The sequence below is a fragment of the Choloepus didactylus genome (genome assembly GCF_015220235.1).
Source record: "Choloepus didactylus isolate mChoDid1 chromosome Y unlocalized genomic scaffold, mChoDid1.pri SUPER_Y_unloc1, whole genome shotgun sequence".
Classification (NCBI taxonomy): Eukaryota; Metazoa; Chordata; class Mammalia; order Pilosa; family Megalonychidae; genus Choloepus; species Choloepus didactylus.
Genome location: NW_023637624.1, coordinates 6,372,845 through 6,444,267, shown reverse-complemented (window position 1 = coordinate 6,444,267; position 71,423 = coordinate 6,372,845). Strand labels below are relative to the sequence as shown.

The following is a 71,423-nucleotide window of genomic DNA, read 5'->3' as shown; positions in this document are numbered from 1 at the left end:
TATTTATTCAGGGATTTCACACATAGATGGCAGATGTATGGTTTCTACCCAGTGTGAGTTCTCATATGTTGTATGAAGTTAGAATTATTAGGGAAGTCTTTCCCACATAGATGGCATACATATTTTTTCTCTCCAGTGTGAGTTCTCTCATGTTGCCTAAGTTTACAACTTTGACGGAAGGATTTCCCACACAAATGGCAGACATATGGTTTCTCCCCAGTGTGAGTTCTCTCATGTCCCCTCAGGCTACTGGATTGACTGAAGGATTTCCCACATAGATGACAGACATATGGTTTCTCCCCAGTGTGAGTTCTCTCGTGTTGCCTAAGTTTAGAACTTACACAGAAGGCTTTCCCACACAAATGGCAGACCTATGGTTTCTCCCCAGTGTGAGTTCTCTCATGTATCCTAAGGCTACCACACTGACTGAAGGATTTCCCACACAGATGGCAGACATAAGGTTTGTCCCCATTGTGAGTTCTCTCATGTTGCCTAAACTTTGCACTTAGACTGAAGGATTTTCCACATAGATGACAGATGTATGGTTTCTCCCCAGTGTGAGTTCTCTCATGTTGCCTAAGGTTACCACTTTGATTGAAGGATTTCCCACATAGATGGCAGATGTATGGTTTCTCCCCAGTGTGAGTTCTCCCATGTTGTCTAAGGTTACCACTTTGACTGAAAGATTTCCCACATAAATGGCAGACATATGGTTTCTCCCCAGTGTGAGTTCTCTTATGATGCCTAAGGTTACCACTTTGACTGAAAGATTTCCCACATAAATGGCAGACATATGGTGTCTCTGCAGTGTGAGTTCTCACATGTACTCTGAGCTTTGAACTATAAGTGAAGATTTTCCCACATTGATGGCAGATATATGCTTTCTCCCTAGTGTGAGTTCTCTCATGTTCCTTAAGGTTACAACATTGACTGAAGTATTTCCCACATAGATGGCAGACATATTTCTCTCCAGTGCAATTTCTCTCATTCTGTCTAAGGACAGAAATATTTCTCAAGGCTTTTACACACAGATGATAATCATATGAATTATGTCCAGACTTAATTTGCTTATGTCCAGGAAAGAATGACTGATAATTGATAGCTTTTTGAAAATGTTCATTTACATAGGGCTTTGTTTCCATGTCAGTCAATGTGGAGTGGATTATATCTTCTCCCACATGATTACTCTCAAAGGGATCCTCTCCAGTAGTAGAAATCTGCTGCTTTGGCTGGATGGTACATTTCCCCTTATTGCAGATATGTGGCATGGTTATCATTTCTTCTTCTCTGTGGTCTTTTTGTCTGCTTGTACTCTGTCCTTGGAGAAATCCTAATCCTTCTCTCCACAGTTCCTCTCCTTGTTCCAACTGGGAAACCACTTCTGATTTGCAGAGTTGATACCCCACTGACACCAGATGACTAGCATAACATGTCTGGACAGGTTTCTCTGGGTTTTATTCATCAAGGCCCACTCTTCTGCATCAAAGTCTATAGCTATATCATTGAAGGTCACTGATTCCAGTGTTTCCATTGTCAATAGTTCTGCCACCATCTTCCTCTGGTTTCCACTCTCAGACAGTCTGAGCAATAAACATTCAGTGCTTCACAGGAAGATGGCCAGTGGTGTCCAGAAAACCTCTGTTAGCTGGGAAGGCAGGTGGCTGACATCTGCTGCAAGTTCTGGTTAAAAATGGCTTTCTCCTAGGATGCTCCTCTCTGTGCTGCAGCTCCTCTCAGTTGCTCTTGGGGTGTTTGTCCTCTCTTTGCTTCTCTGGAGGATATTTCACAGGTCTTCCTTAGGCAGTTGTGGCTTGCCCAGGTCTTTCAATGCAGTTTGTAGGTGTGCTCCTAGAGGTGGAACTTCAAACCTGTTTTCCGCGGCAGCAGCAGCCCTTGGGGTCCTGGGTGCCGGGGTGGCTAGAAACCCTCTCGTCCAGCTCTCGGAGGTGAGTCTCTCTGTCGGCCACGGAGCTGAGGCTCCCGAATGTCCCACCTCGGGGGTCCAGGAACCCACAGAGCAGAACGTTGTTCAGACCTTGTGTCCCGCGTTCAGCGCCAAGACTGGGGAAGGGGCACTTCCGGGATCCGGGTCATCACTCGGCGCAGCCAAATGACGTCACACCGCACCAGGCCGGGGCCACCAGCGGCGAGCTCGCGGCGCCTCCCACGAAGACAGCAGCGGCGAGGACGACGGGCCCGAGTCCTCGCGGAGCCATGGTCGCGTCCCTTCGTCCTCCTTCCCCCGGGTGGCGGGTCCCGAGCTCCGGGAGGCAGTCTGGCCATGCACTTTTAATCCATCCCTATGGGTGCAGACCTATCGTGGATGGGACCTTTTGGTTAGGTTATTTCAATTGAGATGTGAACCAGCCATTCAAGGTGGGTCTTAATCCTTTTACTGAAGTCCTTTATGAGAGGATAAAAGATAGAAAAAGCCCAGAGAAAAAATCCCTGGTGGAGCTAAGAGAGGACCCACAGAAGCTCAGAGGGGAAGCAATGAAACCCGGGAGCAAAGACCAGCAGACGCCAGCCACGTGCCTTGCCATGTGACAGAGGTGTCCCAGATGCTGGCAGCCTTTCTTCAGAGTCCAAGTATCATCCTGTTGATGCCTTGAGTTGAACATTTTCACAGCCTAAGAACTGTAAATTGCAAGTTAATAAATTCTCATTGTAAAAGCCAACCCATTTCTGGTATATTATGCCAGCTTTAGCAAATCAAAACCCAAGGTATGACATCTCTGTATTCTTGGTGGGTCTGTATCCCAGGGCATGCAATCTCTGAAATATTTTAGAGGTCTGTGCCTGGTGTTTAAGTTCCATGAATGTTGGGTATCTGTGTTCAGAGCATGAAGTCTGAGTGGCTTTGGATTCTGGGTCTCAGTTTGCAAACTGCCTGAACTTACGTAGGTTCTGAGTTCCAGAATGTGAAGTTTTTGGGTAGTTTGGGTTATGCTTCCAGGTGGGAGGAGGTTTCTGATCTTTTTGGTGGTCTTCGTTCCAGAGAGAGATGTGTCTGATCTCGTAGGCATCTGTTTCCAGGCAGCGAGGTCACTGAACCGTAGCAGCCTTTCTTTTCCAGGGTGAGAGGTACCTCAGTTTTTGAGTGTCTATGTTCTTGAGTGTGAAATCTCATATTTGGGGACTTGTTTTTAGGGTCTGAAGCCTTTGATCTATTTATGGCTCTTTGTGCCAGGTTGTGAGGTCTCTGAAATGTCTGAGGTCTGTGTCCAAGGTATGAGGTCTCTATGCTGCTTGAAACCCTGTGTCCCAGGTTTGGGAGTGTCCAAGATGTTTGGGGGCCTTTGTCACAGGGTGGTAAGTCTCTGAACTATTTTAGGACCTTTATTCCAGGGTGTGAGGTCTCGAGTTTTTGAATGTCTGTTTTTGAAGGTCCATTTCCAGGGTATGAGGTCATTGTACAAAAATAATTCTGTGTTTTGTCACAGGGTATGAGACCCTGCATTGTTTGGAAACTTAGGTGTAGGGTGTCACCTTTCTGCGATGTTTTGGGGTAATTTCCCAGCCACTGGGATCCCTGAAGTGTTTTGTGATTTGTGTCTCAAGGTTTGGGCTCTCTCAGCTGCTTAGGTGTCTGTGCCCCAAGGTGTGAGGTCCCAGAACATTTTCCAGGGCTGGTTCTCACATTATGAGATCTCCAAGCACTTTTTTTTCCCCACTCACCTTTCCTGTATTAATAGCACGTTCTTTAGATAGTCCTTCCAGCTGGTACAGGTTTTTCACCCTTATACTGTTCCACAGTGTCTAGGCCTCTGAATTGTTTTGTGATCTATGTCCAAAGGTGTGAGAACTTGGCTCAAATTTTGGATCTATAGCCCAGGTAGTGAGCTGTTTTGGGGTGTGTGCCCAGGATGTGAAGTATGTGAGCTGTTTGGGGGTTTGTGTCCCAGTACGGAAAGTCCCTGAGGTACTTGGGATTCTGTTCTAGGGAGTAAGATCACTCAGACATTTGCAGGAGTCTGTGACCAGCTGGTGAGATCTCTGAAATAACTGGCATCTATGTCCCATTATGTGAGTTCTCTGAGCTTTTTGCCAGTCTTTGGCCAGAGCATGAGATCTCTAGGCTGTTTTGTGATCTGTTTCTCAGTGTGTGAGGTTATCTGAGCTTTTTGTGTGTCAGTGTCCACAGTGTGAGATCCCTGAACTGTTCTGGACTTTGCATCCCATGGTGTGAGGTCTCTGAGGGCTCTTCTGTTCTGTGTCCAATGCTGTGAAGTCCGAGCCATTCAGGGTATGTTTCCAGTGGTTTTTGCAGCCAGACCATACTCCACGGTATAACATTTATCACCGGTTATTCATTTACCGCCCCCTGTAGGTTGTTTGCGACTCCTTTTGTTCTGCACCAGACCTGCGCACGTGTGTAAATATTTCTTTAGGATACATACTTGGAAACGGAATTGCTGAGCCAAAGGTCATTCACCCAACAACCCTCCTTTTGACCATCTACTGTGTGCAGGGCACAATTTTAAGCCCAGGGGAGACACTTGGTAACTAGAAATCCACATGTTGCTGCCCTGCTGAGAGTCTAGTGGGGAGAAGTGCCAGCTTTTTATTTTTATTTTGATAGATGCTGCCACCTAAATTCACACTTCCATCAGTGGTGTCAGGGGAAATGAACGCCTGTTCATTGCGATCCTCACTACCATTCTTGGGGCTGGGACTCGACTCGGCTGCAGGGGTTTGAACTGCTTGGCCCTTTATCTCCACTGAGCTCATCACGGTCTGGGAGCTGGGACAGTCCAATTGGAGTCATTTGCCGGGGGTGTGTGTGTGACGGATGAAAGGTGGACGAGGAAAGACATAAGTCTACTTAATTGTGTTGGAGAGAACCGAAAACTGAATGATTTGCGAGACACTGAGAGGAAACAGCTCTTTCCAGGTCCTACCCAAAAGGTGAATGTGACCGGGTCGGAATGAACAGTTAAGGACATTGCGCTCAAGACATACACCTGCGCCACGTGGAGATGGAACAGTCTGTTCAGGGAGATACCACAGGGAGGGGTTGCGTGTTTTGGAAGAAACCATTGTGTATGGGGGGGACACGGAAGGGTTCTTCATTTCGCGAGTGGATAGGCTGTAATCCCAGACGGAGGAGAGAATAGTGCTGCCTCAACAGACCCCAGATCCACTTCGCCCTCTCGGCCCCGGGCAGGCCCCTTTCTTGGACAGATGCCTCCCCCTGCCTGGAAGCTGCCATTGTCATCATCCTATACCGCCCCCATCGGTTCTACCCGCCGAATCAACGGAGGGGATGGCTTGGGGGCGGAAGGCCGCGGAGAGGTGATTGGCTCCGGGGTGAGTAGGGCGGGACCAAATGATGTCCTGAGCTCTGACTGGTCACCAAGACATTGCTTACCCAAGCCCTTCCAGGGTACCGAGGGTTCCCGGATTCGTTTATAGGTCATGACCCCACCCTTCCGCGCCGTGCTCTGATTGGCCGCTGGTTTGGAGCAGGCGCCATGGCTCCTAGATTGGCGTTTTGGCTTGCAGAATTAGGGGTTTGGCTACTGGATACCATAGGTTCGAATCCCATCGAGGAATTTCAGCTTTTGCACACCTGTAAAAGGAGTTGGCATTATTGGCTTGTACCCAAAGGTTGGCACAGAGTGTGTCGGGCAGTCTTTTCTATTCTCTTCTATCTATTCGTCCTATTTTTAAAACAATGCTTACTCTGTCCCATTATGTTGATTTCACGACCCCACTCACCATTCACAACAGCATTAAGAAAAACTTCTCCAGGTTCCTAGTATCTGTTTTCCAGACTACCTATAGGTCTGAGTCCTGTAGAGAATGTTGGAGATGACCTCAGTATCCTGTTCTGGGCCAGACTGCCCCCGGGAGAGTGTTCCCTCTGGAGCAGGCCTGAATGGGGCGGGGGGCGGGAGTGGTGTGTTGTAGGGTAAGGGGGAGGGTCGTAAATGACTGAAGACAGATGCATGACTTCATGCTATGGGGTGGTGAGGGGTGTGTGGCAATTTAAAGAATTTTGGAGGGGCGCAGGGCTTAACCCAACGGAGAAAACTTTTTAAGCATCAGGCAGGGGAAATGTTTGGCTGCGGGTAGAGGTTCGTAGGAGAAAGATGGTCCTCAAGTTAGTCAGCTTATCATAAGGCATTTATTACAAGCTGTGTGTGCAATGTGGAAGAGTGACGAGGATGTGGAAGTCTCTGACTTGTGGAATCTCAATTTTAGGATGTGACATCTGTCAACAGAGGATGAAATCTCTCAGCTGTTGGGGGTCTGTGTCACAGAGGTTTAGGTCTTTGAGATATTTGTAGGTCTCTGTCCTAGAGCTTGAAGCCTCTAAACTGTGTGTGGGTCTCTGTCCTCGGATGTGAGATTGTTTTTTGTTTTCTTTTTTCCCTTAAAATTGAATTTCATTTTTGTTGTACTGGCATTTCCTTGACCACTAAAGAGGTATAATGTTTTCTGTGCTTGCTGACTACATGCATTTGTTTTATAAATTCTCCCTCTTATGTTCTTTGAGAATTTCTCCTTTTTAAAAACATCTTTTTATTTTGAAATCATTTTATCCTTACAGAAAAATTGCAAAAACAGTACCGAGTTCCTGTATCCACTTCATCCACCTTCCCCTAATGTTAACAATTTACATAACCATAGTACAGTTTTCAAAACCACAAAATAGATGATACTCATTTTAATTACTGTGTTTCCCTAGTCTCCTCCAGTGGGTGACAGTTCCTCAGTCTTTCCTTATTGACCTTGACATTTTTGAAGAGTATTGGCCAGTTATTTTGTAGAATGCCCCTCAATTTGCCTGATGTTATCTCATAGATTGAGATTATGCATCTTTGCCACGAATACTACCCTTCTCAGTACATCTTAGGAGGAGTAACATGATGTTATGTCTTATTACTGGTGATGTTAACCATGATCACTTGGTGAAGGTGGTGGGTGCCAGGCTTCCTCTATTGTAAAGTTACTATTTTTCCCTTTGTAATTGATAGGTAGATGTGAAATTTCTGAACTTGTTTTGTGGTCTGTATCCCAGGGTATAAGGACTCTCACCTGTTTGGTTTCTGTGCCCAGAGTGTGAAATATCTGAGCTCTTTGGACACAGAGCTGTTTTGGGTTCTGGGTCCCATGACGTGATGTCCCTCAGCGTTTGGTGTATGTTTCTAGATGCTTCTTTTATCTTTTTGGCAAACCTTGCTCCAGTATGATGTCTTTGACCTATTAGGGGTCTTTTAAGAGATTGTCTTCTCTGTGCTGTTTGGGCTTGTGTCCAGGGTGTGTGGTCTCTAAGCACTGTATCCAAAGTTGTGAGTTCTGTCAGCTAGTCTTTATTGGACTCTCCCAGAGATTATGAGGTCAGTAAGTACTCTGGTAAGTGTGTTTAGGGCAGGGTTTCTCAACCTCAGCACTAAGTGGCATTTTGGACCAAAAAATTCTTTGCTTTGGAGGGCTGTTCTGTCTGTGCTTTGTAGAATATTAAGCGTGAGAAAGAAAGGAAAAAGAGGCGCCCCTGACATCCAGAGGCTGGCCTGGCACTCACAGGTGGGCCATGTTTTTCTCCTATTAGACATAAACAATCTCCTGGAATACCAACATCAGACAGAGTTACTCGGAGACCATGACAAGGTGAGACAAAGTTTTTCTACTTTTTAATGTTGTCTAAGCACAGACACAGACAAGGGCACTGTGCCACCCACAAAATATAAAACATCCTCCCCCCTTGGTTAAAATGCATGGCTGTGACTTCTTTACCAATTACAGCTTTATCCCGACTCTAGTCTGCCCTTCCTATAGATAAGATTTATAGAGATACCCCCACCTTTAGACAGCATCCAATCTAGAGTGAGCCCTGCTTCTTTACGCTCTCCCCCAAACCACTCAATCAAAGCCCAAATCCACTAGTAGGTTCTTTCTAACACCCTTTTACTGAGACACCCCACAGTTCCTCTTGAAGTGTGTGCTTCCTCACCACAATGAGTCATAAGCTCAACTTCAACTGCAAGTGTTTTCCTGGTGGCTCTTTGTCTAAATGGCCCTGACAAACAGCATCCCTGGCCTCTGCCCACTAGATGGCAGTGACATCTAGTCACACACACACACACCCCAGGCTGTGACAACCAAGATTGTCTCCAGATATTGCCAGATGTCCCTTGAGAGGCAAAATTACACCCCTCCTTCCCCGTTGAAAGCCACTGGTCTAAGGTGTGAAGTGTCTGAGTAGCTTGGGCTTCTTTGTCCAAGGTTTGTGTTCTCCAAGAGGTTTTGGGGTCTGTGTCTTAGGGTGTGAGGTCTCTGAGCTGTCTCAGGGTCTCTATCCCAGGGTTTGAAAGCTCTGAGTTCTTTGGGACACTGTATCAGGAGTGAGTGACCTCATCACATACCAAAATCCAGACATAAAGTGTTTGTGGCACTCCACTCTCTGACCAGCCAGAAAGGCAGTGAGAAATGGGAATGACATGGCTGTCCGGGAACTCCTCTTCACAGGCTCACAGCAACCCTGGCTTCCTTGTCTAGGTCATGAAGTGTAGGTGACCTGCTTCCTTCAGAACCTTTGTCTTGTTCTGTGTCATGGAGGTCACAGAGTCTCCTTTGACAGCATTTGTGGAGATCATGTTGTATGGAGATATTTATTCAGTGCCTCCTGATACCAGTCACAGAGCAAGGTCCCCTGTCTCTTGGGATAGATGTTGCTCAGTTGTACACTGGAGTCCATCTCTCCTCAGGCCTCCTTCAGACCCACAACATGAGTTTTGCAGCCTGGTAGACCCTATTTCAAAGCCTGGAACCCCCAAGCCCTAGGTGGGTGGTAGGAGAGGGTAGCTTTGGGGATTATCTAAACCTTGAGTTGACCTGCTGAGGTTTTTCCAAGACTGGTCTGAGTCAGAGGGACAACATAAAATCTACACACCTACACTCCCGATTTCAGCTCCTTTCCCCTAATCACATGCCTCTTCTGAAAACAGAATTCAGGGCTGGGGGACGGGAAACAATCCAGGTAAATGCCATTTCTGGCCAGGGGAAACGTGTGGGCCCCAGACTGTCTCCATTGGAAAGCAGGAGTCATGTGCACATTTCATTTAATGTAAATGTGCCTTGGGGTTAAGTAAAAGTAACCCCCCCCTCCACAATTGTGTTTCTATCTTTAGTAAACCCATAATTTTACTTCACCTATTCCTTTGAGAACCTTCATAGAGGCCCTGCACCATGAAGCAAGGATGCAGAGTGAGGGGAAAAAAAACCATGGTTCCTCTTCTGGAAACTGTAAATCTCGTTAGAACAGAGGCAGGTTTGTATATTTATGCAGGAGGCAGGGTATGAGCTCAGGAGAAAGGTTTTGAGGGAGGGTTCAGGGCTGCAGTGAAGGGATGGCGGAGTCTGAGGTCGGGGCCCTTACAGCTTGTGGTGGCCTCTGGGTTCATGGCAATTCTCCTTTGTCTTGAGCAGAGGTCTCTGCAGACAGCCTTCCTCCCTGTGTTCCCTTCCCCTCCTCCCCATCCTCTGCCTCCTCCCCCTCATTCTCCTGCTGCTTCCCCTCCTGCTCTTCTTCCTTCTATTTCTTTCCTTTCTCCCCATCCTCCTCTGCCTTTTCCTCTTCTTCTCTTCCATTCCTAGTTCCCCGTCCCTCCTCGTCTTTCTCCTTCCCTCTCCCCTCACATGGGAGAAGTTCTCTAAGACTTGCCCTTACTCCCCACTTGTCAATAATTACCTTGAATGTGGCCCTGTCTTTAGAATCCTGTCTTCTAGGACCCTGGGATAGAAGTTCAATTCCAAGCTACTTTGATGAGATTCCAAATTATTATTTTTCCTTCTTGTATTCTATGTATTTTTTTTTTATCTCACTAACAGTTGTTTTTCCTGGACCTAAAGAAAACCATGTTATTATAGAAAAATTGAAAAACACAAATAATAAAAGAAAATAAAATCTGAAAATTCCCCCCCAGTAAAGATATGCCCCCACTCCCACCTGTATATCTGAAACAAAATTTACAATTCTTACCATGTTATGTGTTAGTCGCAGTTATATTTTCTATGGTAGTCTGTTTTACTGTTCAAATAATTATTAATCCTTAAACAGTACATTAATAATTGCTGACATGATAATTTTGCAAGTACTTTCATACACTTCTGAGTTAATTTGCTCCTCTCCCAGTAATCCAGTGGGGAGGGATGGGTGGGAGTCACTGTCTTGTTCCAAGTCACCTAGGTGATAGAAGCGGAGCCAGGACTAGGGTCAAGGCCCCTGACAAGGTATCCCAGAGCCCGAGCTGCCCTGGTGCCTAGGCTGATGCTCTGCAGACACCTGGACCTAGACACCTTGGCCACATGGCCACCATCTCTGCTTCTTCTGCCATCATGCGCAGAGTTCATCAGGTCCCAGGATTGCCCAGAGCGGCCTTTACGAATGTTACACCTCTTTTCCCTAAAACTTCAACTAGGAATCCCTCATCCACAGGACATTTCCCTCCTATGTCAATGTGCTATTTTTCTTAGACCTAGCGAGCCCCACCCCAAGAGTGAAAGTCACTTTTGTTTTTACATTTGGAGTTTCTTTGGCCGCACATTCCAAATACAGTTCAGCCAGACTATTAATACCAATTTGACTTAGGACATTTCTGCCAAAATGTTCTCAAGATGAATGAGAAAATATGAAGTTTATGTTTTCTAAAGTATTTCAGCATCTCCCCATAGATATTTCAGATGTGACCACACAGGACAAGTGAATGCAGATCCCTTTCACACAGTTGCATTTACTGCTAGGCTTTTTCCACGGGAGGAAAGAGAAAGAATGGAAGCTGTTCTGGAGGCTCTAATGTTCCCCAGGTGGGTCAGCCTTAGCAATGAGTTGCAGACATGCTCCGCACGCATCAGCAGCCTGTTTGTGTGTGTTTGCATGTCTGTGAGTGGGAGGAGAGAGAGGAAGAGAAAGCTGTCCCATGGGGAACCTGCTCAGGGCCCAGGAAGGGTCCTAACCCAGGCTGACTGTCACAGGCTTGTGCAGCATTTTCAGCAGGTGATGTAGAAATGCTATGTTGGGTCAGGCCAATGTACCTAGAGGAAAAGGCTGCAGAGGAATGTTCCTGATTCAGAAGTTCTCTGTCAAGAATAAGTAGGAATTGAGCAGATATCAGTGCAAGGGAGGAACACCAGCTTCCCTGATGTCACAGGGAAGCCCAGCTCTGCAGGAGACCAGAGAAGGCCTCCAAGTGAAACCAGTCTGCCTACATGGTATCAGCCACACAGGGCAGTTTACAAAGAGAGTGAGGTCTCTGAACACTTTTGGGATCTTTGTCCCACTCCGTGTGATCCTGAAGCAATTCAGGATATATCTTCGTGATTTATCTGTTCTTTGTTGGGGGTTTTCGCCATCCCAGAGTTGATATCACTCATTTATTAGGGTTTTTGTCCAGGGTGTAAGGTCTCCGAGTTGTTTAGGGGTCTCTGTCCAGGGTGTGAGGCATCTGAACTGTGTGGATCTGTTTCCAGGCTATGAGATCTCTGAACTCTTTGGTTTCTCTGTCCCCAGATGTGAGATCTCTGCAATTTTTTTTCATGTCTCTGTTTCTTGGGTTAAGGTCTCTGAGCTCTTTGGAAACTCTGTGTCTAGGCCTTAAGGTCTCTGAGATATTTATGGTGTTTTTATCCAGGTTATAATGCATGCTAGCCAGTCTCCTAGATGACCCCAATGATTCTCTCCTCTTAGTATTCATGACCCTGTATAGTCTTCCCCTTCTCCCTGCATACCCCACCACACCCCACATACACATTAATATGGCTGGCCTGTACAACCAATAGGATATTGAAGAAATGACAGAGTATGATTTCTGAGGGTAGGTCATAAAACCCATCTTTATAGGACTTCTGGTTTCAACTCCGACGTGTAAAAGCTCAGAAATCCTCACTTCCATCCTTACAATGAGAAAAAGCTTAACAAATTGAAAATCAATGACTTTTTTTTAATCTTCATTTTATTGAGATATATTCACATACCATGCAGTCATACAAAACAAATCATACATTCGATTGTTCACAGTACCATTACATAGTTGTACATTCATCACCTAAATCAATCCCTGACACATTCATCAGCACACACACAAAAATAACAAGAATAATAATTAAAGTGAAAAAGAGCAATTGAAGTAAAAAAGAACACTGGGTACCTTTTTCTGTTTGTTTGTTTGTTTCCTTCCCCTATTTTTCTACTCATCCATCCATAAACTAGACAAAGTGGAGTGTGGTCCTTATGGTTTTCCCAATCCCATTGTCACCCCTCATAAGCTACATTTTTATACAGTTGTCTTCGAGATTCATGGGTTCTTGGTTGTAGTTTGATAGTTTCAGGTATCCACCACCAGCTACCCCAATTCTTTAGAACCTAAAGAGGGTTGTCTAAATTGTGCGTAAGAGTGCCCACCAGAGTGACCTCTCGGCTCTTTTTGGAATCTTTCTGCTACTGAAGCTTATTTCATTTCCTTTCACATCCCCCTTTTGGTCAAGAAGATGTTCTCCATCCCACGATGCAAGGTCTACATTCCTCCCCGGAAGTCATATTCCACGTTGCCAGGGAGATTCACTCCCCTGGGTGTCTGATCCCACTTAGTGGGGAGGGCAGTGATTTCACCTTTCAAGTTGGTGTAGCTAGAGAGAGAGGGCCACATCTGAGCAACAAAGAGGCATTCGGGAGGAGGCTCTTAGGCACAATTATAGAGAGGCCTAGCCTCCCATTTGCAGCAACAGTCTTCCCAAGGGCAAATCCTGTGGTAGAGGGCTCAACCCATCAAACCACCAGTCCCCTATGTCTGTGGTCATGTTAGCAACCATGGAGGTGGGGTAGGCCAATACCCCTGCATTCTCCACAGGCTCCTCAAGGGGGCACTACATATTTTTTTCCTTGTTTTGCTTTGTTGTTTTTTTTTTTTTAACCCCTTTTTCCTTTTTAAATCAACTGTATGGAAAAAAAATTAAAAAAAAAACAAAAACAAAAACAAAAAAGAAAAATGTACAATAAAAGAACATTTGAAAGAGACCATAACAAGGGAGTAAGAAAAAGACAACTAACCTAAGATAACTGCTTTACTTCCAACCTGTTCCTACTTTACCCCAAGAAAGTTACCTAATATAGCAACATTTCTGTGAACTTGTTCCTACTATATTCATCAGAAATTAACAGACCATAGTCATTCCTGGGCATCCCCAGAATGTTAAATAGCTTATCTATTTTCCTTGGATTACTGTTCCCCTTCCTTAATTGCTCTCTATTGCTAGTTCCCCTACATTCTACATTATAAACCATTCGTTTTACATTTTTCAAAGTTCACATTAGTGGTAGCATATAATATTTCTCTTTCTGTGCCTGGCTTATTTCACTCAGCATTATGTCTTCAAGGTTCATCCATGTTGTCATATGTTTCACAAGGTTGTTCCTTCTTAATGCCATGTAGTATTCCATCATGTGTATATACCACATTTTATTTATCCACTCATCTGTTGAAGGACATTTGGGTTGTTTCCATCTCTTGGCAATTGTGAATAATGCTGCTATGAACATTGGCATGCAGATATCTGTTCGTGTCACTGCTTTCCGATCTTCTGGGTATATACCGAGAAGTGCAATCGCTGGATCGAATGGTAACTCTATATATCTAGTTTTCTAAGGAACTGCCAGACTGACTTCCAGAGTGGCTGAACCATTATACAGTCCCACCAACAATGAATAAGAGTTCCAATTTCTCCACATCCCCTCCAGCATTTGTAGTTTCCTGTTTGTTTAATGGCAGCCACTCTAATAGGTGTTAGATGGTACCTCATTGTGGTCTTAATTTGCATCTCTCTAATAGCTAGTGAAGCTGAACATTTTTTCATGTGTTTCTTGGCCATTTGTATTTCCTCTCCAGAGAACTGTCTTTTCATATCTTTTGCCCATTTTATAACTGGGCTGTCTGTACTATTGTCATTGAGTTGTAGGATTTCTTTATATATGCAAGATATCAGTCTTTTGTCAGAGACATGGTTTCCAAAAATTTTTTCCCATTGAGTTGGCTGCCTCTTTACCTTTTTGAGAAATTCCTTTGAGGTGCAGAAACTTCTAAGCTTGAGGAGTTCCCATTTATCTATTTTTCCTTTTGTTGCTTGTGCTTTGGGTGTAAAGTCTAGGAAGTGGCTGCCTAATCCAAGGTCTTGAAGATGTTTACCTACATTATCTTCTAGGAGTTTTATGGTACTTTCTTTTATATTGAGATCTTTGGTCCATTTTGAGTTAATTTTTGTGTAGGGGGTGAGGTAGGGGTCCTCTTTCATTCTTTTGGATATGGATATCCAACTCTCCCAGCCCCATTTGTTGAATAGACCATTATGACTCAGTTCAGTGACTTTGGGGGCCTTATCAAAGATCAGTCGGTCTGAGGGTCTATCTCTGAATTCTCAATTCGATTCCATTGATCTATATGTCTATCTTTGTGCCAGTACCTTGCTGTTTTGACCACTGTGGCTTTATAATAAGCTTCAAAGTCAGGGAGTGTAAGTCCTCCCACTTCGTTTTTCTTTTTTAGAGTGTCTTTAGCAATTCGAGGCATCTTCCCTTTCCAAATAAATTTGATAACTAGCTTTTCCAAGTCTGCAGAGTAGGTTGTTGGAATTTTGATTGGGATTGCATTGAATCTGTAGATGAGTTTGGGTAGAATTGACATCTTAATGACATTTAGCCTTCCTAACCATGAACATGGAATATTTTTCCATCTTTTAAGGTCTCCTTCTATTTCTTTTAGTAGAGTTATGTAGTCTTCTTTGTCTAGGTCTTTTACATCTTTGGTTAAGTTTATTCCTAGGTACTTGATTTTTTTTAGTTGCTATTGAAAATGGTATCTTTTTCTTGAGTGTCTCTTCAGTTTGTTCATTTCTAGCATATAGAAACATTACTGACTTATGTGCATTAATCTTGTATCCCGTTACTTTGCTAAATTTGTTTATTAGCTCTAGTAGCTGTATCGTTGATTTCTCAGGGTTTTCCAGATATAAGATCATATCATCTGCAAACAATGACAGTTTTACTTTCTCTTTTCCAATTTGGATGCCTTTTCTTTCTTTGTCTTGCCGGATTGCCCTGGCTAGCACTTCCAGCACAATGTTGAATAACAGTAGTGACAGCGGGCATCCTTGTCTTGTTCCTGATCTTAGAGGGAAGGCTTTCAGTCTCTCACCATTGAGTACTATGCTGGCTGTGGGTTTTTCATATATGCTCTTTATCATGTTGAGGAAGTTTCCTTCAATTCCTACCTTTTGAAGTGTTTTTATCAAAAAGGGATGTTGGATTTTGTCAAATGATTTTTCAGCATCTATTGAGATGATCATTTGATTTTTCCCGTTTGAATTTTTAATGTGTTGTAATACATTGATTGATTTTCTTATGTTGAACCATCCTTGCATGCCTGGAATGAACCCCACTTGGTCATGGTGTATGATTTTTTTAGTGTGTCTTTGGATTCAATTTGCAAGTATTTTGTTGAGGATTTTTGCATCTATATTCATTAGGGAGATTGGCTGGTAGTTTTCCTTTTTTGTAGCATCTTTGCCTGGTTTTGGTATTAGATTGATGTTAGCTTCATAGAATGAGTTAGGTAGTGTTCCATTTTCTTCAATGTTTTGAAAGAGTTTGAGTAAGATTGGTGTCAGTTCTTTCTGGAAAGTTTGGTAGAATTCCCCTGTGAAGCCATCTGGCCCTGGGTATTTATTTGTGGGAAGATTTTTGATGACTGATTGGATCTCTTTGCATGTGATGGGTTGATTGAGGTCTTCTGTTTCTTCTCCGGTCAGTCTAGCTTGTTCATATGTTTCCAGGAAATTGTCCATTTCCTCTACATTATCCAGTTTGTTGCCATACAGTTGTTCATAGTATCCTCTTATAATTTTTTTAATTTCTTCAGGATCTGCAGTCATGTCACCTTTTTCATTCATTATTTTGTTTATATGGGTCTTCTCTCTTTTTGATTTTGTCAGTCTAGCTAGGGGCTTGTCAATCTTGTTGCTCTTCTCAAAGAACCAACTTTTGGTGATATTTATCCTCTCTATTGTTTTTTTGTTCTCTATGTCATTTATTTCTGCTTTAATCCTTGTTATTTCTTTTCTTCTACTTGCTTTAGGATTCGTTTGCTGTTCATTTTCTAGCTTCTTCAGTTGATCCATTAGTTCTTTGATTTTGGCTCTTTCTTCCTTTTTAATGTATGTGTTTAGTGCTATAAATTTCCCCCTCAGCACTGCTTTTGCTGCATCCCATAAGTTTTGGTATGTTGTGTTCTCATTTTCATTCGTCTCTATATATTTAGCAATTTCTCTTGCTATTTCTTCTTTAACCCACTGATTGTTTAGGAGTGTGTTGTTTATCCTCCAGGTATTTGTGAATTTTCTAAGTCTCTGATGGTTATTGACTTCTAATTGTATTCCATTGTGGTCAGAGAATGTGCTTTGAATAATTTCAATCTTTTTAAATTTATTGAGGCTTGTTTTATGTCCCAGCATATGATCTATTCTGGAGAAAGTTCCATGAGCACTAGAAAAGTATGTGTATCCTGGTGAATTGGGATGTAATGTTCTGTATATGTCTGTTAAATCTAATTCATTTATCAGATTGTTTAGGTTTTCAGTTTCCTTTTGGTCCTCTGTCTGGTTGATCTATCTATACAAGAGAGTGATGTGTTGAAGTCTCCCACAATTCTTGTGGAAACATCCATTGCTTCCTTTAGTTTTGCCAGTGTTTCTCTCATGTATTTTGTGGCACCTTGATTGGGTGCATAGACAGTTATGATTGTTATTTCTTCTTGTTGAATTGCCCCTTTTATTAGTATGTAGTGGCCTTCTTTGTCTCTCAAAACATCCCTGCATTTAAAGTCTATTTTATCTGAGATTAATATTGCTACACCTGGTTTCTTTTTTTTTAATCATTTTATTGAGATATATTCATATACCACACAGTCATACAAAACAAATCACACTTTCGATTGTTCACAGTACCATTACATAGCTGTACATTTATCACCTAAATCAATCCCTGACACCTTCCTTAGCACGCACACAAAAATAACAAGAATAATAATTGGAGTGAAAAACAGCAATTGAAGTAAAAAAGAACACTGGGTACCTTTGTCTGTTTGTTTCCTTCCCCTATTTTTCTTCTCATCCATCCATAAACTAGACAAAGTGGAGTGTGGTCCTTATGGCTTTCCCAATCCCATTGTCACCCCTCATAAGCTACATTTTTATACAACTGTCTTCGAGATTCATGGGTTCTGGGTTGTAGTTTGATAGTTTCAGGTATCCACCACCAGCTACCCCAATTCTTTAGAACCTAAAAAGGGTTGTCTAAATTGTGCGTAAGAGTGCCCACCAGAGTGACCTCTCGGCTCCTTTTGGAATCTCTCTGCCACTGAAGCTTATTTCATTTCCTTTCACATCCCCCTTTTGGTCAAGAAGATGTTTTCCATCCCACGATGCCGGGTCTACATTCCTCCCTGCTTTCTTTTGGCTGTAGCTTGCATGAAATATTTTTTCCATCCTTTCACTTTCAATTTCTTTGTGTCCCTGTGTCTAAGATGAGTCTCTTGTATGCAACATATTGATGGTGCATTTTTTTGATCCATTCTGTGAATCTATATCTTTTAATTGGGGAGTTTAATCCATTTACATTCAACGTTATAACCATGAAGGCATTTGTTGAATCAGCCATCTTATCCTTTGGTTTATGTTTGTCATATATATTTTTCCCCTCTATTAATATCCTTTATTGTACCCATACCGAATCTCTTTAGTACTGAACCTTTCTCCAAGTCTCTCTGTCCTGTCTTTGTTTCTCTGTCTGTAGGGCTCCCTTTAGTATCTCCAGTAGGGCAGGTCTCTTGTTAGCAAATTCTCTCAGCATTTGTATGTCTGTGAAAATTTTAAGCTCTCCCTCAAATTTGAAGGAGAGCTTTGCTGGATAAAGTATTCTTGGTTGGAAATTTTTCTCGCTCAGTATTTTAAATATATCATGCCACTGCCTTCTTGCCTCCATAGTGGCTGCTGAGTAGTCACTACTTAGTCTTATGCTGTTTCCTTTGTATGTGGTGAATTGCTTTTCTCTTGCTGCTTTCAGAACTTTCTCCTTCTCTTCCGTGTTTGACAGTGTGATCAGAATATGTCTCGGAGTGGGTTTATTTGGATTTATTCTATTTGGAGTTCACTGAGCATTTATGATTTGTGTATTTATGTTGTTTAGAAGATTTGGGAAGTTTTCCCCAACAATTTCTTTGAATACTCTTCCTAGACCTTTACCCTTTTCTTCCCCTTCTGGAACACCAATGAGTCTTACATTCGGACATTTTATATTATCTATCATATCCCTGAAGTCCGTTTCGATTTTTCAATTTTTTTCCCCATTCTTTCTTTTATGCTTTCATTTTCCATTCTGTCATCTTCCAGGTCACTGATTCGTTGTTCAGCTTCCTGTAGTCTTGTACTATGAGTGTCCAGAATCTTTTTAATGTGGTCAACAGTTTCTTTAATTTCCATAAGATCATCTATTTTTTTATTTAGTCTTGCAATGTCTTCTCTATGCTCTTCTAGGGTCTTCTTGATATCCTTTGTATTCCGTACTATGGTCTCATTGTTCATCTTTAGTTCTTTGAGTAGCTACTCTAGGTGCTGTGTCTCTTCTGATCTTTTGATTTGGGTGCCTTGGGTTTGGGTTATCCATATCGTCTGGTTTTTTCATATGCTTTATAATTTTCTGTTGTTTTTGGCCTCTTGGCATTTGCTTAACTTGTTAGGGTTCTTTTAGGATTTGTAGACCAAGTGAAGTCCTTATCTCTAATTTATCAGATCTACAGCTTCGTGGGGTACACTTTCTCTAACTAACCAGCAGGTGGTATCCACGAGCCACCTGTTCTCCAAAAGCCAGTTCTCCCCTGCTTTGCCTTTGTGGTGAGTAGGGGAGTGAGTCTTGTGGGGTCCAGTTGGTGTACCAAGCTTGCGTGTATAGTTGGTGTTGCCTGCCCTGTATATGGGACGTGTTTCTGGGCAGTCCGGGAGGGGGGGTGGCTCCAATAATCAAATCTCCCTGATGATCCTGGAGTTTTAAAGCTGCTGCAATAGTCTAATCCTTCAGTTCAGTCCTGCCACAGTTTGTCTCTGCCACTGACCCACAAGTCCTTGGTACTGGTGTATGGCTCCTGAGACTTGCAAGTGGGTCCCTCTTCCAGGCTGTGCACCCCCTGGTCCTCTGTTGAGGGATGACTGTGCTATGTCACAGGTGAGTGCCGTCCCCCCAGGGTGGTTCTGGGCTGCTGGGCTGTGTAGGGAGGCTCCCAGTCTGGTGAAATGATGGCTGAATGCGGCTTTGTTAATTCACACTGCTCCACCTTCCCAACTCTGGGACAATCAGCTGAGGTTGCCGGGAAGGCTAATGTCCACACCCAGTTTTGTGGAGCGTGCCTGTTATTTGAAGCACTTCCGTCACACTGGGTTGTGTGGGGCAGCTCTGGGCTATGGGGCTGGCGATTGGCAGGAGTGTTTCCTGTCCACCAGGATGATGGCTGTGAGCGGACACCCCCCTTTTCTTGGGAAGTTGTGGTGTTTAGTGAAATTTCTCAGCCAGTGGATTATTGCCTTTTGTCTCAGAGTTCTCTTAGTTCTGCTCTTGTCTTGACCTGCCCAAATTGCAAGTCTTTGAAGCTTTCTTTATTAGGCTTCTTAGAGTAATTGTTTTAGAAAAAGAAAAAAGGATTAAAAAAAAAAGGGCCCTCCTCACAGAGCTAATGGGTTATTGAAATGCTAAGAGAGAAAGCAATTAGGGCCATTAGGGAAAGTTCCACAGGGCAGAGAGATCAGCTTTTCTTCGGGATTTGCATATGAGCCTGAGGGCCTGAGCTCTGTCCTTCCCCTTTCTATGTTCACCAGAACTCCAAAAATCCTCCACTTTTATTTTGGAGTTATTTGTGCTGTTTTTTTCTATGCCTGTCTCCTCTCTGCTGGGCTGGCTGCTCTCAGATTCTCTGGTGACTGGTCTCAGTCTATCTATGGTTGGAGTTTGGATCAGTAGAATGAGTTTCTGATAAGGGCTGCCACAGCAGTTCTCCCTTCTCCTTCCCGGAGCTGACAGCCCCTCCTCCCACGGGACTGAGCCTGGCAGGGAGGGGTGCGGGTTCCCTGGCCGCAAAAACTTACAGATTTCGCTGATCTCAGCAGTTCCACATTTTCATGAGTGTTGTATGAAGTATGCCCAAAGTCAGATTGCTCTGTGGTGTCCAGTCCACGCAGTTTCTGGCTTTCTACCTACTTTCCTCGAGGAGTAACTAAAACATACAGCTCACCAGTCTGCCATCTTGCCCCGCCCCAGTGAAAAATCAATGACTTTTACTGAGAAGTTTCAGAGAACTGAGGTTGCAGGACAAATCACCCCCTTGAAATCTGGAGAGGTGAATAAAGAGAGTCATGGCCAAGATCTGCTAACCTGGAATAGAAGCTGCTACAGCCATAAATTGGTAGGAACACTTAAATGGTAAATTTGATGACCTGTTTGAGGCTCAGTGTGGACCACCATGAGAGTGAGAACATCTTGGGGACACAGTCTTAGGGCCCCTCTCCCATACTTTTAAGGGTTTTACTTCCAGGAGTCCCATCAGGTTCTCAAAGTAAAGAGCCAAGAGAGATCCCCTTGTGGTTCTGGCAGGCGGAGGGGAAGGGTAACCATTGTGAAATAAGTCCCGTGCGTTCTCCATAGACAATGGTCTACTCTCCAGGGGAAAAGACTTTATCAGAGTCTTATCCCACCTGGGAGAAGGGCATTGCTCCCACTCCATCCTGCTCTGGCCTTCCTGTCTCACGTAAGGAGGGAAAAGATAAGAAGCACTTATGAAGATCACAGCACAGGCACACAGGCCCACTAAAAGACTGAAATTTAATCATGAGATTATAGAATGCCCTCTTCCCCCACAACCTACCACCACACCAAGAAGGCACCAGTATAATAATTGGATTACAACTGAAAGAGCTGCAAGACACAGACTCTCTGAGGAGGAGTTCTTAGAGAAGTCCAAAACAACAGGGGAGACAAAAACAAGGATGCTAGAGGAATTTGAAGCCTCTAGCACTTATAGCTAAGCAAAAATTAAACACAGCTCAACTCCTAGCCAGGTTAGCATAAATCTTCACATTAAAGGCCTGTTTACCTCAGTGTTTATTACACTATACAACATTTCCAGCTTTCAGCAAAAAATTACAAGACACACTAAAAGGCAAGGAAAAACACAGTGGAAGAGACAAAGCGAGCATCAGAACCAGACTCAGATATGACACAAATGTTGGAATTAGTAGGGAATTTTAAATAACTTTGATTAATATGTTGAGTGATAATGGAAAAAAAAGAGCAAACATGCAAAAATAGATGGGTAATATAAGCAGAGAGATGGAAAAGAACCAAAAGGAGATACTAGAAATCAAAATCACCATAACAGAAATGAAGAATGCTTTTGATGGTCTCATTAGAAGATTCGACACAGCTGAGGAAAGAATCAGTGGACTTGAAGATAGGTCAATAGAAACTTTCCAAACTGAAGTACAAAGAGGAAAGAAAGAATGGCAAAAACAGAATAGTACACCCAAGAACTGCAAGTTTCAAAAGGTATAACATATGCATAATTGAAATACTAGAAGGAGAAGGAAAATATAATGGAGCAGAAGAAGAACTTGAAGTAATAATGACTGTGAATTTTCCAAAATTAATGACAGACACCAAACCAAAGATCCAGGAAGCTCAGAGAACACTAGGCAGGTTAGCAAAAGATATGCACCTAAGCATATCATATTCAAACTGCAGAAAATCAAAGACAGAGGAGATCCTGAAGGAAGTCAAAAGGAAAACAACCTTAGCTTTAGAGGAACATGGATAAAAATTACAGTGGACTTCTCATCAGAAACCATGCAAACAAGAAGAGAGTGAGTGAAATATTTAAAGCGTTGAAAGAAAAAAACCCCACCAATCTAAAATTCTATATCCAGTGAAATTATCCTTCTGAAGTGAAGGAGAAAAACTGAGGAATAAATTTAACCAAAGAGGTGCAAAATATGCACACTGAAAACTACGAAACATTGATGAAAGAGATTAAAGAAGACCTAGGTAAATAGAAAGGCATCCCATGTTCATGGCTTGGGAGACTTAATATTGTTAAGATAGCAGTATTCCCCAAACTGTGCTAAAGATTCAGTACCCATCCTTATCAGAATCCTAACATCCATTTTTGCAGAAATGGAAAAGTCTATGTTCAAATTCATATGGAATTGCAAGGCACCCAGAATAGCCAAAACAATTCTTGAAAAAGAAGGACAAAGTAGGAAGACTCATAATTCCTGATTTAAAAACATACTACCAAGCTACAATTCAAAACTTTGTGACACCGGTGTGGTGGTTTGGAATTGTATCTACCCCAGAAAAACATGTTCTTAAAAGTAATCTATTCCTGTGGGTATAAACCTATTGTATGTAGGACCTTCTAATTAGTTTACTTGAGTTAAGATGTGGCCTGGGGGGGGGTGTCTTAATCCTTTTATTGGAGTCCTTTATAAATGGGATGAATACAAAGAGAGGGAGAGAAAACCATAGAAGCAAGAAGCTGAACTCAACATAACTCAAAAGAAAAGGGTGATAACAGCAGACACCACCATGTGCATTGCCACATGGCAGAGGAGCCAAGGATTGCTGGCAGCCAGTCTTCAGGAAGAAAGCATTGCCTTGTTGATACCTTGGTTTGGGCATTTTCATGGCCTCAAAACTGTAGACCTTACTTATAATTATGCCTAAGAGTCACCCCCAGAGAACTTCCTTTGTTGCTCAGATGTGGCCTCTTTCTCTCAGCCAACTCTGCAGATAAACTCACTACCCTATCCCCTACTACTTGGGACATGACTCCCAGGGGTGTAAGTCTCCCTGGCAACGAGGGACAGGACTCTGAGAGATGAGCCTGGCCCTGGCATCATGGGATTGAGAATGCCGTCTTGACCAAAAGGGGGAAAAGAAATGAAGCAATATATAGTTTCAGTGTCTGAGAGATCTCAGATAGAGTTAAGAGGTCAATCTGGAGGGTATTCTTCTGTATTTTTTATATTTTATATATATATATATATATATATATATTTACATATATATATTTATATATATATATTTATATATATTTATGAAAGGGATAAGCTGAGAACTGAACTTCTGAGCACAAAGGAACCAGAAATTGATGGTTTGGAAAATTCCGAGTTTCTGGAAAGCAAGTCCCCAGAGAATAGTGCTCCATGTGAGGGTTTAACTGAAATGGCAGTTGGCCATTTCAGTGCAAGTCAGTATTGGAGGTGTAGTTATCCAGGAAGAACCTTTGGAAAGTCCGACTGTCTGATGGTTTGGACCCCTGTGTACTGTATGCAAAACCAGTAACCTTTGCAAGATCTGTATGAATGGAACCACTGCCAGCCTGGACTAAAAAGGACAGAAAAGGGAAAGATTAAAGGAAAAGTCACTTCAAAGGCAGGACCAGTGAAGCTGAGATCTGGACTGAAGATATATTCTCAGGCCAAGAGAATGAGCCCACCCATGTGTGTGGAAATGGTTTCACAGGTCTGCAGAGGGAGGGGAATTGTGCCCCAGGACAGACCACACCTATAACTAATTTTGATTCGACTTTGTACTTAGTATTGTTACTGAAATGACTTAAGGCTTTTGGGATATTGTGATGCAGTAAATGTATTTTGCATATAGATAGAACATGTCTTTTTGGGGTCCAGAGGGTAGAGTGTGATGGTTTGGAAAATCATATTCTTAAAGCTAATCCATTCCTGTGGGTGTAAATCTATTTTAAGTAGAACCATTTGATGAGGTTACTTCATTTAAGCTGTGTCCTGGGGTGGGTCTTAATCCTCTTACTGGAGTCCTTTATAAATGGGATGGATATATATATATATATATATAGAGAGAGAGAGAGAGAGAGAGAAAGCCATGGATGCAAGAAGCTGAAATCAGCGAAACCCAAAAAAGAACAGAGAGACCAGCAGACACTGCCATGTGCCTTGCCATGTGGCAGAGGAATCAAGGATCACTGGCAGCTGGTCTTTAGGAAGAAAGCATCACCTTTTTGATGCCTTGATTTGAACATTTTCATGGCCTCAAAACCGTGAGCTTGTATGCTAATAAATACCCATTGTTAAAGCCAAAACCATTTCATGATATCTGCTTTGAGCAGCCTAGGAAACTAAAATAACTGGCATAAGGATAGACATAAAGTTAGATAATGCAGTAGAATTGAAAAGTCCAAAAATAAACTCTTACATCTTTTGTCAATTGCTTTTCAATAAGGGTGCCAAGATCATACAATTGGGAAGGAATAGTCTCTTCAACAAATGGTGGAGGGACAAGTGGATTTCCACATGCACAAGAATGAAGTGGGACCCCTACCTCACATCATACAAAAATTAACTCACAATGGATCAAAGACCTACATATAAGAGCTAAAACTATTAAAATCTTAGAAGAAAACATCAGAGTAAATCTTCATGACCTTGGATTTGGCAATGGATTCTTAGATGTTAACCAAAAAGACAAGTAACCAAAGAAAAACTAGACAAATTGGACTTCACCAAAACTAAAAATGTTTGTGCATAAAAGGATACTGTCAAGAAAGTGAGAAGTCAACCTAGAGAATGGGAGAAAGATTTATAAATCATATATTCGATAATGGACTAGTGTCCACAATTTATAAAGAACTCTCAACAACAGAAAGACAAACAAGCCAATTTAAAATGTGTAAGGGACTTGAATAGACATATTTCAAAAGAAGAACTACAAATAGCTAATAAGCACATGAAAAGATGCTCATCATCATTAGTCATTAGGGAAGTGCAAATCAAAACCACAATGAGATACCACTTCACACCCCACTAGGACGGCTATAATTTTAAAAAGGCAGAAAATAACAAGTGTTGGCAAGATTGTGGGGAAATTGGAACCCTAGTACATTGCTTGTGGGAATGTAAAATGGTACAGCAAATGCAGAAAACACTTTGATGGTTTCTCAAAAAGTTAAACATGGAATTAGCATATGACCCAACAATTCCTCTCCTAGGTATATACCCAAAAGAACTGAAAACAAGTATTCGAAGAAATATTTGTTTGCAAATGTTCATAGCAGCATTATTCACAATAGCCCTCAGGTGTAAACAGCTCAAGTGTCCATGGACAGATGAACGAATAAACAAAATGTGGTGTATCCACGCAATTGGATACTCTTCAGCACAAACAGGAATAAAGTTCTGATATATGCTACAACATAATGAAAACATTATACTAAGTGAAATAAGCCAGACATAAAAAGACAAATATTGTATGATTCCACTTACATGAACTATTTATAATAAGCAAATTCATAGAGAAAGAAAGACTAGAAGTTACCAGGGGCTGGGAGGAAGGTAAAGGGGGAGTTGTTGCTCAGTGGGTAAAGAGTTTGTGTTTTGGGTGCTGAAAACGTTTTTGTAATGGAAGGTAGTGATGGTAGCACAATATTGTAAAAGAAATTAATGCCATTGAATTGTACACATATAAAGTGGTTAAAATGGCAAATTTTCTTATACGCACACACACAAACATTGCCGCAGTCTGAAGAAAAAAAGAAAGAAGCCAAACACAAAATATCACTTATTATATGATTCCATTTACATGAAGTGTCAGGGGTAAGTGAGTCCATGGAGTCCATTGGTGGTTGCCAAGGGTTGGGGTAAGGGGGGAGTGGAGAAGTGACTGCTTGATGAATGTGGAGTGTCCTTTGGAGGTCATGAAAGTGTTTGGGAACTAGATGAAGGTAGTGGTCTGTAATGTTGTGAATGTACTGGATACTGCTGAGTTGTAATCTTTGAAATGGTTAATTTTGTTTTATGTGAATTTCACCTTAAGAAATGAGACAAAAAAAAAACAAAACATCATTGCCAACAGATGCTCCCTGCAAGAGATGTTTAAAGAAGTTCCTGCAGAAGAAGTAAAATAATATAGGTAAGAAACTCTGATATGCATAAAGAAAGAAAGAAAGAGCCTTGGTGAAGGAGTAAATAAAAGTAAAATAAATCTTATTTTTTTAATTGATCTAAAAATAACTGTTTATTTCAAGTAATAACCATAATAACAATATATTGGGTGATCATAGCATATGGATAAGTGAAATGAATGACAGCAATGTCCTAAGGGATGGGAGGGAAGGAGAGATGGAAATACTCGTAATGTTATAAGGTACCTGCACAGCATCTGAAGGATTATAGTGTTATTTTAAGGTGGACTTAAGATTATTTTAAATGTATATTGCAAACTCTAGGGCAACCACTAAAAAAATTTTAAAAGAAGTATAATTGATAAGAGAGGAGATAAAATGCAATCATATAAAATGCTCAATTAAAACCAGAGAAGGCAGAAAAAGGGTGAAAAAAAATGGAGAACAAATACAATGAATAGAAAACAGTAACAAACATGGTAAACATCCAACTCTATCACTAATAACTTCAAATATAAATGGTCTAATTACATCAATTAAGAGGCAGACATTGTGAGAGTGGATAATAAAATAGGACCCAACTACATATATATTGTCTACAAGAACCCACTTTAAATATAAAGACTCAGGTCAAAAGTAAAGGGATAGAGAAAGATATACCATGTTAACACTAATCAAAAGAAAGCTGAAGTGGCTATATTAATTTCCAGCAAAGCAGACTTCAAAACAGGGAAATTATCAAGGGTAGAGAGGGGCATTATATAATAATAAAGGAATCACTTCTCTTAAGACATAATCTTACACATGTATGCACCTAATAACAGAGCAACAAAATACATGAGGCCAAAAGGTAGAAACAATTCAAATGTCCATCAGCAGATGAATGGATAAACAAACTGTGGTATATACATACAATGGAATATTACTCAACCCTAAAAAGGAATGAAGTTCTGATGCCACTACATGGATGAACCTTGAAGACATCATACTGAGTGAAGTAAGTCAGACACAAAGGGACAGATATTGTATGATTCCACTTATATGAAATAGCTAGAATATGCAAAGGCTTAGAGACAGAAGGTACAGTACAAGTTACCAGGGGTGGACATAGGGAAGGGGAGTTAATACATAATGGATGTAGGGTTTCTATTTGGGGTGATGGGGAAGTTCTTGTAATGGATGATGGTGAGGGTAGCACAACATTGTGAATGTGATTTATCCCATTGAATGGTATGCTTGGGGGTGGCTGAAATGGGAAAGTGCATGTTGTATATACATTCCACAATTAAAAAAAAAAAGAGGAACTAAAGAGACAATGACAGTTAAATGCAATACATGAGCCTGGATTGGCCCTAATATTGGAGAAGGGCCCAAAAGAATATTATTGGGACATGTGAGCAATGGAATATAGAATGAAAGCTTTATTATCATTGTTAAAGTTTTTGAACTTGATAACTATATTTAATGTGGTTACATAAGTGACTATCTGTTGTTAGGAAATTTACATGGAAGTATTATGTGTTCAAGGAGCATGACGTATACAGCTTACCATCAAATGTTTAGAAAATTGATAGACAGATAGACAGAATGATACATGGCAAAATGTTAAAATTGGTGGATATGGGTATCTGGGGGAGGTGGGAGTATGTGGGAGTTCTCTGAATGGGTTTTGTGTTATATTTGGAATTGTCCTGTAAGTTTGAAAGTATTATAAAATAGAAAGTTTAAGAAAAAAGAGAATGTATTCATGAAAAATATATGTAGAAAAAGTTATCTGTAGAAGGAACATTTCCACTAATAAAAATATCTACAGTCCCCCTACCCCCCAAAAAACACATGAAACAAAAACTGAAAGAATTAAAAGGAGAAACAGAGAAAGCCACTATTATGGTTGGAGGTTTAAACACTCCTCTGTCAGTAATTGATAGATCAAACAGTCAGAAAATCATTAAGGATACAGATGAACTAAACCAACAGTCAACTTGATCTACCTGACATTTACAAAATAGTCCATCCAATAACAGCAGAATCACCAAGATAAATCACATTCTAGGCCAAAAAACACACCTTAACAAATTTAAAAACATAGAAATAATACCAAGTATATTCTCAGACCCCAATGGAATTAAACTAGAAATCAGTAACAGAAAGGTATCTGGAAAATCTGTAAATATTTGAAAATTAAACAACACACTTCTAAACACATGGGTCAAAGAAGTCTCAAGAAGAATTAAAACATATATTTAACTAAATGAAAATGAAAATGCAGCTTATCAAAATCTCTGGGATGCCAGGAAGCAGTGCTTACTTAGAGGGAAATTTAAAAGGTTTCCATCTTGCTCTTTCTTGGATCACTTGCTCTAATGGAAGCCAGCCACCATGTTAGGATTCTCAAGCAGCCTCATGGTGCGTTCCATGTGCTGCAGAACTGGGGCTTCCCAGCCAAAAGCCAGCACTAACTTGCCAGCCATGTGTGATCCAACTCAGAAACAGAGCTTCCGGCCCCACACAAGCCTTCAGAAAACTGCAGTGCTGGCTGATAATCTTGACCAAAACCACTTGAGAGATCCCAAAGCTAAGCTGCTCTCAATTTCCTGACTCCCAGAAACTGTGAGATAATAAATGTTAACTGTTGCTTGAGCCACTAAGTGTTGGGATAACTCATTATGCAGCAATAGATAGAACCAATAAATGGTGTTCCCAAGCTTTTATAGGGTCTCTGTCCAGGGTTTGAGGTTTTCTGAGCTTTTTTTATGGCCTGTATGAGGTCTGGGTTTTTTGGGCATTCTGTGTTTCACACATTTAGGTCTGCGCTCTCTTTGGGTTCTTTCTTTAGGTTTTGAGATCTTTGAACTGTTTGGGAATCTGTTTCCAAAAGTGTGGGCATTCTGTGCAGTTTTCTTTTCATGTTCAGAATGTGAGGTATCTGAACTGTTTGGGATCCTTAATCGCAGGGTATGGTGTCTCTAAGATGCATTGTCTTTGGGTCCAGAATTTGAAATCTCTGAGCTCTCTGGCTGTCAGTGTTTGGGTGTGAGGTCATCAAGGGGCTTGGTGGTCTGTGACTCAAGTTTCACATCCATGAACTCCTTGCAGGACTGTGTATGGGTTGTGTTTATTCTTTGAGGTATATGTGTATCTAAACCCCAGGAAGTGAAGTCACCAAGGTGACTTGAGTCTGTATCCAGGGCATTAGGTCTCGGAGGAGTTTGGGCCACTGAGTCTCTGGATATGAAGATTCTGAGGTGTTTGAGGGTTTGTGTCCAGATATTTATATTTCTGATTTGGGGGTAGGGGTGGGGGTGGACCTGAGTCCCAGAGTTTCAGCTCTCTGATCTGTTTATGGATGTAAGGTTTATGAGATGTTTGTGGATGCATGTCCCAAGGCATGGGATTTCTGACATGTTTGTGAGTGTACGTCACAGTATACAATGTGTCTGTTCATGTGTATATGTACCAGAGTATAAGGTATCTGAGATCTTTAAGGGTATATGTCCCAGGTTTTGAGGTCTCTGATCTGCTGAGGTATGTATTTTTCAAGATGCATGATTTCTGAGTTGTCTGTGGGTATATATTCCAGGATGTGACATCCCTGATCTATTTGTGTGTGTATGTCCAGGATGTGAGATTTCTGCTCTGCTTCTGTGTATGTCCAAGGGTGTGAGGTTTCTGATCTTCTTGCAAGTATAGGCCCCAGAGTGTGAGGTCTCTGTTCATGGGTATATGTATCAGGGTATGAGATCTCTGATTTGTTTTGGGGGAGAATTTCACAGAATGTGAGTTCTCAGGTCTGTTTGAGGCCATATGACCTCTTTGGGTATGTGTGTTGATGGTGGGAAGTCTCTGAGATTGTTGTGGATATATATCCCAGGATGTGAGGTCTCTGATCCATTCGTTGGTATGTGAAGTCTTTCTTCACTGGTGTATGTCAAGGTCTGTTTGTGGGTATATTTCCCAGAGTATGAGGTCTATGATCTGTTTCTGGGTGTATGTCCCAAAGTAAGAAGACGCCGTGTTTGCCCTCGTATGTCTCTGTATGTAAGGTCTCTGATCTGTGTGTAGCTCTATCAAGAGTTTCAGGTCTTTTTCTCTTTATGGTTGTAATCACCAGTTGTGGTGTCTTTATTGTGTTTGGGGCTGAACCAGAGTTTCTGTGTATAAATCTCAGTTTGTGAATTCTTGATCTGTGTATGTCCTAGGATGTGACATCTTTGCTTTCTGACCTCTTTGTAGGTGCATGCACCATGACATCAGGTCACTGTCCTCATTTTCGGTGTATTTCCTAGCATGTGATGTTTCATACCTGTTTGTGGTTTCTTGTTATAGGATTTGAGGTCATTGGTGTATTTTCGTTTGTATATCCTAGATAAAATCTTTGGTCTCTTTGTTCGTGTATCATAGTATGTGCCTTTCTGATCTCTTTGTATGTGTTTGTCAAGAAAGTGGTGTCTGTTGTGTTTGTGGTTATATTTTCAAGTTTCTGAGGTCTCTGAGCTGCTCATGGGTATATGTCCCAGAATGTGTGTCTCTTTACTCTGTGTGTATGAGCCCCAGAGATGGAGATGTGATATGATAGGGGGTATATGTCTCAGGATAAGTGGTTCCTAATCTCTTTGTGAGTTTGTAGATCCCTGTTTGCTGCGTACTTGATCTGTGTGGGTGTGTACATCCCAGATAGGGAGTTCTGACATGCTTTTGTGGCTTAATTCCCAGAGTGTGAGCACTCAGCCCTTTTGGGTATATGTCCCAGGTGGTGTCTCTGTGCTATTTTTGGGTGTACGTCCTAGAGTTGGAGGACTGTGATCTCTTTGGAGTTACACATCTCAGGATGTGAGCTTGTTAAACTCACTGAGAAAAAATACCCTGAAGTGAGGTCTGTTTTCCCTTGTGCATGTATGTCTCGGTTCAAACAATATTAGCCCCCATGCCAATTCCATATCCAATTCCTGGATTCTGTGAATATGTTACTTTACCTGGAAAAGGGGGCTTGGAGATGTGATAAAGTTAGTCACGTTGAGATGGAGAGATTATCCTGGGTTATCCGGGTGGGCCCAATGTAATCACAAGAGTACTTATGTGAGGGAGGCTGGACATTCAGAGTTAGGAAGACAGTGTTAGGACACATGCCGAGTCATGGAGGGAAATGTGAAGACGGAAGTAGAGTCAGAGAAGGCGATGTGATGACAAAAGCTGAGGACAGAGAGAGAGAATTTTGAAGATTGAAGCACTGCTGATGTGGAAGACAGAGGCAAAGGCCACGAGCCAAAGAATGCGGCATTCGGCCCCTAGAAACTGGAAAACACAAAGAAACATTCTCCCCAAGAGCCTCCAGAAGGAATGAAGCTCTGCCCACACCTTGAATTTAGCTTTGTAGGACCCACGTTCAGGCTTCTGACTTGCAGAAATTACAGTAATCAATTTGCCTTATTTTACCACACTGAGACTGTGGTGGTTTGTTCCAGCAGCAGTAGGAAACTAATACAGTGAACCAAGTCGTGATGTCCTCAGACTGGGTGTCATGTACATACCAGGATGTGAACTCCCTGATGTGCTTGTGAGTGTACGTCTGATGGAGGGAGGTTGCTGATCTGTGTGTGGGTATATGAGCCGGGATGTACAGTCCTGGCTGAGAGTGTGCCTCCCCAAATGAGTAGTCTGTGAGCTGTTTGTAGGCGAGTGTGTGGATATGAGGAATGTGATGCATTTGTGTGTGCATATCCTAGGGTGTGAGTCTCTGAGCTGACTTGGAGGTGTACATCAGAGTCTGTGTGGTCTCTGAGGTGGTTGTGGGTTATGGCCAGATCGGTAATTCTCATGTGCTTGTTGCTATTGTACAAGATATGAGGTTTCTGATTTGTTTGGTGGTATCTATAACAGGATGTAAGGTTTCTGGTCTGAGTAGGCATGTGTATCCAGAGGGTGAAGTTCCCTTCGGCACTCTTTGTGGGTTTGAGTGCTCTTCTCTACTGTTGGTCTGTGTCCCAGTACATAAGCTCTCTGATCCCTTTGTAGGTGTATGTTTCAACATGTCAGACTGCGATCTGTTCCAGGGTGTTTTCCTTAGCATCTAACATCCTGTCTTGCCTACAAGTGTATGCTGCAGAATTTCAGATCTCTCATCTATTGGTGGATTTGTGTCTCTGGTTGTATAGTCTCTGTTCTGCTTGTGAGTGTTTGTTCCAGGGTATGAGGTCTCTGATCTGGTCATGGGATCTGTGGTCTCTGATGTGTTTGTGCGTGTGTTCCCGGTTGTGAAGTCTGTAATCTCTTCACTGGTGTATATCCCAGGGTGAGAACTCCATGATATGTTGCTTGGTGTTTGTCTGATGTGAATTTTCTGATCTTATCGTAGGTGAATGAACCAGGGGTTGATGACCTCTTTGAGGCTGTGCATCCCAGGATGTGAGTTCTCTAACCATATTCTGTTTCCATGTGCTAGGACGTGAGGTCTCTGATGTATTTGTGTATGGTTGTCAGGGCATGAAGCTTCTAAGATCTTTGTGGTTTTATATCCCATGGCATGAATCCTCTGACACATTTGTGGGTATATGTCCAGTTGACAGGTCCACAGTATATTTCTGGGTGTATTTCTCAGCATGTGAGGCCTCTGACTTTTTTGTTGGAGTATGTTGCAGATTTGTGGTCTCTGATCTGATGGTGGGTACATTTCCAGGTTTTAAGGGTTCTAATCTCTTTGTTAGTGTATGTCCCATAATGTGAGCCCCCTTGACTCTTTGTAGGTGTATGCCTGATGGTTTAAAGTACCTGAACTCTTCACTTGGAGGTCTCTGACTGTTGATGGTCTTTTCCCATCATTTACGTTCTCCCATCTGTTTCTGAATGGGTGTACTGGGATGTGAGTCTCTGAGCTGTTTAGATGTACATCCCAGGCATGAGTCTCAGTTGTGAGTTTTCTGAGCTCTTTGTGGGTGTATTTTCCAGGTTGTGAGATCCCTGATTCCTCTTTGGGGGTTATTTTAAAACTTGAGAGCTGTCTGATTTCTTTGTAGTAGGTATATATACCAGGATGGGAGGTCTCTTATCAGTTAAGGTGTAAAGGTGTAATTCCGGAGGATGTGAGGTTTGTGAGCTCCTTCTGGGTGTATGTCTCATGGGATGAGGCCTCTGATCTGTTTCTGAGTGCCTGTGCCAGGATCTGAACTCTCTGACCTCCTTGTGGGTATACATGCTAAGACATCAGGTCACTGTTCTCATTCTGGGTGTATTTCCTAGAACATGATGTCTCAGATCTTTTTGTGGTTTCATGTTCCAGGATTTTGAACTCACTGGTGTGTTTTTGTTTGTAGTTCTTAGATAAGATCTCTGGTCTCTTTGTTTGTGTATCACAGTATGTGCATTTCTGATCTCTTCATGTGTTTGTCAAGGATGTGAAGTCTGTTGTGTTTGTGGTTATATTTTCCAGTTTCTGAGGTTCCTGAGCTGTTCGTGGCTGTATGTCCTAGAATGCGTGTCTCTCTATTCCCTGTGTGTATGAGTCCCAGAGATGGAGATGTGGTATGTTTGGGGGTATATGTCTCAGAATATGGGGTCCCTAATCTCTTTTTGAGTATATATCCCTGTATGTCAGGTCCTTGATCTGTATGGCTGAGTACATCCCAGATAGGGAGTTCTGACGTGCTTTTGTGGCTTAATTCCTGGGTGTAAGGACTCTGAACAATCTTTGGTATATTTCCCACAATGAGGATCTCTCTACTCTTTTGGATGTATGTCTGTCTTAGTTTCCCAGGCTGCTAAGATAATTACCATGCAATGGGTTGACTTAACAACAGGAATGCATTGGCTCACAGTTCAGAGGCTCGAAGACTTGCTTCCTCCCGGGGTTGGAAGCATTCTGGCAGGTCAGCAATCCTTGGGTTCCTTGGTTTTCCTGTCACATGGTGATGTCTTCTCCTTTCTCTTCCCAGTTCCTGCTGACTTCCAGGTTCTGGATCCTCTCATGGCTTTCTCTCTATAAGGCTTCTAATAATAGGATTAAGACCCATCCTGATTCAGCTGGCACATCTTAACTAAAAACAACATCTTCAAAGAGTCCTATTTACAGTGGAACGGGATTAAGATTAAGAAGGTGTTTTTTGGAGGGATGCATAATTCAACCTACCACAATGTCCCAGAGTGAGAAGACTGACACCTCCTTGGAGTGTATGTCTCTGATATCTGCTGTTTGACTCTTTGAAGGTATGGGTCCCAGGAGGTGAGGTCTTTACTTCTTTGTGCCTGTATATCTGTATGTAGCCAGATAACAGCCCTCCATAGATGTCCATGTCCCAATCCTTGGGACTTGTGAATGTTAATTTATGTGGTAAAAGTGACTTGGCAGATGTGATTAAGTTAAGCACACTGAGTTGGAGGGATGATCCTGGTTTATCCAGGTGGGCCCAGTGTAATCACAAGGGTCCTTATGTGAGGGAAGCTGGACATTCAGAGTTAGGAAGACAGTGTTAGGACACACGCTGAGTCATGGAGGGAAATATGACGATGGAAGTAGTTAAAGAAGGTGATGTGATGACAAAACCTGAGGACAGAGAGAAACAGAGTTTTGAAGATTGAAGCTCTGCTGATGTGGAAGATGGAGGCAAAGGCCATAAGCCAAGAAATGCAGCAGTCAGCCCTTAGAAACTGGAAAACACAAAGAAGCAGATTCTCCGCGAGAGCCTCTGGAAGGAATGAAGCTCTGCCTACACCTTGAATTTAGCTCTGTAGGACCCACGTTTGGGCTTCGGACTTGCACAAATGTACAGTAATCAATTTGCATTTTTAACCACACTGAGACTGGTGGTTTGTTCCAGCAGCAATAGAAAACTATATAACACAATGAACCAGGTCGTTATGTCCTCAGACTGGGTGTCATGTATATGCCAGGATGCGAACTCCCTGATGTGTTTGTGAGAGTACGTCTGATGGAGGGAGGTTGCTGATCTGTGTGTGGGTATATGAGCCAGGGTGTGCAGTCTGGGTCCTGGGTGAGGGTGTGTCTCCCTGAATGAGTAGTAGTCTGTGACCTGTTTGTAGGCGAGTGTGTGGATATGAGGAACGTGATGCATTTATGTGTGCATATCCTAGGGTGTGAGTCTCTGAGCTGACTTTGAGGTGTACACAGAGTCTGTGTGGTCTCTGAGGTGGTTGTGGGTTTTGTCCAGATTGGTAATTCTCATGCGTTTATTGCTGTTGCCCAAGATATGAGGTTTCTGATTTGTTTGGTAGTATATATAGCAGGATGTAAGGTTTCTGGTCTGTGTAGGCATGCGTGTCAACAGGGTGAAATTCCTGGGCTCTGTGTGGGTGTAAGTGCCGTGGCTTGAGTGCTCTTTGTCCCAGTATATAAGCTCTCTGATCTCTTTGTTGGTGTTATGTTTCAAGATGTCAGGTCTGTGATCTGTCCCTGGGTGTTTTCCCTAGCATTTAAGTCTCTGTCTTGCTTGTGGGAGTATGTTGCAGGATTTGAGATCTCTGATCTGTTTGTGTTTATCTTGGCTTGTGAAGTCTGATCTGTTTGTCCGTTTATGTTGCTAGATAGGAGGCCTTTGGTGTTTTTGTGACTGTATGTTCCAGGTTTTGATGCCCCTAATCTTTTTTTGTCAGTTGTTATCCCAGGGTGTAAGCACTCTGATTTGTTTATGATGTTTGTTTGTGTGAAGTGTCTGATCTGCTTCCTGTTTTATGTCTGAAAAGGTGAGGTCTGATCTGCTTCTGTCCATGAGTCCATTTTGAGGTTCCTGATCTGTTCAGGTGTGTTTGTTTCAAGACATGTGGTCTCTGTGGGTTTTGTGGTTATTTGTCCCAATAAGTGATTTTTATGTGTATTTTCCAGAATGTGTGTCTCTCTACTTTGTGTGTGTGTTTACAGACTGAGAGGTTTCTGTTCTGTTTGGTGGTATATTTTCATGGATCTCAGGTCTCTGATATGTTTCTTGATGTTTGTCTCAGGTTCTGTTATCTGTGTTCTCTTTGTGAGTGTAGTCCTAGGATATGAGGTTCTTGATTTGTTTATTAGTGTATGTTCCAGGACTTTAGGTCTGTGAACGGTTTGTGGGTGTTTTGCAGAATTTTGTCTTTGATCTATTTGATAGTATATGTCCCGATATGTGACGGTTCTGATCTGCTTTTGAGTGTATTTCCCAGCATGTAAGATCTGTGAACATTTTGTCAGTATAGATCCCAGGATGTGAGTTCTCTGATTTGTGTGTATAGATCCCAGGATGTGATAGTTCTGATCTGGTCATATGTACTGTCAAGTTTTTGAGGCCTCTGATTTATTCGTTGCTGTTTTTTTCTAGGATGTGAAGTCCTCGACTGTGGGTATATACCCCAAGGTGTGTTATCTATGATCTGTTTGTGGGTGTATATCCCAGTATTTGAAGTCTCTAAATGTCCTTGTGGCTGTATTTACCAGGATTTTTTGGTGTATTTACTAGAATGTGTAGCTATCTGGTCTTTTCAATGTATATCCTTTGGTGGATTGTCCCGGCTGGTGGGACGTTCAACGGAAGCTCCAAATCCTGTGAGGGAGGAATGGTATGGGACAAGAGACGCGAGGAACGACAGCAAGACAGGTTTCTGATCAAGCTGCAAAACTTTATTGAAGAGGCAGGGTATATATACTCTAAGGTAGAGGGAGTGGCTAGTACCAACGGGTGGCGGCCTAGGATTGGTGGCTGCAAAGGCAGGTGGCGGCCTAGGATTGGCTGCTGCTGTTGCTAGGGCGGATGGCAGATGTAAGGCTAGCACAGGATTGGTGGCTACTGTTGCTGGGGTAGAAGGCAGGTAGTAAAGCTAGCACTCTAGGTGCAAATCTTAGGCGCGAACGGCTATCACTTCCGTAAAGAAGGCTGAGGGCAACTTAAGCCGCTATTGCATCAGCCCCAGCGGTCATGTTGCATATCTCCCGCATCGCTGAGGGTGGATTTTATACATGCTACCTTAATCGTCCCCAACAGTGGATGGTATCTGATCTGTTTGTGGGTGTACATCCCATAGTGAATGATCTTTGATCCCTTGTGGGTATATGTCTTTGGATGTGAGGTCTCTGTTGTGTGTATGGGTGTAGATCCTAAGATGAAAGTTCTCTGCCTTCTTTTTTGGATTATTTCCCAGGAGGTAAGCTCTCTCATTTGGTTCTGCATGTATGTCCAGCTTGCCAGGTCTCTGACCTGTTTGCAAGCTTATTTTAGGTCAAGATATGCAGGATTTGGGGTCTCTGAGCTGTATTACACATATGTGTATTACATATATGTGTTACACACATGTGTATTACACATATATGTATACACATATGTATACACATATGTATACATATGTATTACACATATATGTATACACATATGTATATATGTAAACACATATATGTATTACACATATGTGTTACGCAGCATGTGAGATCTCTGATTGGTTTGCAGGTGTGTATCCCAGGATTTTGGTCTCTGATCTTTTTGTGTCTCAGGATGTGACACAAATCTGGGCTCTGATACATTCTTGTATGTTTGTCAGTGGTGTGTTATCTCGTGCCTGTTTGTGGCTCTGTGTCCCAAGGTGTGAGGTTTTGACCTGTTTTTATTTGTTTGCCCCAGCATGGTAAGTCTCTGAAGTGTTTTCGGTGTATGTCCCAGGATTTGAGTCTCTGATCTCTTTGCGTATTTCCCAGGATGTGAAGTCTCTGACCTGTTCGTGGGTCTTTGTCCCAATATGTGAGGTCCCTGATCTATTCTTTGCTTTATTTCCAGGGATGTGAGTACTCAGCTTTGTTGCGAGTGTACATCCCAAGTTTTAAGGTCTCTGATCTATTTGAGGCTCTGTATCCCAGGATGTCAGCCTCTGATTTGTTTGTGGGTATTTATATAAGCTGCAAGGTATCTGTGCACATCCCAGGATGTGAGGTGTCTGATATTTTTACATGTATATGTCCCAGCATTCGAGATCTATGACCTGTTTGCAGGTGTATGTCCCTGGATATTATCTCTCTGAAATATTTGTGGGTGGATGTCTCAGCTTATGTGTGTTTTTTTAAAAAAATCTTTTTGTGAGTATGTCACAGGATGTGAAGTCTCCGTTCTTTCAGGGCATGTAGTTGCTAGAATTTGAATTCTCTGAGCTGTTTTTGTGTCTGAGTACCAGTGTGTGAGGTCCCTGATCTGTTTATCGTTGTATGTCTAGGATCTGTTTGGATCTGTTTGGATGTGCAGGCAGCAGATGAATTCTCTGAGTTGTTTTGGGATCTGCACCCTAAGTCTCAGAAAACTTTCTGAATCTTGGATTCCAGGGCTCTTGAGCTTTTTCTGGTCTGCATTCCAGGGGTGAGTTCACTGAGCTGTTTGGGTGACTGTATCTATATCATGGGGTCTCTGTACTGTCTGGAGGTCTGCTTCTTAGGGTGCGTGGTCCCTAAGCTCTCTTGACTTCAGAGTTCCTTGACCTGGTTGGGATTTATTTTCAGGTGTGAAGTCTCTATTCCTTTTGGGAGGTTTCAGTCCCAGGGTGTGAAATATCTCATTCATTAGGGGCTTGTTTCCAGGGTCAAGGTCTCTGTACTTTTAATGTGTGTGTGTGCTGGCTGGTGGGCTTTCTGAGCTGTGTGGAGGTCTGTATCAGTTTGTGAAGTCTCTCAACTCTGTGGTGGTCTCTGTGCAGGGTATAATGTCTCCAAATTATGTAGCCTTTTGTCTTTTTGGGTGTCTGAACTGTTGGTGGGTCTGTTGACGGTCGTATGAGGACTCTGATGTGTTTGGGTGTCTGTACCTAGAATGTCACCTCTCAACTGTTTTGTCCTAGGGTGATTTTTCTGGGCAGTTTGGGGATCTGTTTCCAGAGTTTGATTGTCTTTCTACTGTTTGGAAGTCTGTCTTGCAGATGTCTTGAGGTGCTTTACCTTCTGTGTCCCAGAATGTGAGATCTTTGTATCCCTGGTTTTGAGGTCCCTAAACTGTTGGGGTCTATTTCCAAGGATGATCTAGTTCCTGTTGGGAGAGTATCAGTCCCAGGGTATGAGGTCTCTGATTTATTAGGGGTCTGTTTCCGGGGTCTGAGGCCTGAGCAATTTGGGGTTCTGTTACCAGTTTGTGACATCTCTCAGGTGTTTGGGGATCTGGCTCAGTGTATGAAAGCTCTGACCTAGTTTTTGGAAATCTGTGTCCAATACATGATGTTTCTGAACAGAAATCTATGTCCAGGGTATGAGGTCTCTGTGTTGTGTTACACAGTGTGTACACTGTATTCCAGTGTATGTGATTTCTGAGCTCTCTAATATTGTTTCAGGGTGCAAGGTCTCTGAACTGTTTGCTTATCTCTGTTCCAGTTTGTGAATTGTCTGAGAAAACAGCAGCTCCTTCTCCCAGTTGTAAAGCCTCTGAGCTATGTGGGCGTCTGTAATCAGATTTTCAGGTCTCTGAGCTCTTCACATGTGGGTTACAAAGTATAAAGTTTCAGGAGTGTTTGATAGTCTTTTCTTAGGGTGTCGCAACTCTGAACTGTTTAGGGGTCTGTGTCAGATGGTGTGAGGTCTCTAAAGCTGTATATAGATGTTTCCCAAGGTATGAGCTCTTGGAATGGGACTTGTTTCCAGGCTGTGAGTTCTCTAGGCTGTTGGGATCCGTGCTCAGGTTTTTAATCTCTGAGCTGTTTGTGGCACTATGTTCTAGGGAGTGAGGTCTCTTGGATGTTTAATGGTCTTGTTTTCCAAGCGGTCTGTGAGTTTTTTGGGGGTCTGTGTCCAAGATAGGAAGTTTCTAAAGATTCTGGAATCTGTGTTCTGAGTGTGAGTTCTCTGAGGTGTTTGGAAGTCTGTTCCAGGATATGAAGTCTCTGAGCAGTTTGGGTGCCAGTGATCAGGGTGTGAGGGCTCTGAACAGTTAGGGTAGCAGTGTCTCAGATTGTGAGGTCTCTGAGAGGTTTGTGCATCTCTGTCCCAGAAGGGTAAGTTCTCTGATGTATTTGGGGTCTGAATTCCAGGGTATGAGGCAGTACATGAGGTCTTTAGGTTGTATGGGTTTCTGTCACCTGTGTGTGAAGTCTGTGAAATATTTGGGTATGTGTCATGTGAGGTCTCTGAGCACAAAACAAAAGGAACTGGCTCGCATTCAGGTTGAGGGATGATGAAAATAAGTATATCTGAAATATCATGGTTTTGTTCTTTGCTTTCCACCTTGGCACATATAGGTGCTCTCAATAAATATTTGCAGGAAAACTTCCCCCAGCACGTACAAACTTTTTTCTCTTTGAACTAAGTAGGCAGGCTTTGGGTTCAGAGCCTCTAAGAGGGTCCAGCTAGAATTTTATCACCTTTCTGTATTTCTACTGTATTTATTTCTCTAGTTATTTTTGTTTGCTTATGGCAAATGCAATGCTTTTAAAATTTAAGTATAAAGCAAGCTTATTTTAGGTCAAGGTGTTATGTAAATGATGGTGCAAGTGGTATGCCACTGTGGCAGAAATCATGAGGATTAGTCAAATGGCTGAGGTTTGGGGAACACATTCCTGAGCAGTTGCATATCCCAGCCTCTCAGCCCACCCACCCACCCACCATCCAGGGTCCTCAATACCCCAACACCTTGTTTTTTTTTTCAATCAATTGTTCATTTATTGATGCCCACTCCACGCTAGGTAGGGCTGAGGAGTAATACAAGAGGAGAACCAGATTCAGTCCTTGCCTGAAGGAAGTCTTGGGGTGGGAGGGAGAACAGACACACAGACACAGATCTGGCATTTGGGGGGAGAACACACAGCCTCACACAGGGGCATTCTGGGCACAGGTAGTCAGAGCAGGCTTCCTAGAGAAGGCCTCATGGGGGGAGCAAGGGGTGAGGCAGCCATCAAAACCCTCACCTTTTGTACATTTGTAGAAACAGGTAACTTTTGAGATCAGTGGACCCAGGGTGAGTGTGAAGGGCTGGGGTGTGGGGCTAGCAGGCAGCAGTGGGTTTCCCTCCCACCTCACCATACCCTAGTTGGGTAAGCCATGCCCCCCCACCCCCAATTCTTGGCCTATAATTCATTGTCTACCAAATGGGCCCTTTCCTGGGATCCAACTCCATGATTTTCAAGGCTTTCCTGAGACAATCTGCATGGACCGGGTGCTCTGCCCAGTGCCTGGCATCTTCTCAGCACTCTGCCAATGCACATGATCACCCTAAGTGCTATCTATGGCCTACCTAGGTCTGGGTTCCAGCTCCAAATAGTCCTAGCCATCATCACACCCCAGGGTCTGGGTTCCCAGCACCATCAGACCTCCCCAAAGTCCTAGGGGCCTTCTCTGGACTCCCCGAAAGCAGAGCTCAGTCCCAGCTCCACCTAAAGGAACAGAGAAGTCTGGACTGCCACCCTCTCCCTGGTCAGTGAGTCATGGACCTTCACTCCTCAGTTCAGTGGCATGTGGGTGGGTGTCCATGTCTCAGATGAGGCACCCTGAAGAAGAGATCCTATAGCTTTTAGGGCCAGCACTAGCCATTCTCACTGTGAGCACAAGCAGAAACCAGCCTCAGCCCCCAGCCCTGGAAATCCTTTTTGTTTCACCAGAGCAAAGATTCTGGCACCAGAGAACAGTGGTAGGGGAACCAGCTTTGTGTAGAACTGGGAACTGTGGGTTCTGATGTCTGCCTGCCCTGGGGTTGCTTCCTCACACCCTTGGGGCAGTAGGGAGGGGGGCCTGCCACAGGCTCCTCAAGCTCCAGACAGAAACAGGTGCAAAAACAAACTATTTTTTCTGTTCTGGGGCTGTGCTTGACAGGCCATGAATCCCAACTCAGAAAGTCCTGATATAGAAAATTAACTTCTGAAGGTGGGCAGGGGTTTGTAAGTACAGCCCACAAATGTGACTGGGACAGGGAGAGGAGACTCCTGGAGTCAGTCCTCAGCACAGCCCAGAGCGGGGAGTATGTGGGGACAGGCAGAGGCAGGCAGGAGGCCCTGGCAGTCACTCCTGCAACAGGAGGGCAGTGGTGGATGGGTGGGTAGGCGGCATCGGACCCCCATGGTCACTCTGGCCTCAGACTTCCATAGACTAGAAGAGGTACTTGCAGCAGGATTCAGTCCCACACTTGCACTCAATACGGACCCGCTTCTTAGGGGAGCTGGGGAGCCCGGCCAGGCCAAAGTTGGAGTCCATGCGGGTGCTCTCCATGTCCACAGGGTCCACTGTGGAGTCATAGCCAGGGCAGGTAGGAGGGAAGGAGGGGACTTGTTAGAAGGCTTCCCGCTACCCTTTTCGCATGTGACCCATGGACCTTGGGGGCTACGAGAGACTCTGGGATTTGGGTTAGGAGTGGGTCTTAGGGTTGGTGGTTTGGGGCTAGGGCCAGGGATCAGCAATGGAAGGATGTCCTGGTGTTAGGAAAACAGCCAGGGGTTGTCAGGGGCGGAAGGGGGCTGTCAGGGGGAAAGCAGGAGGGTTATGTCACATTGGGGTCAGGAATGAAGGGCCAATCGGGCGTCCAGAATGGCATAACTCTCTTGCCAAAGAGCCTCCCTTGAGTGTCTCCGAAGCAGTTAGTTTATGTGGAAGGGACTAGTCGGAGGCCACAAGGGTGTCCAGAGGCTTTGAATGAGGAAGGCCAAAAGGAATTAGGAGTGGGAAGGGCTTGGGGGATAAGGGACATTCAGACAGAAGATTAGAGTCCAGAGGAGCATCTTAGCCCTGAAGCCAAACATTCTCTCCCAGGAGTCTTGTAAGGAGTTGGTTTGAGTGTCTCAGGGTTGCGGGCTAGGGGCTGGGAATGAGGGGCCTCCAAGGAGTGGGCAATGTTCTAAGACTCCAGATGGCAGACTGGGAGTCAGGGAGAGCATCTTAATGCTCCAGACTAAAGAATTTTCCTTGGTTCTCTGGGGTATTGGTGTGTGTTGGGGAGGGGTCCTCGTGCCCCACACCACTGCGTGCCTCTGCCCCCCCCCCCTGCCTTGCATGTTGTAATCAAAGGTGAGCTCCTCGCCTGCCCAAATGGTCCTTGTAGCAAAGAAGGCGATGCGGGGCAGCCGCTCATCAAGGTTGTCTATGAAGACGTTGTACACCTGCAGGTTGGGGTCACACTGGACAAGAAAGAAGAGCAGGAAGGTGAGGAGGGGCCCAGCCTGCCCCCTCCCAACCCAGCTGCCCACCTGCTGGGGATACCCACACTGTGGTTGACGAAGTGAGAGATGTTGCCATAATAGGCGGCATCCATGGTGTACACATCCTCCACGTAGTCCAGGTCGAAGAGATAGGTGGTGCCCTGGCGGTCATAGATCTGGCCTCGCCGCTCCACCTCCTCTGAGGTAATGATCTGGGGAAAGGGCCATGGGGGAAGGGGTAACTGTCCACAAAGGCTTAGGAAGACCAGCTCAGCTCCTGCACCCCAGCCTGGCCCCCCGAGAACAAGTAAGTGGGGAAGCACTCTATGTGGTTGGCTCAGGGGAGCTGGTGGACAGGGACATAGGCAGGAGCAGTGACACATAGGAATGAGCCCTACTTAGGGGGATGGGCCTTGGCTGCCTGCTCGTCCACCAACCCACTCCACAGACCTCTAGGCTGCTGGGTCAAGTTAGGGTAAAAATAAAGTTAATTCCTCCTGCTGCTCAGCAAAAACTATCTAGGACTCCCCAGAGCCTCCTGTGCCCTTAGGGCAAAGCAAGAAGGACCCAGAGTGAGAAAGGGTTGGTGTGTGATATGATTTGTGCAAGAGACAGCAAAACTGGGAGCAAAGTCTAATGTAAGAGTGAAAATGGGAGACCCAGAGCAAGAGCAAGAGAACAAGCATGAGACCCATAGTGAGACAGAGTGAGACAGACCCAGAGCAAGGGCAAGAAAGGAAGAGACACATGGCACAACAGAGAGATGGGAGGAGTAGGAGAGAACGACTGATCCAGGGCAAGAGAACGCACGCCAGGGCAAGACTCAACACAAGGAAGTGAGAGCCAGCTCAGGGCAGTGCAGACAGCAAGGGGGACCCGGAGAATAAGGGTGGAAAGAGAGACTCGGAATGAATGAGAGAGAAACTTGGTAAAAGAGAGGGGCAGAGGCAGAAATGAACAGAATGTGAGTATACCAGCCCCAGGTCCAGAGAGAAAACCATGACCCCTTCTGACAAGTCCAAGGCTAAGACCCCTGAGAGAGTCTGAGAACCCCAAAAAAGGCTAAGGCCTAAAAGTTCAAGACAGACAGAGTGTGAGTGACCAGAGATGAAAGATCAAGGTAAGAGTGTGTGTGAGAGAACCCCTCCTTTAGCTCTGAAGCTATGCAAAGCCAATAACTAGAATTTGAGAGAGAAATGGGCAACTTCTCCCAAAGCTCCTTATCCCCAGCGGGGTCCCCATCCGTCCAAGTAAACAAAGTGGCACCACCATCCCTGCCCCCCAAATCTCTCCTCTCCAGTCCTCAGGTCTCCTCTTTCCCATAAGGCTGACAAGTACAGCCTTCCCTAAATGTAACTAACTCTGCCCTTCTGTGGGCAAGGGTCCCACTGGACCTGACACTGCTCCCACCTCAGCTAAGGGTACCCTTAGACCAGGGCGCTCAATTTTTCCTCTCCTGGTTTTCATACTACCTCTCTGCCCAATTGTTAGACACACAGGAGACAATTAATAAAAGCTATTTATTTTTATTTTGCATTCTAGCCCAGCAATCTGTCCGCTGTTCAACTGGTGGCTGTCCTACAGGCAACTCAAACATTCTTCCTCCCCACAACTCTTCTTCCTTCCCTCTCCGTGTGTCAGAGACCCACTGCCTCTGACACCCAACTTCCTACACTCGGTCCAAACCCAAGACCTGCCCTGGACTTCTTCCTTGTCCATCCTCATGCCAACCACTAACAGTGCTCTTCCTGCACTCAAACCTGCCCCTTCCGGTCTTGACCACCCTCCATTTCTCTAGCCAGGATGGCCACACTAGTATCCTCACTCTCTCCTCTCTGCCTCTTACACCATCACCTCCAGCCTATGCTCCATGCCAGATGCTGATCAACAGCACCTTTATAAAACCAACATCTGTCCCTCGGGCCACACCACTTACTGCCCCATATTCCAGCTCCATTCTAAGCTCCTCTACACTCCCGATTTTTGTTTGTTCATTCCTGTGCCTGGTCCCAGCCCTCAAGGGTCACAGTCTGGTGACACAGAGAAACAGATCCACTGTGCAAGTTGTAGATCAGGAAACTCAATACTTAGGTTTCGAGGAAGAATGCAAAAGAGATACATCATCTAAAGCAAACTGCGGATCATACCAACAGAAGCCACAAAAGCATTTTGCGGAGGAATATGTCAAGGCCACTCTGCCAGGAATGCCCCCTCCCTCCTCTCAAGGATATGCACTGCACTCTTCCTTGTACCATCAGCTCAAACAGATGTTATTCCTCTGTGCAGCCTTCCAGAGCCTCTCCATCCCCACCCCACTCCAGAAGCTGGCCACCTGTCATGGGATCATGAGCATACTGGTAGTGTCTGAGATATCTTTATGATTTTGGCTCCTCTCCAACCCAGAGGGAATGCTCCACATATCCCTCCCCATCTTCATCTTCCTGCCTGTTCTGCCCCTACCTGCTCTCTAGGTCTCATCAAGAGTGAATCAAACTGTAAGCCCTCCAGGGCACAGACTGTTCCTTTGCACTCTGTCTTCTTTTCAGTCCCACTCTGTAGTAGTTGGCCTACCCTGAAAACTTGGGAACAAATCATTCCCGTCCCTGCTCCTTAGGAGCTCTCCAGAGTCACTGGAGAAGACAGATGGGATAGAACCCAGCAGCTGGGGAAAGGTGCTGAAGTGAACAGGAATGAGGCTGTTGGTCTGCCCCCTTTGACTGTCATGTTCTCTGCTTGTTTCCTCAGGAAAAACACAAAATCCACCAGGTCTGGCAGAGTAGTAGTTTTAGACACTCAGGCCTTTATTTCTTACCCACTTAACTGGCTTTGTGACTCTGAGTATGTTATTACACCTCTCTGGGCCTCAGCTTTCCCATCTGCAGAATGGGGGTGACTGACAATAATCCCAACCCGACAGGCACTATTATAAAGATCCAACGAGATCATGGGTATGAAAGGTTTTCTCTGGCATTGGTTTGGTTTGGTTTTTTAAGTCTGGACACTGAGCAGTGTTAGGAGTGGTTATGAGAACTGTATCTTGTCGAAATCTAAGATGCACTCATATTTTATGTGCTCTTTACAAAGAAAGGATAAACTAAATGATGAAAGACCATCATTTAATTCATTTAATTAAATAACACTCACCTTAATTTTAGAGATGTTAAAATATGAAGAAAATGCATGTTTCAAAATCAATAGGATACAGAATTATTGTTCTCTTCTGGGTGACGGTATGAATGTTCTGTGGGAATAGTTAGTCATGACCTGAATTGGAAAAGTGCAAAAGATGGCAAGGGCAGCTCAGGTGGAGGCAACTATTGGTACAAAGGTAGAGAACTATGAAAATGAATGCCATGTCCAGATTTTAGATGATAGCATGGTATACATGTGTCTTGTACATGCCCCACCTAACACCTCCAGGAAGGTCTGGGACATTGCCACATAATCCAGTAAATTAATATTTCTGCAATGCAATTTGTAAATAGTCACACCAAGTCAGATAAATAAAGGCTATAGTTAGGCCCATCTCAGGTCAGGTTGGGTTTTGTAGTCATACAGGTTACACACAAATGCTGGGGTTTCAGTGCATTTTGGATTGTCTGGATTTTGAACCGTAAAGGCTAACATTTATTGAGGGCTTACTGTGTACTGACCACTATTCAAGTGCTTTCCAGGTAATAATTCATTTAACTCTTATATCAAGTGCATGAGGTGGGTGCTATTATTGTTCCCACTTTGCAGATTAGGACACTGGGACCCAGAGGAGTTAAAAAAACTCTGCTGATAAGCAGTGGAGTTGGGATTCAAACACAGGCAGTCTGGCTCCAGGGTCCACACTCCTAACCACTTTGCTGTACTGCCTCTTCAGAGGGACACAGGAAGATGAGTTTGGCTCTGGCAATGTTTCGGGCCTATGGTGCAACCAGGAGGACCCACAGGTCTGAGGGTGCTAGAGTCACTGAATGGAGCGAGAGGGAGGCCAAGAAATGGCTGAGAGAGAGTATGTGGAGAGTAAGAAGAGTTGGGAAAAGGAGTGAGAGAGTCCCTGCAAGTTCTGATGCTTACAGAGTAAAGGAGTAAGGACACTAAAGAAGAGCAAGCAGAAATGCATCAGGACCAAGGGATGCTGAGGCTGCTTGTGGGGTAAAGAGTCTTCCTCCTCCTCAACTTTCTGGAACTTCTGTGTTGTAGACAGCTTTTCCCCCCACACTGTCATTATAGTGAGGGTGTAGACATTTCCTCCTCTGGACTTCCTTTAGGACTGTCAGGGTCCTGTGGGGTCTGGGCACCCCCTCCTCCAGACCGTCAGGTTGCTCTGGGATAAAGGACCTATCTTCCTTCAGACTGGTAATATCCCTCTGGGGTAGTGACATCTCCTCCAGACCAACAGGGTCCCTCTGAGGTTTGGACACCTCCTCTAGAGTGTCAGGACACTGAGGGTGTAGACACTTCCTCCAGACTGTCAGGGTTCTCCTGGGTGTAGATCTGATCTCCTTTAGACTGTAAAGATCTTTCTGGGGTGAGGACACTTCTCCTTTCTGACTGTCAGGACAGTATGGGTATGGACACTTCCTAATTCAGACTGGCAGGGTCCTCTGGAGTGTGGAGGGCAGCTTACTCTCTTCCAGATTCTCAGGCTCCTGTGTGGTAAGGACACCTCTTCCTCCAGGTTTCTCCTCTAGACTGTCAGGAACCCTGTGGGGTGTGAATACCCCCCCTTTCCTCTAGACTGTTAGTGTCCGCCAGCATGTGGACATTTCCTCCACCAGACTGTCAGGCTTATCGGGGGTGTGGACATCTCCTCATGCAGACTGTCAGGGTCCTCTGGAGTGCAGACTGCTTGGCTTCTAGACTGTCTCTGTCCCTCGAGGGTCTCACCCTCTCCTCCATTGGATCAGTCACTGCCCAACCATATTATAACCCTAAGGGGCCTATGTAAATATATGGAGGTATTTGGGGTTGTCACCATAACAGGGCACACTCATGGATTTAATGGGCAAGGTCCAGGGATGCTACAAGGTCCCCAGTGCATGGGAAGGTTCAAATAAATGAATAGGCCCACCCCTACATTAAGAAATGCAACTTTAGAAGGTGACACTTTCTGTTGCAGACACTTACTAGTTGTTCACCCAAACCCCTTTTGTTTTCCTCCTGGGCACACAGTGAAAGCATACTTACTTCCAAGCTTCCCTTATACTTAGGTAAGAACACATGATGCAGGTCCAACAAATCGAGTGGCAGCAGAAGGGATGTGCACTGCCACAGGCCTGTACTGTTTAAAACCTCCCTTTCATCCTCCACACTCTTCCCTCATTTACCAGGCAAAGCTGAGGATCTAATGGTGGACTCTACAACTCTAAGGCACAGCAAAGGCACAAGAGGAAAGGAACCTAGGACCCAAGCCACTGTGGAAAGGACGCCCACCCAAATATCTACACCAGACTATTACATGAGCATGAGAAGCCACTAAGATTTGGGGGTGGTTTATTACAGTGGCTGGCCTACCCTACCACTCCCTGACTTTCCTCAGTGACCTAAAAGTCTAGGGGAGGAGGTGTCTGACCCCTGTCCAGGGCATGTTATAGCCTACTCCAGACTGTTAGTGCTCCTTTTGTGCAGATTACTAAAAAGTGTTCCTTCCATGTAGACACTGAGGGATAAAATGGCACCTTTGTGAAATTAGAAAAAGAAGTGTCTTTTCAGGTGATGTAACTCTGTGCCAGACCACATGGCCTGTTCAAAGAAATGCTACCTGGATTTTAGCTCCCACTTTTTCTCTTTGCTAGGTACTCTTTAGCCCTGTCTGGAAGCATTTCAGGGTTTTGTTTTTTTAACTACCAGCATGGCTGTCCTGGTGTGGACCAACTTGGAAATATTAGCCCCTGCTAGGATGTCCCTATCACACTTTGATTAAAACCCCCAAACCTTCCTCCCAGGGAAAGCAGGGAAGAATACGGCATACATTGAGGAGAGCTGGGCACACACACTGGGGACACATTGGGAAGATCTGCACACACACACAATGTCCCATCTCCCTACCTCTCCCATGTACTCCATGACGAAGCTGTTCTTACGGATCTCCTCCAGCGTGTGGACACCCCAGCCGCGCCCGTCATCGGTGCGGAAGATGCAGAGATCGTAAAGGATGCCTTTCTGAATCACACGATTGGGGCAGTCATAGCCACAGTGGCAGTGTGAGTTGCACTCATAGATGGGCAGCCCTGCTCGCAGCCACACCTGGCCCCGGTCATTGTAGGGAAACTTGTGCAGTGAGGCCCCCGGGCAGCAGCCTCCAACAGGTGCCCCCAGACAGTCCTGGCACTCGCAGCCCACAGCCACCTGGTTGAGTGTGATGCCCTCACCAACCTGGTACTCGTTGATGTACACGAAGGCCCGCGGCGGCCCGTCCAGTTCCACCTCGTTCTCCACAGTGATGCGCCCTAGGTGGCTGCGCTTGGCATTGAGCTCCTGCTCCCACCGCCGCAGTTCCTGCCTCTGCTTGGCCTTCTGCACCAGATAGTTGGCCAGGCTTGGGTCCAGGTGCCAGGGTGGCCTTGAACAGCGGTGCCGCTGGAGCAGCTCCCTTTCTAAGTCCTTGTGGAACTGCTTGAGAATGCGCAAGCACTTGAGATTCTGCCGTGGTTCCCATGTACTCTCAGAGTCTGGGTATCCCCGCCACATTACCAGGTAATATTCCTGTTCCTGGGAGGGAGGGGGTATAGGGGGAAGGGAGCACCATAAGTGGCAAGGGCCTTGGGCCTGCCTTCTTGGGGCATCCACCCAAAATTAGATGGATAATGCCCACACCCCTTCCCACCCCAGCCTTTCTGGAATGACCCCATGCATGCGCTCTGCGGTGAGGGTTACTAGGTTCAAATGATGTGCTCCCACTGACTATCAGTCCAAATTCCAACTGTTAATTTAACCTCCCAGACCTACTCCCTCCTCTGTCTGTCCCATCTCGGTAAAATACCAGCTCAATCCTTCTAGCTGTTCAGGCCCAAACTCCTGGAGTCATCCTTTTTCTCACAGCCCCCACATCTACCCTCAGCAAATCCTGTCAGCCCCAGCTTTAAGATACATCCAGAATCCAACCTCTTCAAACCATCATCACTGCTACCACCATCTTAGCCTCCTTACTGGTCTCCTTGCTTCCTCCCTAGCCAGGTGCAGTCTGTTCTCCACAAAGCAACTAGAGGGATCTTTTATTGGCAGAGAGGCAGCTACAGGATACAATTTAACAACATACATGGGCAAATTAGAAACCTTGGGTACAAATTCTGAAACTCCAACCTCGCCCCCCCCCCAGCTGTGTGACTTTTAAAAGCAAGTTTCCTCATCTTTAAATAAGGGAAATCAAAGCTATCATTTTTTAAGCATTCATTATGTACTAGGTACTGTTCTCAGAAATTTACATGTATCATTAGCTAATTTGATCCTACATGAGGTAGATACCGTTATTATCATCCCCATTTTACAAATAAGGAAAATGAAGAACAGAGAGGGTTTGGGTAAGTAACTCGAAGTCACACAGCCGGGATTTGAACACAAGCATGCTGGCTCCAGTCTGTTCTAACACAGTGTTGCTGGGCCTGGCACACAGAAAGTGCTCAATAACTGTTAGCTATCTTCATCTCCACTCCTGGGCTTTGCATCTAAGAAATATTCTCAGTCTTTGCAGTTGGTTTGTCTTCCAAGGGAAGTGGGATGAGAGACTTACTTGGGGAATTCATTCTGGCCCCTACCCCTCAGAAAATCACTCAGTTTCCCCACCTACAAAAAGGGGATGATAAGAGGGCCTAGTCATCCTGTTTTTTTTTAAGATCAGAGGAGAAAATTCCCTTTGGAAACAGATGCAGGCAGTATTAGGCAAGGGGGCAGAAAGCCAACTTCCTTGGGACACCCTCCACCCCAGGGCTATGGTCACCCCAGACTCACGCGGATCTTCCTGTAATAGGACAGGTACTCGACTTCAAAGTCATAGAGGTTCCTCTTAGAGATGCCAAGGGCAGGGCAGGATAACTTAGCCAGGTGGCACAGGTCCTGCAACTGATTCCTAGAAGACTTGCAGCACACACTGCAGCCTGGAACAAGGGGGCAAGAAAGAACTATTACTGGGTAGGCTGGCCAGGCTAGGGGTCAAAGGGGACTCCCAAGTCCTCCCTGGGACTTCCAAGGTACTGCCTCATAATCAGTCAGATTTAATCCACAGGCCTTCCCCAATGCTGGGACCCTTCCACAACCGAAATGTACTACTTCCTTGAACCCCAAGGCTCACTGTCCAAGGCTATCCCTGGAGCAGCAGTCCTCAAAGTGGGGTTTGCTGCATGGATTGTCCTAAAGGTAGCTATTCCCAGAGCTTCAAATCCCTCTGTTCTATTTCCTAAAACTGCCTGTAAACCTGCCTTGGGTTCAGGATCTGATCACCCTTCTCCCCATTTTGCAAATGAAAGAGAACAACTCTCCCTCCACCCATATCAGTACAGTGGAGGTAGGATTAAAACATCCAAGATACCAAACAAAAGCGTTAACTGGAAAGACTGGTCCACATCCCTTATCTGAAACTCCTGGGGCTTGATGTGTTTTTGGAATTCAAATTTTGGGGGGATTTTACAATCGTAGTTCTAAGTATATACTGTATGCTACCTAACACTACAATGGTCAGGGGCATCATACCATAATCAAGTACATTAATATTTCTGCAGCAAAAGTATGAATTTTCACATGAAATAGGAAAAATAATGATGTAAAATAGCAGCACTGAACAGTCCCACCTTATAGTCTCATTTAGCCACTGTGTGGTGCCAAGCATAAGAAAAATATTTCAGTTTTCAGGACTTTTTAGATTTCAGAATTATGAATAAGAGAGATTGCAGAATGGTATTCAATTACAGGAAGCTTCCTTGAAGCTTTAAGTCTGGATGCCTTATATACACACTGCATTTTTTTTTCATGCTGCTTTTTAACTTTCTCTGCCTCATCCACACTTCTGTGAAGGGTAAAGCTCGCCCAGAAGGGAATGTTCTGAAATCATGAACAGGCAAAGAAGTATAGGTTAGCGACAACCACTTTTAAAAACATACCTGGAATGGTTTCTGAGGCTATCAAAAATTTTCAAGCTACATAGATTAAAAAAAAAAAAGATTTCTTTCTGATTCAGGACTAATTCCTAAATAATGTGTTTAGAAGCCAGTTTAACAACTCATTTCACAAAACATTTATTCCAAATGAGTCCATCCTTATCCTATTTCATCTTTTTTTAATGCTTACTATTTTTTACCTCCCATTACAGAAATCAAACTTATTTAAATTTGGGATGAAATACTCTGGATGTCAACCTGAAAATGTACAAGAGCTTTTCGAAATTACTGAAATTATTTCGTGTGCATCCCCCTGCACACACACACACACACATAACACACACACACTTAGGCAGGTCTAGACACTTCAATTCCGTATCTGCCTTCCAGACTCTAGGCCTATGTCCACGTTTTCCTCTCCGTATGAGGCATTTCCCTTCCGAACCCCTTAACTTGCATTTGAAACCCCGCTTAAAGTGGTCCCAACTTAAGGTCTCCAGTTGCTGGCTCTAGCATACACCTCACAGAGACCACAACTAGACTCTCCTACCCTCCTAGAGGTCCCCCTCACACTTGCAAGAGCCTCCTTTCTCCCCGCAGCTTTCCTCATACAGAGGAGCCACCACCCCCCACCCAGTACTAAGATCGACAACCCTCTTTCTCTGCACAGTGTGGAGTTGAGCTCTCCTTAAATAAGGGAAGCGCCCTTCTCTTCACTCAGGGGGAGTCCTCTCTACTCCAAAGCCTTCCCCCTCGCGCCGAGAGGAGACACTCTCCCCCTGATGAGTCCCCTGTCCCCCACTCTAAGAGGATCCCCTTCCCTCCCCTCCCTTTCCGGCGTCTCGCGTGGACACCAAGCGGGTAACAGTCACCGGCGGCCGATTTTCCCGCGCGCGGGCGCGGCCTCCCCAAACAACCTCCTGCGCATAGGTGCGCCGGCCGGGTCGCAATCTGGGGCTTGTGCCCCCAGCCCTCCCCAGTCCCGCGACCCCCAGGCGCCCCGGGCCCGCCGCGTTCCGAGGCACGCGCCCCCTTGCCTCAGCCCCGCCCAGCCCCGCGCACCATGACCGCGCTCCCCGTGCCACATCTTTTCTGCGCTAGGCTCCCGGCTCCCGGCTCCGTGGCCTCGGAGAGCCTTGCTCTCCTCGCCGTCTGAATATGCCAGGCTCTGCAAGAAATACATCTATTGGGTATGCTGTAAATATAGGTGTAGAGTATATCAACAGGTTTATAGTATTTGAAAAACTTCCATCAGCAACTTCCAACACAGCCTCTGATACCCTATTGCAAATACTGCAGTAACTCAATCCAATTTAATTGTAACTCTACCCAGAGTTAAGCCAGACTCCACAGGATAAAGGCAACCCTCTACAAGATTAGAGGTACCAGTCACAAATTCGGGAAACCAGGCCACTTGCACTTCTGACCAACTGGCTACAAATTTGGGAATTCCCACCATCTCCTTGGGTTCAATAATTCACTAGAACAACTCACAGAACTCATGGGAAGTGCTGTACTTATGATTATTGCTTTATTACAGTAAAAGGATACAAATAAGAAGCAGCCAAAAGAAGAGACACATAGGGTAAGGTACAGGAGGGCCTCAAATACAGGCTTCTGTGTCCTCTCCATGTGGAGTCAGAATGCAATCACCCTCCTGGCACAAAATGTATTTTCTCAATCATGGAAGGTCATCAGGGCTTCCCGTGTCCCCAGTTTATAAGGGGTTTCATTATGTAGGCATGATTGATAGAATCAGTGTCCATGTAGATGAACTCAATCTTCAGTCCCCCTCCCCCTAATCACATGGATGGTTGTTCTGGCATGTCCAGTGCCCCAACCTAAGACTGCAGATCCACTCTGCCATCTCATTTGTACCTACCTTTGCAGGGATAAAAAAAAAAAAAAAGATTAAAAATGGAATAGCAGAGAAGGAACTGGACTTGAGTTAGAGAGTGACCCCACAAAATCTGAGGAGACACCAAAGGAGCCATGGAAAACCAGAAAAAAACCTCCCCATGCTCCAAGCCTCTGACAGAGAATTTTAACTAAAAATAGCCTCTTTGGGACAACTACTGAGCTGAAAACCACTTTAGGAAACCTCAACAATACAGTTTCTTAGGCTAAGAGCTCAGAAATCTTGATTTGCTGAGGAATTGGACTGATTTCCTTTATAGAGAATGCAAATCATGGAGCTGACATGCTTGCCCTTTTCACTGTGGCTGCCAGGAAGCTCGAAGATAAATTTTCAGCTCAGTTTAGTGAAGTAAGACCAGATGATCTGTGTATTTCCAGAGCAATTTTGCCTGCATCTTGACCTTCTATTCTCTCATAATTTCTCTAATTATTTTCAACAAATTGCTCTTTCCCATCTTCTTGTGGGAAAACGAAGTGGGAAACAAACAAACAACTTACCTGGGACCCAATCATTTTCTTTTTCTCTTTTGAAAGCAATTGGGGTTGGGATGGGGCATAGAAGAGTCTTCAGAGACCAGCTGGGTTAACTGCTCTTGAATGGCTGGATGTAAAAATATGTTGCTTGTTAATTCTTTGATGACTTATGTTTCTTACCTGACCCAGTAATTCCACTTCTAGAACTTTGTCATAAAGTGACAATCGTGGACGTGTACAGAGATTCAACTGCAGGAACCTTCATCACAGCTGTTTTTAACACCATGGCATTGAAAGTAACCTAAATCCCAAATCACTGGGGACTGGGAAAACAAGTTATGGAAACCCCAAAGGGTGGATGGAAAGACAACCAATAAAACTAACACTGTAGACAATTAAAAGAGGCTCAGGAGACATATCAACCAAATGCAAAGTATGCACCTTATCTGACTCTTAATTTGAACAGACCAAAAAGAAAAACAATTTTTGAGGTTATCATGGAAGTTTGAGCCCTGACTAGATATTAGATGACATTAAGGAATTTGATTATTGATGATATGAAAACATTATTATTCATTATTTTACATTCCAAAGCAGTATGGATAATGTTTTTTTAAGTTCTTATTTTACAGATACATAATAAAGACTTTATGAATGAAGTGATATGTCTGGATTTATTTCAAAATAATGACTACATATATAAAAATTCATTTATCTGTACACTTAAGATCTGTGTACTTTTTGTTAAACCTCTATTTAAAAAAAGGAAAAAAACAATCTAGGAGGGAGAAGTGAGTGAGTGGTCTAGATTAGGGGTTCGCAAACTTTTTTGTAAAAGATTAGATAGTAAATATTTTAGACTGTGTAGGGTCTATGTTCCCTGTTGCAACTACTCAGCTCAGCCACTGCAGATTGAAAGCAGTAATGGACAATATGTAAACCAGTGAGTAGCTGTGTTTCAATACAACTGGATACAGAAGTTTGAATATTATACAATTTTTCACATCACAAGACATTATTCTCCTTTTGATATTTTTATCTTTTAAAAAACTGTGAAACTCTTACCTCAACTGCCCATAGTTTTCCAATCCTTGAGCTAGATGAAATAACATTAGCTGTGAGTTGATGATTGATAAGTCTGGGTGATGGGTATTAATGGGATTCATTATACAATTCCCTCTCTGTTTCTGAATGTTTGAAAATTTCCATAATAGAAATGTTTTTATAAATTACTATAGAAATAAAAGTTAATGACATGGAAAGATATCTGCTAAATGAAGAAAATTTAGACCATAAGAACGTGGTCCCAGTTGCTTAATAGTAAACAAACATTCATGTAGATCACATTTTTCAATGGGGGTGATATTGCCCCCAAGGGGGTGAAAACTGGTTCTTGGGGGTGGAAAAATATTAGATATTACAATGGTTTGTGGTCTTCCAAAGTTCAAACCTAACCAACAAAATTGTATTCCTTGATATTTAAATTCTTTCATTTGGCTTTCTTGAGTATCACACAGGCAACATTACCTTGAGTTCATGGAGAATCTACAAAATATATGCAAGATCAGTGCTATGAAACTATAATGAATAGATAGCTGTGATTGGAGGGCTTTTTCTCTATCCATTCCTTGATTTCAAAGTTATATCATGAGAGATGGGGCCTGTGTGCACTTATTGGCTGCCTTGTGGAAGCTTTTAATGCTTGATCCTCAGTGCTCTTGCGTATGACTTAGGATTTGAAAATTAAATTAAAAAGGCAGAATGGCTGAGTTGTATGGTTAAAAAACAACTCAACTTCTTCATCCAAAAATGTGGCAAAAGTACTTATTTGTTTTCCATCATCTTATATGGCTGAAACAACACATTAACAACAAAAAAAAAGAAATAGAATTGATGTATGTCCAAGAGGAGACATTAGAATTAAACCTATCAACATCACACCAGACATGAACTTTTGGTTAAAAAAACATCAGGCTCAGGGATGCTCTGAAATTGTCCTTGGTAAGTTACTGTCTTTTGTTAAACAAGTTAACATAGAAGTTATTTTCTCACGTTAAGCAAATGTTAAAAGTTAAGTTCTCTAAAAATAATCATTAAGAAATTAATTAAATGCTTCAATTGTTTTACTTTTGTGGAAAGATAACACCTTCAAATGATGTTTTTAAAATCTGGTTGCATTACTATTACTGTTATGTGTTTCTATAAATCACTAATTTGCATATAATTTGATATATTACAAGTTATATAATAAATCACATTAAAAGTTACTCAGCAAATAGTTATAAAGTGAAGTTAATCACATTAAAAGTTACTCAGAAAATAATTATAAAGTGAAGTTAAATATTTATAGCTTTATAATTGTTAATTTAACTTTTAAGTTTTATTTAGTCATTCCCTGCAGTGAATAAAGAGTAAGCTTTATACTTACTCTTTTTAGGTATAAAGCACAGATATATTACATAAACAGATATTCAGTTTACCTATAGCATTAAAATTTTATGAGGGGGTGTATGAATAGGGAAAAAATGTCTTAACAGTTCCTCAGGGGGCGATAATGAAAAAAAGTTTAAGAAACACTGATGCAGACAGACAAGAAATGTGGAGGCGTATCTGTTACTAAGACACTTTGTTCAAGGTGAATAGTGGTGTAGCAGGCAGGACTCAAGGGACCCAGAGACCTGCCACTAACAAGTCATTTAACCTGGGCACATCCCTGACTTGCTGTTTTTATCTGTGTAACCAGAACTCAATGATCCCTAAAGAGCCTTCTCCCACCTTCATACTGTGATTCTGTAAGCTACACTAAAAGCTGACATTTATTTATTTATACTAGATAATAAAATTCTCATCACAGTCCTCACAGGATAGGACCTGCTATTATCTTTATTTCACAGTAAGGAAACTGAGGTCTAGAGAAGTTAAGTGACTTGGCCAAGGTCACATAGCCAATGATTTGAAAGTGAGGTGGTAGAAAAACAAAAAGCAGAGAACTCTGCCCTAGATGTCTGCTTCTGGATGCCCTAAAATATTAATTCTCCTCCTAAAATACAGTGGGTATAGTCTGTCATTTAACCTAAGAATAACACTGTTAAATACATATTGTGTTTTATAGTTTAAAATTAAATTAAAATCTTAATAATCAAAGCAACCATAAGGAAAAAAGAGGACAAAAATTAGAAGGAGATATTTGCAAAACCTGTGTAAAGGGATGGTATTAGAATACATAAAAACAACTCCTACAAATCTATAAGGAAAAGGCAGACGACCTAACAGAAAAACGAGGAAAAGATCTGAACAGGCAACTCACAAAAGAGGATCTCCAAGTGGTCAATACACATACGAAAAGGTGCTCAATCTCATTAGTCATCGGGGAAATACAAATTAAAACCACAATGTCTGTCTCCTTCATTAACATGTTGGCACCACACAAAACTGTACACTGAAAAATGGGTAAAATGTCAAATTCTATGAGATATATATATATATATAATATGACAATAAAAAAATGTTGGCACCACAAGAGCAGGAATTTCTGTTTATTCGTGATGTATTACTGATCTCGGAGAGCCACCCATCCTGAATCCCAGAGAATCCCAATACTGAGTCCACACATTCCCACTCCAGTTCCCACAGACCCTCTTCCTTCACCCCACAAATGCTCCCCGGGTCTCCTGATCACTCCACAGATCTCCCATCACTGACCCCATCATTCATCCCACAGACACCCCCAATCACTCACCCTACAAACTCCCCTTCTCATATCCCACACACCGCTATCCGTGATCCCAAACGCTCCCCGTCACTGTCCTGCATATTACTCAGTTCAATGGACCAATCATTAGCCCTTCCACATATCCCCATCATTGACCACAAAGACCCGCATCGCCGAGCTGGGCCCTTCGCCCTGGCTCTGCTCTGAAGACCCAAAAGCACTTTTTCAAGCCGGGCTTGGCTCCCCGTTTGTACACATGGGTTCCACATTCCCAGAAATTCCCTTTCCCTTCCAGTCTTCCTCAGTGGGTATCGGTGACGCATTTGGCTTATCTTTCACACGCCCAAGCCCTACCAGTAACAAAAATGGCGTCATCCCTTAACGCGCCAGCCGGAGACATGGCCACGGTCTCTCGCTGTTTCCGCCGGGGAGCCGCCATCTTGAGGCTTCCATGCCAGGCGGGTGATAGGTGTTCGGGGGTTCTGGGAGTCCCCGCGCTATTTCTGAAGCAGAGTAGTCGGAATTGGTCCTTAAAGGCTTGGAACTGCCGTGATTGTTCCGGGCAGGGTGAATGGGCGTTTCCGACGATTGGGAAGAGGCGCTGCCTGAGCAAAGGCGTGGGAACCAGAGGGGTTGGGACGTGGAACGGGAGGTAAAGTTTTAAGCCCGAGTGGGAAAGGCATCGCCTGAGATATTTCTCAGGGGAAGAATCATTTCTAAAACGTCTGGAGAAAGTGAGGAGTTCGGCATAATACAGTCACTTACGGGCTCATACACACACACATGCACCCCTGTCACTCATCTCCCTCCGGGCCTCCCATTGCGCTTTCAATAAACCAGGGCTCGCCCCCTGTCTGTCACTCAGAGCCTAGACTTTCGGTCCACTTTCCTTAAAGAGTGCAGATTTAGCCTTTTGTATCCCAAATCAAAGCTAAAACAGTAAATAGAGTCAGAGGTTCAATGTAAGACCTAAGGGACATTGATTTTAGAAAACTTAGTAAAGGACTGGATTGGAAGTCAGCCCGGAAGGAAATTGAATAATTAACAAAGGCTCAGACTATATATATAGATACCTCTGACCTCTGATGGTGTGTACCATTGTTAAGAAAGTCCTAGGATTCGATCTGTAACAAAAACCCTGCTTCAAGGTCAAACAAGAGGATCACTGATGGTGGAATAGTGGCCCAGTTTCAAAGTCATTCCAGAGAGGCACTGAAGGTGGAAATGTTAGTTTAGACCCAAATCTGACCAGAAAAGACCAGAATAGACCAGAGAAGCATTAATGGTGCTATAGTTAATAAAGGCCCACAACTCATGACTTATATCAAAGGGCCACTTATGGTGGAAGAGTTAGCATGGATTTGATTTTCTGCACTCATCCAAAGAGCATGGATGGGGGAGATTTAACTGAGACCTGCAGCCAATGTACAGACCTGAGGGGCAATGATGGGAAAGACTTAACAGAGGTGAGGGAAAAGTCACATATAAATTGCCTTGATAGTGTAAAAGTGAACAGACCCTCAAATTTAATACACAGACCCAAAGGAATTGTTAATTTTCACCCTCAAAACCCTGAGTCCTAGATCTAGATCAGAAGCCGTTAATGGTGGGATAGATAACAGATGCTGGAGTTCAAGGTGAAATCAGAGGTTGATTTAGGTTTGAAAAGATAATAGAGACTAATTATAGTAATTGGCATTTGTGTTTTTTTCCTATAAACTTAACAAATTAATTTTTTAAATTTTTAATTCTGATCAAGTCACTCCTGGTCCTAGTCTCAGAGCACACTATCTGGATAGGCTGAGAATTTCCCAAATCATCAATTGCTGGAAACTTTGTGCTTAAGAGTATAATTCTCAACTTATCCCTTTCCTATCACATTTTACTATAAGCTGCAAGGAGAAACCAGGCTGCACCTGCCAGTCTAGATTTGTCTTTCATCTCTGGTGTGAAGTGGGGCATGCAGAGCTGCCATCTATTAACCATGACCCAGAGCAGTTTCAACCACCCTGAGAGACTGGTCATGATGGGGCTTCTTCCCTTACTCTTTGAACTCTTTGTGCTATATGAATGGCATGATGATTATTTGCCCCTTCTAGACTTTTTATTCTATGCAAAAAAAGGAATCATTTGTTGAAAGTTTCTGCTGTGTCCTGAACCTGTGTTCCCACAACGCACCATAGTAGCAACTCAATCTGCAAATTTTGACGCAGCAAACAAGGTGCATGGGAAATATGGAGTGGGTCGATTTTTTGGGCCCCCTTTCCCCCTCTGTAATCATGTTTCCCGGTGGGGAATGCTTCGGGGGAATTTATATTCTGCACTGCTGCACCTCCCAGTGACAACTGCAGGGATGCCCTCCCCAATCCCAGAAAATTCTGGCCGTCATGTTGAAGTGAGTGACTGACCATGCACCCTCAGAGCTCCCATCTCGCCACAATGTCCAGCAGCAGCAATATCGCCTCCCTGGTAGGGAACTCATAAAGGACTTTTTATTTGCAGATGTTTGCTCCGTCATCTCTGCTTATAATAGCTGGAGTGGCTAGTGAAAAAGGCAATTGGAGCATGGCAGCTGACTATAGACAATTGGGGCTTAAATGCACAAGTGCCTCCCTTGACACCTGCAGTCCCAGAGTTTATTCTATTTGCTTATTGGCCTCCCCATGTCAGTATCCTCTTAGTACCCCATGTCAGGTGACATGTAAAGCAGATGCTTTCTTCCCCTGAGGAATGGAAGAGGAGCAGGCTTTGCAGGGGGTGGGGGGTGTTAAGTTGGCCATTTTGGCCACCCTGCCTCTAGGATATTTAAAGCCTGGATCTCCTTTTGAGCTGCAGTCTATGCCACCCTAACCCACAATGATTGGTTTCTCTGGCAGAAGGAGGTAGCAACAGGAATTCGCAGACCTCTGGGCTTTCAGATCATTAGGTTCCTAGATACAGCTCAGCACTGCTCCCCTTTCCTGAGGCAACTCTGGCACACTGTTGGACCTTGGTGGAAACAAAAAGGATTACTAAGAGCTCTGAGGTCCTCCTGAGGACAGAAATCCCCATCATATCCTGGGTCCTGGGTAATCAGAACACTCACCCAGGCAGTGCCCAACAACATAGCATCATCAAATGGAAGTGGCACATTCTGCCAGACAGAGGGGTGGGATGATGGAAGCAGGCGTAGCAGTGCTTACACATGTGACAATTCAGTCAGGACCTTCCTGGCCTGGCACACAAATACTGGAGATTAGTGGGCAGCACCTACCCCTCATGGGGCAACCAGTCCCCTTGGGTACGTTCATGGGACACCTTTGAGGAGTCCTAACAACTCCCATTTATCAGGATGGGGTGGAAGTGGGCTGGAAAATATGGGTAAGGCTCTCAGATCAATGGGAAAGTGGTGAAGTTATAACCCAGGGAAATGAGCAGACAGACTGGGTGGCCTTAGGAGGAAAAAAAAATTAGTTACTGCAAATAGGCCCAGAGAAGTGTCTCCCATGGGAAGTTCTTGCATGATTGCCCTGTCAGGACTAGTTACTGCTCTCTTCTATTTCTTAAGATTTGGGTCAGTGGCAACCTGGAAGGAAGTTACCTTCATCCAGCTGACCTGGGCTATCTTTGCAGCCTGGAACCTGACCAACAGCTGGATCTGCTGTCTGACCCCTTTGCTCTCTTTCTCCTCTTTGCTGAGTCCAGATTGACACATGTGGAGCTGGTCTTCCCTGCCTCACATTTGGATTGACACTAGAGACCTAATTTCTCATACTATATGGAATATCTTTGTTCTAAAATCATGTGCATATTGCCCCTTGCACTGCAGTCCCTTTGCGGAGCACTATCCCTCCAGACAGCCACCACTGGATTATCTCTCCTGTTAGTAAGTCCTAATAAATCTATGACTACTTCTGTGCCTGGTGTGTCTTTTCATCTGGTGGCAGTACCGGGCCATGCTTTTCATGAACTCAACCTGGGCCTGAACAGAGGCATATGTGCTCTTAATAACACCTCTTGCCTTAAATGGATTAATGCCTTAGGGGAGGTGGAAAAGGGGTGTAAGAATAAGATTAAGTTTAGCTTTCACACAGGGTGGGGGCAGCTCAGGGGGATGGCAAAGGGTCAAAAAGCCAGGCCATAGTTGGCGGCTGATCCTCCTGTTTATCTGCCCACTGTCCTTGCAAGGTGGAGACTCTGGGGTGGAGGCTCCTAAAATAGCCTCATAATTTGTTGCCAACTGGCTCTGCAGTTAAGGAGCAAAGGAAAGAGGCCAGGTAAGCCTAGGAGTGGTGTCAGTACCTTGTATGGGCATAATGGTTATAGTCAGGGTTGGAAACTTGTTTCAAATGTTTCTTGTTTGCACAGGTTGCTTGTTTTAAATTTGCCTGGGTTAGTTAGGCCTGTCAAATAGGCTGTAACCTCTGGAGTATCCAGCCAATGGAGAAACAGGGGAGGGACTTGTGTGTTAGGCTTAGGGGATAAATAGTGCTGTGTTCTATTGTTCAGTGCATCAACCACCACATTTTGGTTGTGCACCCATTCTTGCAAGATCGTGAATAAATTCCTTTTCCACAATCAGGTGAGCATTTATTCCTTTTTAGGTGTAGTGCTTGTTTCTCACAGGAGGTAACTAAAATCCAACATCAACTCTGAAAAGTGTACCAAGAAGATTCTATGTAGGACCTCTTCAGCTGTCTCCCAGGGGGAAGGGTGTATGGGAGCAATCATTACTTCAGATGGGCTTGATCACCCTGCTTGGAGTGTGGGACACCCCTAATGTGCTGCAGCTGCTGGTGTTCCCAGACTTCTACTGTCAACATTGCTGAAGGTGACAGGCCAACAGTCCTGACCTGTCTCTGTCTTTGTGTCTGAGGTGGGAGATGGGCTTATGTTTTAGAGGCTTATGTTACAGAGGAGTAGGCTGGACCTGGTCGAAAGGCCAAGGGGTAGACTTCTAAGGAAATCAGACATCTGTTAAGCAGCCATTGGCCAGACCTTACCTACTCCCTCCTCCTTCTCTGAGGAAACCACAAACACATGCTAAGTGGCCTTCCTCCAGCCTTCTGCCACCCCACCCCCTCTTACACTGTGTTCCTTTCCACAACCTGGGGGAGAGGTTAAGCAATGAAAAGGCCTGGCCACACATTAAACCCAGAAACCTGGAACAAGCAGCCCCAGATACTTATTAGAAAAGGAAAGCTCAGTGGCAGGGCCCCCTTCCCCTGAGGTGGATAAATACCATGCTAGAAAAGTGTGGATTTGTCTCTCTTTTCTCCGGTGCAAAGTGGGGCATGCAGACTTGCCATCTATCAAACCCGACATGAAGCAGTTGTGGCCACCCTGGGAGACTGGCTGTGATGGAACTACTTCCCCTGCTCTTTTGGACTCTTTGTGCTATGTAAATGATAAGAAGATTTTTTGCCCCTTCTGGGCTCTTTATTCTGTGTAATAAAGGGATCATTTGCTGAAAGTTTCTGCTGTGCCCTGAACCTGTGTTCCCACAACACACCATTATAGCAACTCACTCTACACTCCTCATGAGTAATTGTGGGAAATGCCTCTGCTATGATTCCCTGATGCTCCTATACATCTCCACATAGGCCATGTGTCCAAGGCTTAACCACACTCCGACCAACGTCTTGGAAGAATGTCCTGTGTTCCTCCCAGGAACATAGGGAGATAAGAAGCTTTGTGAGGAGCTATCATGGCACAGTTTTTTTTATTGCTTCTCTGCTTTGAAGGAAGCTGCCATGAGGTGGTTTGTCATTTACCTCCCTGGTTTCAGTAGAACACAGGACTTTCTGCCTCACCCTTCTTTGGCTAGAGCTGCAGGGTTTAAAATCACTTGACTGCAATTTAAGCTGCCTGTCTCCTGTCCTATGCCTCAGAGCCATCCCATGGACAAGGGAGCTGACACCATGGTTATCTTGCTTTTGTTGTCTGTGTAAATAAGAAACTGTTTGAATCCATTTGAGCTCACTGCTTCCCTACCAGACAAATCTATGAGAGTACAGCAAGCCAATTTAACAGCTGTAGTGACACTTACGACCCTGTTAGCAACTGCACTGCTGCTTAAAGGCCGCTTGACCATTTAAACAGTGATGCCCATTTTTAGGAAGAGCAAAATTTAGACATCTTCATGAAAATGGTTGAGCTTTTACATTTCTGTTCTAAACACAAGACTCCATGCCCAAATGACTAGGCAGACTCTTGGGGAGTCCCCAGGACAAGTATCACAGTTTAAAAGTCTGAAACTCTGGTCCTATCCATCTCAGGGACTCAGATCACTTCTGTATAGGGAAGAATGGGGTGGTTTGGACTAGATTATGTTAAAGGTCCTTTGTAGATTAACTCTCTGAGCTTCACTCTCAACATATGCACAACAGGATGATAACAGTACTTAACTCAAGGGATGGTTGTGAGAATTAAACGGAGTGATGCACAGAAAGTGTTTTGTGCTGGATGCAAGAGTTATTTGGGTGAGCAGGACAGACCCTGTTCCTGCCCTAAGACAGTTCTCTGTCATTCTGGGAGGGGAAATTTAGAAAGTTCTGGGCTGGAGATGGAATACCCAGGATGCAATGGGAGCCCATTGGAGGCACTGGTGTTGGGGGTGGGGGAGACTTCCAAGAGGAAGTCACATTTGACCTCTCTGAGGTACACAGTAAGCACCAATTACATGGATACATTAATACTATTTATTAGTATCAAGGGGTAAAACATGTTTATGACTCTTGGGTATTCTAGAAAAAGTGGATTTATAAGTTAAAAACAAAAATAACAACCCTGTTTAAAATTCTTAGGTTACTACCGAGGTCCTAGAAAAGCCCCCATATCTGAGGAAGTCAGAGACTGACAAGAATTGAGATGGCAGCCTACCTCATATATACCATTTATTAAAACCAAACAGCAAATGCACAGCCAAAGCTAGGAAGATGTAGGTTGAACAGAAAGAGAGAAGTTGAGCATGCATGCACACTGGCATTTATGTGGGTCTACCAAAAGCTGTAAAAGGCGAGATACTGCTCAATGGCTCCACCCACTTTGGGCAGTCTCAGTCCCTGGAGCCTGGGATGGTAGACCCCACATCTGCCTCACTTCGTCCCCGCCCCCTTCTTGACGTCTGATTGGCCAGATCGAGTTCAATGACTGCCCTGATTGGTTGATTGTCCTTGGGCAGCTGGATTGCCGAATTTCTTCTCCCAGTTGAGCGACACTTTGCCACAGCTTGACGTGTGAGGTAGGTTCTCTCTGATAGACTTCCCGGACTGGTTGAGGGGTGGGGGGTGTAGAAATTCTAGAAGCTTCTACCGGGCACTGAAGAGGCTGGACCTTTGCTTTTCCTCCCCAGATCTTCAAGATCCTTAGATCTTGATGCCAACTGAGAGAGACTAAATCCGTTTAGGGTGAGGAACTCGGAAGATCCCTGTTGGGCAGAGATAAAGTTAAAATTAAATATCTTCAGTCTGCGAGACTTCCTAATTGTTCCTTCTGAGCGAAGCAAAACTTCCCTTAGCCTGAGAAACCCCCTGAAATCATCTAGAAGCCCCTAGATTTCCTCAACTAGAGATAATGCCAAATAGTGTCTGCCTAAGAGCTCTTTTCTTGCCTCTTCTGGAGTGAAGTAGCAATCTCCTTGGCTTCACAGACCCATAAATTTTCTCTCCCTAAGAGACCGCTAGTGCTCTCAGTTTAGGGATCACTAAATTGCTGCGTCTTGAGAAACCCCCCTCCTCCCCCATTCTCTCAGCCTGAGTGATGGCTGGTCCTGTAATCTCAGGGATTCTAGGTCTGTTCATTCTAATAATTTCTAAATAACCCAGTCTGTGCCTCCAAATCCACTCAGGGATCCCCATTTCTCTCCAATGGAGCAGAACCCCACATCCCTCTGCCTGACAACCCAGTCAGTCAGAAAAACCACATTGATCTCTGGGATTCACCCCTCCCCTCAAGAACCTCCTCAATAAAACTGCACGCTCCCTTCACTGCTTCCCCAGCAAGGGTCTTTATATCTTTCCTTCAGAACAAACCAAACTCCAGAGGAACTACTAACAACCTTAATTCCAGGTGACCAACTGAGCTGCGGCCTTCCCTTAGTGCCTTCTTTCTCCGCAGGCACTTTGGCCTTGTGGCTGGAGAGACTCAAGCTGTGTTCCTTTGAAATCAGACCAGTTCTCAGCACCATGAACAGAGACAACTCCTTTGCAAAGCGTCCCAAAGAGAAAAGCAAGGTGAGGTGATCTGGAGAGGGCAGAGTGGCCCGGGAGACAGGGTACAATGACTTGATTTCTGAGGAAGTGAGGTCAGAGGCACTGGGGACAAGGGGCTGAGACACAGGGGGAGACTCAGAGCCTCCGTTGCTTCCCATCCTCACTCTTCTCTCCTAAAGGAGTGGAGAGTCTGTTCCTGCATCGGTGGAAACAACAGGTCTGTAATTTGCACAGACTTTACATTTGGTGACTCTCGGTGGATTCTGGGAGGTGTGAGGAGAGTGAGCCATGAGCATTAAGTACCTATTGGTATCCAGAGAGATGCTAGGGAATGTCACCCATATTCCTTCTGTTAGCCATGAAAATGGCCAGCACAACTGGATTATTATCCCCGGTTCATAGATCCAATGTCAGAGGAAGAGACCCTGGCTGGATGTCAGACACATACAGCTGAGTCGCTGGCAGAATTGATTTTTCTCTCTTCTCTAGGCCTTCAAGGATGTTTCCAAATACTTCTCTGAGGAAGAGTGGGAAGAGCTGGGATACTCAGAGAAAATCAGCTACGTGTATATGAAGAGAAACTATGACACCATGACTAAACTAGGTAACAGGAAGTTCTGGGTACAGACAAGCCTGGGGACATGTGACCATCTCTCAATCCCTTTACATGCTGTGGCTTCTTCTTAGACTACAGTAAGAGCTGTCACGCTTTCTTTTTGTGTGGGAAGAAATCACCAAGCAGCTTCAGGGTGTTCTGCTCTTTTATATCCTGTGCAGGGCTGAGAGTGGGCACTGGCTGCATTGGATCTCAGACCTGGAATCTGCACCTCTCCCTTCTATCAGCCTTTGTTCTGATCCACCTGACTGATGAGCCTTACTGTTTGTGATCCCACCCTTCATTCTTCCTCTTAGGTTGTTTCTTAAGTAACAAATATTTTGCTTCTTTGTAGGGCTTAGCACCACTATCCCAGATTTCATGTGTCCTAATAAACTGGCCGTCAAACCCCAGGGAGATAATTCTGTTGGAGAGTGTACCTCTGGAAATCAAGGTGAGTGGACAGGAAGGGCCGTTAAATGGTCTCCTGAAACCCAATTGCTTTTAGGTACAACTGGGTGGGGAAGTGTCTCAAGAGTTTGTTCCCTCAAAAACATCAGGCTGAGGGGGAAAAACAGCTGGATGCAGAAGGATAAGAACAGTGAGAGGTCATTCATAGAAAATTCTGAAGCATGTAAAACAAGAGTATATATTCTTACAGGAGAAGGATGAGTGCTCTCACCACAGTCAAGAGAGGTCCCCTAGACTGGCAGTGAGGCAAAGAAATAAGTAGAAGACATTAGAAAGGAAGTAAAACTGACTTTAATTGCAGATGACATAATTGCATATTTTAAAATTCTAAGGGCTCTCCAAAAAAAAAAAAAAAAAAAAAAACTAGAGCTAGTAAGTGAATTACTTAATAAAAAAAGAATATATATTCTTATGCATAACATATTGTCTTAGTTTGCCTGAGCTGCTATGACAAATACCACACACAATGGGTTGACTTAAACAACGGGAATTTATTGGCAATTGTAAGAGGACAGAGTCAAAATGTCTAGTCCATCCCCAATAGGCCTATGATCCCCAACTATAGATGCCAGATTCTTAAAGCTCCCAAAATTGCTATAAGAGATCTGAAGCTCCAGTGTTTGAGTAAATGCAGTTTTTGTTAAGGATAGTTTTTATACAGGAAACATTTCAGAACTACTGGACTAAATCATCCATGGTTGATCACCTATTTAACTGGCTTTATTGAGGTATAATATACATACTATAAATTTCACCCATTTTAAGTGTACAGTTATTTTTAATTGTCACACGTCTTTAAGTGAACACAGTTCAAATTCCCAACCAATCAGTTTAATTCTTTGGGAAAAAATTAAGAGATATGAAAGGGAATAAGATAAGGCTGTGATGGGGTTTATTCAACATTTTATAAACCATCAGAAAACCAAGAATTGATGCCACAAATAAATGCATGCACCATACCTAAAGATAATGCACAAGCCAGTCTCAAAAAACTCCTTGAAGTAATGCAAATGTTCTAAAATTGATTGTGGCAATGAATGCACAACTATATGATGATGCTGTGAGCCACTGACTGTATACTTTGGATGGATTATATGGTGTGTGAATATATCTCAATAAAACTGCATTTAAAAAAAATTAAAACTCCTTGACAGTGAGTGGACTCATAATCCTCTGCTTCAGAATTCCTTTATACTACAGAAGTCTCTCTGGAGTTTGGTAATATTTACCAACCAAAACCTTTATGATTTATCACCCTCTTTTAGATGAACCACTTCAGGTGACTTCCAGGGTGCAAAAGATTAAAAAAGTGAAGGTGAGTACCTCCCAGATCTAAAGAGCAGGAGAATCGTTCTCCCTCCATGGATGTGAATATTGGTAAGAGTGGAAGACTATAGAAACTGTCCTAGCAGCCATTGCCTCTCTTTTCTGATCTCTTTATCACAGTGTCTGATCAGGAGCTTCATAATAATTAACAATAATTTTGATCGCTAATATTTCTTTTCTTTTCATACTATGCCAGCAGTTCACATGGATTAAATAATTGAATCCTTTAAAAACCCTATGGCTTTGTTATTATTATTATCCCCAAATAATAATGAGTGTTTCCTTATTATAAATAATAAGATGAGGATATTGTGGTACAAAGATGTTAAATAATTTGCGTGAGACCAGTGTCAGTGGCAGTAGTTTAATCCAAAGCCCCAGACCATTTAAGAGCTTATTAAATTTTTCATATGTTTATAAAATGCAGGCTGTTCCCTCTATAGGGCTTTCACCTACAAATCCCACTGATGCTTCCATTTAGATGTCCACTCTCACAATAGGAAATAACAGCTCTCCTCTGCTCTGTCACAGGATCACTCTCACAAGGCTTTGGAATTATTGCTTTGTCTGTCGACCCCCCTCCCCTTACTGTGACCTCCTCGAGAGCCTGTCTGTGCCTGATACATCTCTGAAGCCTCAGTCTCAGCCCAGGGGTCCCAGAGGCACCTGAATGTTTTTTGAGTGAGCGATTCCACAATCGCCAGTTAAACTCTAGTTTAAAAGGTAAAGGGAGCCGAGGAGATATCTGAGTTGGATTGCAAGTGTGGAGACAGTTGAGGGGTGAACGCAAAGAAAGACCATGAGAGAAAGTATCCATTTGTGTTACAACGACGTTCCATGTTTACAAGCTCAGAAAGCACTTTCACTTAACTTGTCTTACATTGACTGTTCATTATTTCGTAAATGAGGAAGCTGAATGAAAGGAAACTTCAGATTGTCAGTCAATGAAACACACAGACCTTGACGCAGGCAGAGTTGGTACGGGAACCAGCTCACCTAATTCCACATTAAATGTTCTTTCCAGGTTAGGGCAGTTTGCCACATGTGCAACACATTCTTTTTTTTTTTTTTTTTTTTGCTGTCTAGATTAATTTCTGTGAACCATTTCTTTTCTCTCTCTTCCATGTTTCCACCTCCACAACACCAGCATTTTCCAGAAGTGTTTTGTTCCTTCTATACATTTTTTTTACATTTACTCTCTCATCAGCTCTCTCCTCTATACTTCATAGAAGCCCTTAGACCTTCCTCTCACATACCTTGTCGATTCTTAGCATGCTTTTCTTCCCCATCTTCTGTATACGATACTCCCACTTACATGTTTAAGAGAATGTCATTCTGGAAAGAGCATGCAGAAAAGGGTTCTAGTCGTGGAAACACCATTCATTTAGGCCACTCCTTTTCCTTCCAGCCTCTCAGATTCCTCATGATTTAGGTATGGATAATGTAACCATGTCTCAGGGCTGTTGAGAACACTAATTAAGGTAATGCATGTAAAGACGCCTCATAAGCACTAAAGCATGAGAGGAATGCTATTGATACTGTTTATATGCGACCTTCGTGTTAAAAAGATGATGTCTCAGAAGTCATCAAAGGAAGAAAATCGTTCGGAGGGAGCGCCAGAAGCAGTACTCTTGAAGAAACCAACTGATGCGGGACCGCGTCAGGCACAGCTGTGCTCCCCTGGAAAAGCAAGTACCTCTGGTCAGCAGAGGAAGCAGGCAAAAGGTAAAGAGAAAAAATTAGGGATCAAGTCCCTTTGGCATCCCTGGCTATGTTCCAGTGTATGGTCTAGGTGCATGGGATGGACTCTGGACAGGCCTGAGTCAGAGCTGAGATCACCCGGGTCCAGCTGAGTTATTAGAACATAACTCCCAGAGTCAAGACTTGAGTTTTCATCCATATAAAAGCCACGTGGCTTTGGGCAAGTCTTTCTAAATTCTCCGAGGTCTGAATTCCTAGTCCATAACATGGAAATAAAGACTTCTAGTTCATAAATAGTTTGAAGGCATTAAATTAAATATAGAAGGCCTGACAACATGAAAGGTGCTCAAGTAATTCCATCTGTGATAATCTGGGAACATATCTTATTCGTTGTATCCCCAGCCCTCAGCTCAATGCCTGACACACAATATGCCGTTAACAAATATGTGCTGAGTAAAAGAATGTATGAATGAATGCCCTGGTAAGTAATGAGGTTGGGAATCGAAACTGACAATGGGAGGAGCCAGAAGCTAAAACTTAAACTGGTGTTTGGTCTGTATTGGTATGGGTCTTTTGTCTCAGCCTCTCTGAGTGAGAAGATGTGAAAAACAGAGTATGTAGAAGGCCTGTGGGCACTTGGGAGGGAGGAGGCATCTCCTTTTCTGACAAAACAGAGACTAACACTCCTCAACCCACCCAGCCCCCACTTACCCACGCTTCACCATAGGACCCAGGAAGGAGGCGATTGAGGTCTGGACTCACCGGCTGCGTGAAAGAAAGAATCTAGTAGTTTATGAAGAGATCAGTGACCCCGAGGAAGATGACTAAATCTGTAAGTGACCCTTCAGTCCATCCCCCACACCTCTGAAAAATGTACCA

General features: G+C 43.8%; 2 protein-coding genes across 2 annotated transcripts; one reads left to right on the top strand and one right to left on the bottom strand.

Moving 5' to 3' along the window:
* Window positions 1-41,888: 41,888 nt before the first annotated feature.
* SUV39H1 (suppressor of variegation 3-9 homolog 1) lies at window positions 41,889-58,698 on the bottom strand. Its single transcript, XM_037824686.1, has 6 exons — window positions 58,614-58,698; window positions 51,015-51,208; window positions 49,116-49,778; window positions 43,142-43,288; window positions 42,926-43,055; window positions 41,889-42,167 (listed from the first exon to the last, which is right to left on the bottom strand). Exons 1-6 carry the CDS (start codon window positions 58,696-58,698, stop codon window positions 42,034-42,036), a joined length of 1,353 nt encoding a protein of 450 aa, XP_037680614.1. The 3' UTR covers window positions 41,889-42,033.
* Window positions 58,699-66,424: 7,726 nt separating this feature from the next.
* LOC119525895 (putative protein SSX6) lies at window positions 66,425-71,372 on the top strand. Its single transcript, XM_037824685.1, has 4 exons — window positions 66,425-66,472; window positions 66,941-67,072; window positions 70,412-70,568; window positions 71,272-71,372. Exons 1-4 carry the CDS (start codon window positions 66,425-66,427, stop codon window positions 71,370-71,372), a joined length of 438 nt encoding a protein of 145 aa, XP_037680613.1.
* The last annotated feature ends 51 nt before the right edge of the window (window positions 71,373-71,423 follow it).

Excerpts from the sequence above, each read along its gene's own strand:
- SUV39H1 (XM_037824686.1), bottom strand. The coding sequence starts at position 58,698 with ATGGCGGCTCCCCGGCGGAAACAGCGAGAGACCGTGGCCATGTCTCCG. Across the intron at positions 51,209-58,613 it reads TGACGCCATTTTTGTTACTG|CCTGGCCAGCCTACCCAGTA; the intron begins GTAGGGCTTGGG and ends TTTGACCCCTAG. Across the intron at positions 43,056-43,141 it reads CTCACTTCGTCAACCACAGT|TGTGACCCCAACCTGCAGGT; the intron begins GTGGGTATCCCC and ends TTTCTTGTCCAG.
- LOC119525895 (XM_037824685.1), top strand. The coding sequence starts at position 66,425 with ATGAACAGAGACAACTCCTTTGCAAAGCGTCCCAAAGAGAAAAGCAAG. Across the intron at positions 67,073-70,411 it reads TAGGTAACAGGAAGTTCTGG|ATGATGTCTCAGAAGTCATC; the intron begins GTACAGACAAGC and ends CGTGTTAAAAAG. Across the intron at positions 70,569-71,271 it reads GCAGAGGAAGCAGGCAAAAG|GACCCAGGAAGGAGGCGATT; the intron begins GTAAAGAGAAAA and ends GCTTCACCATAG.